The sequence below is a fragment of the Melospiza georgiana genome, chromosome Z, assembly GCF_028018845.1.
Source record: "Melospiza georgiana isolate bMelGeo1 chromosome Z, bMelGeo1.pri, whole genome shotgun sequence".
In the NCBI taxonomy this organism is placed as follows: Eukaryota; Metazoa; Chordata; class Aves; order Passeriformes; family Passerellidae; genus Melospiza; species Melospiza georgiana.
The window spans coordinates 69,960,953-70,021,900 of record NC_080465.1 but is presented as its reverse complement, the minus strand read 5'-3'; the positions used below and the strand labels follow the sequence as shown (position 1 = coordinate 70,021,900).

Here is a 60,948-nt window from a genome sequence, read left to right as displayed (position 1 = left end):
TCAAGTGAAGAGCTTTCCTTTTCTTTCTTTATGTCTTTTAAAAGATACTAGAATAAATTACAGGTGAGAATCCCTTAGAATATAGACTGCCTAAGTATAGATTTTCCTGTCTGGAATATTTTCTGCTTACATTTCACTTTCTGGGTAGCAATTACTACCAAATGCCACGTAAGCCTTTGCAACAATAATAAAGTTGATTTTCACTCTGTTAGCTGCTCAGTGATAATTTTCAGAAGTTACTGTTCAGCTACTGTTGCTCTATTTTGACAGAAGACAGTGTACCCATATTTCTAGTTAAGCAAATGTTTATTCAGAAGAAATACTTTTATTCAGAAGAAATACAAAAAAGCATTGCTAAATTTAAAAGATACAATGCCAGTAATTTTTCGATGAGTAATACTTTAAAAGTTCATTTTAACACCCTGCAGCAATCACATTATATTTGATTTGAACAAGCAATGAATAGAGTTTTAGCCATAAATATAATTATTTCTTTTAATTATTTAATGTGTCGTATGACCAATTTAGTCAGTCTTATTGATACAGAATTGCAGTGCCTATACAAATTAACACTAAGAACAAGGAAGAACTATGTAGTTGTGCAGGTATCTGCATGCCCACTCCGTTCTCTGGCATATCACTAATTTAATGCAGACAGCCTCTTGAATGCCACTGAAAAATAAATAATCCATTAGCATTGACAGTCAAATAGTCACACATATTCATTGCACTTAATATGCATGGTCATGTTTTATATTTGGGTGCTGCAGCTGATGTTTACATATAAAATTGTTATTTGATGCCTGGATGCTGGTTGAATAGCAAATAGGTAAGAGAAATAGCAAATAGAAATAGCAAGCCAAGTTGCATATAGCTTTTCAGTATACTATCAGTGATTTTACATACAGTACAAAATAGCTTATAGCCAGTATCTCTTAATTTTATGTTTGATATCCCCATTGCATTATGCCTCCTTTGAGATTTACTGTATTTTGAAGGAGCAATAAAAGACACTTTTAGAAGACAGAATCTCAGCTTCACTGAAGGTGAGACCAAAAGTCACTGACTTAACAGAGACATTTTTTATGTTTATAAACTAAACTGGCTCTGTTGCACACTGTACCTGACTTCCCTTTAGCATTGTACAAGACTCGTTCATCAAAAGAAGCTGCTTCCACTGATCCAGCCACATTGGTCATTACAGGTTTTTGATTAATTTGCACTACAGCAAAAGCAATGGATGTTCTATTTTTTGCACACACTCACCCTCTTTATTGGGAGCTTGCTGTAAAAGTCTTTTGATTTCCAGTGACTTCCGATACATAAGGGTAAAGTGATATTTATCGTTATGAGTTACCTGTTGACTTTGCTTTTATTTGCAACTTGGTCATTCAGACAACAGCATCAAAAATGAACTTTAGGAATAAAAGTTATTTCTACAATGGATAAGCATGGAAATACTTGAGTTCTGTACTCTTTCTTAGCCAAATCTAGTAGTAAACTACAATACTTTGAAAAAAAGGGCATTATCAAAATAGAGTGATAAATAAACCTACATATTTAATCTAGAAGTAATTTCCAAACTGTTTATCATCAGTTTATAGCTTATAATATCTATACTACTATAGTGACAACTTATCTTCAAACTAAACAGAAATTAAATCTTAACCTAAATGTTCTGAATATATTTTGAGCAACACTGCAGCATAAAGTAGAACACTACACTCTAAAGTAGACTTCAGATAAATCTTAGAGAATGATATTCTATCATTAGTACAACATGGAAAAATAGACTTTTGAAATAATGGAACGTGGCTGCATATGTCAGTGTGATACTGAAACCCTGGAAAAAGTTAAAGATAGAATCTAAAATGTTAGGCTTTGTGGTTTCCCAGATCAACTGCACCTGTGTAAGCAGTATGATAAATTATATAATTGTTAGATGTGATGATTGTTTAGTAATTAAATGTAATCATTATATAACCATAAGAAGAATAGTGAGAAACTATGTTGGAAATTCAGAGAGGGGCTAAATTTATGTATACAATAGAACAATATAAGTTTAATAACATGAAAGTTATGTAACGATAGAGTATAAAACATGATCATTTCGGATGTATGGTCGGAGTCAGGTTTGGGTTGAATATACCCCGATTCCCAGACCTCTTAATAAAAAGCACCACATATGATCCCCCATGATTATGTGTTTTTGAACACTAACAAGTGTAGCTAACACTACAGCAGCTGGAACAGCAGGTCAGTGATGCATTGTCTTCTCTGATGCCCACTTTTGATTTCTTCTTTTCACAACAGAATGTTGTCTGTCACCATTTTTTTTTTCCAGAATATTGTTCTACCCACAGTGGCTGTCTTTGGTGCTTAATAAGTGAAAGCCAGAGTAAAACCTGCTGCCAGGGACTGTTGTCCTCAAGACCCTTCACAGATGTGAACTGGCCTCTTTGGGAATGGATAATTAAAGATGTATTTCTACATGGACTGTAAGAAATGTGGAAAGGAAGTGAAAAATTATAACTCTAGCTTTTGCTTATATTCCCTCAATTTTAAATGCTCCGATAAATGGGAATAAAAAGCATTGAAGGACAAAAGACTGAAATCCCAAAAAATGTTAATTGTGCATTTAAAAGAGACACCAATTAACTTGCAATCAGCATTTGTGATTCTTCTTGCTTTCACAAGTGGGATTCCAAACTAGAGTTTGATCTTCAATGAAGTTTTTATTTCAAGAGAATGCAGCATCAGAGTCATTATCATAGATGCAATCTGAAATGGAAATAAAATGCAAAACTATTAATATTGTGTAGTACTTCAACACAAAGATGAAGTTATTTATTGTAATTGAATATAAATGAGGTATTGTTCCAAATGTTCAACATACCGTCACCAATGTCATCATAAATCTCTCCATCACTGTAAGTTAAAAAAGACAAATAGTGTATTTAAAAGTTGAGACATCAGAAATTAATGTATTAAAATTAATGTATTAAAAAATACAGTATGGTGCAGGCAATCTATAAAAAAATTAACTTGCTAATACAACCTTTGTGGTAACAGAACAATGGTGAGCAAGATGGTCAGGTCAAAATATTTTCAGGGAAGAGTAGACTTTGATACATTTCTTTCTAACATGAAAGGTTGCTTTATTAAAAGTTGGTTTTATTTATTGCATTTTTACATAGATATGCTCATAGAGTTATTTCCATAAAGAAATTAAATACTTAATTCTTCTTTAAAAAATGGTTACCAGAAAAATTGAACTAAAAAACCCAATCACTATGCCCTTAAAACTAGTTTTGTTTCTTTACTCAGAAATTACATAATAGTTTTGGAGGTATTTGGAAGTATTTGGTATTTGGAAGTATTACCTACTTTTTAGGTAATGAATTTAGATAATATCTATTAAAAATACATGCTGCATGAATAGGAATTTTCAAATTTGTGACTTAGATACATGGACAGACCCATGGAAGACAGCAAAACTGTTTATACATATAATTCAAATATGTGTGTGAGCGTTAAATGCCTCTAAATTCTAAATGTGGCAATTCTAAAAATGACATCTGATTATCTGATTTGATATTTAAGGGTCTAATATGAAAAGCCTCTTGAAGGAAATGGAGAGGCTTTGTCTGACAAGAGTTTTGGATTGGAACCAAAATGCTGAGCTCCAAGCAATGACTTGGAGCAATACTGAGCCAAATCTCTATCCCACTAAGACTGAAGTACAAACAAACCTGAAGAAAATTTGGTCTATTTTAATTAAATATTTGAAAAAGGTATCAATACACCTAACCACATTAACTTGCTGTTCAGTAATAGAGTCTACTACCAATAATACTTAATTTATGTGATTTTTTTATGGTTTAACTAGAATTTATGGTAAAGTGATGAGGAATGAAGCTCTGGCAAATTTCCTGCATGTATGGATGTGATTAATTTTTGACAAACCCTAACTCCTTAAAAATAACTCAACTTTCAAGTTTAGAATGACAGACTAAAATAATTACATTTCACTTTTTTTACTAGACCATATAGAACAAAATTAAGTGTTACAACAAATTTTTCAAAACTATCACTTTATACTTACTTCTGAACTAAATTGCTTCTCAGAACGTAGCCATCTGTAAAAATGAAATATAGATGTATTTAAGTTAAATTGAAATACTCATTATTACCTATGTTGCTAGCAATAATGAAATGCAGTTTTTCTCTCTTTTATATACTTCAGACAGAAAGACATAATAGATGGAAAACAATGTACAATGGGCACCTAGTTGATGAAGATTTTGCTAGGTGAAATATTTTGCTTATTCTTATTTGCCTACTTAAATAGTAATAGAGGGTAAGCAAGATTAGGTTTTCATCTTCTCTTTCAGTTTCTTGGTTGCATGAGAGAGATGTGAAACATCAGTTATTAACAAAAAATATAGCACAAAAATCAGTATAGTAATAACAACATAATAATACTTGCAGTAATATTAAGAGTTTCATACAAGAAAAAAAATGTAATTCAGGATGTGTACTCCAATTAAATATCATTATGTGTAACTGTTTAAAATTTAAACTGTAACTTTAATAAGACCAATAATGGATATAATAATGGAAATACCTTAGCAAAGCTACTGACTACTATTCTATTAGTCTGGTGCATTACTAATGAAATCAGATAAAATTACACATACTCTTTTAATGTATATAATTTCTCTAAAAAATTACTTCCTGTCTTTGGTGAAAGATATCTACTGAAATAATTTTGAATTGGTATAATGAATACAAAAAAAGAGAGAGCTATAACGTTAATTACATGTTTGTAGGTAAACTGGTATGAAATTAGGAGAGTTCTAAAGAATAAATGTGATCTTCTTGTATTTAAAATTACTAAGCAAATTTCCTTCTTTTAATCATTAGCAGTGTCTGTTCAGGATATCTTAGCTCAGTTGTCTTTCCCCAGTGTTTATTTTCTGGAATAAAGACATAGAAATTGATTTTTTTTTTTAAGTCATTGTCTTTTCAAAATTCTTTATAGGACAGTCCAATATTTTCGACGACTCTTGAAGTTTCCAGAAAATAATTCAAAATCATTTGGCTAATCTAAGGTTCTCTGTTTGTTCATATAATTTTCTCAAGTGAAATACATGAAAGTAAAGTTTCTTTGCTCATAATCATGGCATACAAACGCACTGTTCTTGGGAGTCATGTGCATGTGACAGTGCTTCTACCACTGCAAAGCATTATCTAGGTTCTTCTGATGATTACTAGCCCTCAAATATGTGGGAGAAACAAGCTCTGCTGGTCTCACACTCTTTCAGATTTACTAATCTAAATTACGTGTCCAAAGTTTCAGTTTCTAAATAATTAATTTTTTATGGTGCTTTCAAATAAGGAAGAAGCCAGCAGGTCAGCACACTCCATGTTGATTACTTGGTGAGCACTGAAGGCTATAACACATTGTGCCAGCTGCTCACTGACAATGTAAAGGGAGCTCAGAGAGGTCAAAAATCAAACTTTGGGCCGCTGAAGTCTATTTATGTCCTAATGATTGAGCAAAACCTACAAAGCTGAATTGAAAGCTTTTGTGTACTTCAAAATGTATGAGTTCAGACCAAGAAAGGAATTTGAGATGTAGATGAAAATCAGTTCCTTGTTTCACTTCTGACATTTCAAATAATTTCATAACATTTAAAATAAGCCATAGCAGAGTATGTTCCTAAGATCATCAGCCCTTGCTTAAAGAGGTGAGAACACACTGAAATATAAATTGTGGTTTTGTTTAATTGTTGGCTTGAAACTATGGAAGTGCTTCATAAATTAATGATTAAATCAAAGAATTCATGTGCAAGAAAATAACAAAACCATGTTTAGTTGTGGATTTTCAGTCTACCTGGCCTTCAGAAGGTAAAATCATAGCTTTAAGATACGAGGAACTGGAACAACTAGAGCAAATAAACAAAACTGTCATGCACTTAACTAAAGTAGGATTCAAACTTTGCTAACTAATGTGTAAATTGACTGGGATCTATTCAGAGGTTTTCAGGGAGGATATTTTTATTTGTTTTGCTCTTTTATGCATGGCAAAGCAGTAGCTCCTGTCATTATTTGAAAGGCTTTGAAGACTATGAGAGGAAAACAGCCAACATGAACTACTTTCTACTTTGTTATTAGCTTGATTCAAAAAATGCAGCTTTGAAAGCTGTTTTTTTTGGGAAGTGGTTCTACCAGTGCAATCCATATTTTGAAAAACATATGTGTTGTTATGCAAGAAATTCTTCCTCTCCCTGCAGGCCTGCCAGGAAGAAGGCTGTACTCCAGACTGTAACAGTTGAGTACAGGAGGGAAAAAATAAAAGGAAGGTGGCTGAATCCTCTTCAGAGGTTTATAGCACTGGACTGTCTTCTACATAGGTCAGAGGTAAAACGAAAGGTGAGCAGGAGGATGCTGCTACTTTGAAAGCAGGCTGTTCCAGAACAAAGTGAATTTTCACTAGCAGATTTGGAAAGTGTTGTAACAGAAGCTCATTAAGAAATTGAAACCATCAGGAGATGGTTTCGGACTTCTCCAAAAATTCAAAAATTTCTGCCAGTGCAAACCCTGGCCAAGGATTTCAAAGAAACACTGAAAGGCCTCGTGCAGCTCCCAGAACAAGCAGACATGCCAGCAAGGCCATATGCCTTGGATTAGCTGGGAGCTGGGGGGAAGACTCCAAAGAAACGTTCCCCCCAGCCTGTTGAAAAGATTGAACTGCATCTCTTCCAAAGTAAGAATATTGTTATTGATTTTCTCTTGGCTGCAATCAATGGGTGAGTGCTATCCAGAGGTGCAGCAAGGATTTAACTTTTACTGGACTCAGTGGGCTACCATAGCTCCCCTCCTTTTGGCATAAGGGGAGAGATAGAAGCAAGAAAAACATCTGCTGATCCTAGCTGCAAAGGAAAACTTTACCACAAAAAACGGTCCTTTTTTTCTAATACTCACTATATATTGTCCATGAAAGTGGTTTGGGTTTTTTTAAGTCAAGCCAGTGTTAAAATACAGTAATAAGATAACAACAATCTGCCTCTTGTCAACCACCAGGCAAGGTAAACCTCAGTAAACCAGGGAAGAGAGGTTTTACACATCCTACTCAATCACTCTGACAATTTGATATGTACAACAGTTTTTAAACAAAACTTACATTTTCCTTCTTCATTCCTGCAGAGGACCTTGGTATCATCTGTACTTTCAATAATGTCAAGAGATTCCCCTGGTTTAATTTGCAAATCTTTATATCCCCGTCTTTTCTGTGATAAATCCTGGATGGTGGTTGTAGAGTATAGAACTTTTATTTCACCATCAAACTGAAAAGGAGAAAAAACATCCCCAAAACATGGTTAAATTAGTGCTTTTCCATTAATATTCCCATTAATATTTATTTAGTAATAAATAAAATTCATTACGAAAGTTTTGGAAATTAACAAATATTTGTATATGCTACAATATGTGTATGTGCCCATACTTGCCATTTAGACTTAGAGATACTCAGATCACTATTTATACATGTAGTAATACTTTCCCTTTCAAAAGCAAGTTATGGGGAACAAAATAGAAGACACTATACAGATACTTTGTTTTTATATTTCATATAAAGAAAACACTTTGAACAAAACTTACTTTGAACTTTTTTCTGAACTCTTTCTCTTCTTTTTCCATCTTCTTGAGCTTTTGTGCATCTTTTTCATCTGACTTAGGTTTTCCAAAGCTTCCTGATTTTGATGAGCTAAAGCTAGAGGTTACAGATAAAACAAAATTAGAAACACATCAGAGGCATTGGCATGCTTTCTGATAATTTTGATGAAAATGCATTTGCCTTCATGTGTCTTTATCACGTTTTTGTTGCTCTGAAAAACTAATAGTGAGAATACAATACAGACTTGACTTCAAAATAAGTAAAAGAATTGGGGCTGTCTTTCCTACTTCTCTCTGATATTTGTACAGCTATCACATAAGTGAATATCAAAAAAGAATTTTAAGATCCATCTCCTAGGACCCTTTAGAGTCTCTCAGTAAGGAGCAGTTTTTGTGAAGACTGTGCACCTTAGGGCAATAAGCTGAATGACATATCACACTCCAGCTGCAGAGGCAGCTGGAACATCTTAGCTTTGTGTGTGCTAGCCCTGTGTGCCTGCAGACTTTGCCACACCAGGGAATCTGCATGACATGGTCTGTTTCAAGTTCTGTTGGTTTTTTGCACACCCCTGATAGCACTGACTTTTGCCAAAGACCGTGGAAGGGTTTCATGCCCTAACTGCCCTTTCTGATGATGCACCTGGGAATGTAAAGTCTGACTCTACTTTTTGATCCTTGCTGATCTCGGCAGGATGACAGTTTCATTGATGATGAGTGTATGTGTGTGACCTGCCCTAGATTTAGCTTAGAATGACCACATATTTTCCTTTGGATACACAGTCCAAAGAGATCTCTCTCTTTTTGTATCCCCAGACTACATTATTGTAGTGCACTGTCACTCCGCCTGAGTGGAGTAAGAGACAACAGGATGTGCCATGTCACAGTCATCCTCACAGATGCAACTGTGCCCATAGCACTGTGCTCCAGAGATGACCAAAATTTTCTGGTTCAGGATAAAAGTTTTTCAAGCTGAACTTACATCTCCAAATATGTTTCATACTTTAAACAGGAGTTTAAAGTATGGGTCCTTTTCTCTTAAAATACTGCAGCAGCTGAGATAAAGTATCTATCCTAACAGTCCTCAGATTCTGATAGAAAAAGAACTACAATCTAAAATTAAGTTCCTTTAGCCCATGCATCATTTTCTACCTCTTTTTCATGAGGGACTGACTATATTGACATGCAAAACATGCTTACTTATTCTATAGTCTAATTATTATTTCAAACTGTAATGAAAGAAAGAGCGTTTAACTGCCATCGTCAGCAGCAGGTTTATGAGAACTAGAAAACCTGACAACACCAAATAAAGCAGATATTAGCACTCTGCCTGTAGTATATACTTTAAAAATGTCTCTCTGTGTATTAGATTTCTAATCAGGGAAGTAATATTTTCACTTGCCTGGATTCGGGTGGCGGAGGAGGGAAGTCTGAAGAATCTACATCATCATAAACATTGTCTCCATAATCTGAAACAATAGTGTTCAAAAGAATGGAACATTATTATGTGAAAAATGAGAAGTGAATACATTGTGTTACAATGTAGTGAAATTGATAAGAAATTATGGCAAGTACTGTAGCCATTTACAGTCTATGGTAACTCTGGGTTCTGTTTTGTACAACCTGTGCAACACTACCCAACCTTTTCAGATTAAGATTCTTTATTCATGACAGATATTCACTGAAATTTGAATCTTCTGAAACGAAAGCAAGTTTTGGCACATGATATAGCCTTTAATTTTCATTTTAATTAATCAAATTCCCACTGTATTGCACTAAAATATATTTTCTGAGTTTGATTTTAATGCACATTCAATAACTTCTATAGCACTCCAGTCAATGCAACATTGCTTAGAAGTGGATATGAATCATGGGTATGTTAGTTTTTAGGCCGTCTTGCAATGCCAAAGCAGTGAAGAGAATTCTTAGCCCAGGAATACTTTTTCAATCATGTTCAGCATGTCTGTAGAGGGAAAGCAATTGTTTGACTCATCAAACCAATGGCTAGAGAAATCATCAGGATATAGAAGTTTAGAACTCAGTTCTGGAAGCAGACTCAAAAATTTGAAGAACTTCCTTTTTATTCCATGACTGAGCTTCTATGCTCTTTTACAGAGGCACTGCAATTGATAAAAATAGAACAAATAATTTCTCCTAAATTTTGAGGTCTTTCACTGAGTGTTAATTTCCAGGTGTATCTGTTCCTATTTAATGCCAAATAAAATGGACTAGTGCAAATCTCAGGTAGAAATGTCACATTAAATACATTAAATTTTTTACCAGGGAGCTTGCCATGTATATGTATCTCCTTGTCTGCAGCTGGATCAGACAAAATATTTGAAATTTGTTTACTGGAACTGGGTAAGCAATAGGAAGTCCTGTTTCCTTCCTTGCATGTATTTTTGTGACTAGCACGATACAGAGCAATGTATACAGAAAAAGAATCAGGAATCAATATGGAGACTGAACAATAGACTATTAATTACCTTTTCCAGACTGCTTTGTTGAAGAAGGGGTGCTGGGGGGGGAAAAAAAGCTCATTAAGTATCTATATCACATTAATAGCCTTTTTGTAACCTAAATAATTTTAAAAACTTGCAACAGAAGGGTTTAAAGTAATACCCAGACATTTTGAAGTGCCACTAACACCAGCAATACTTAGGGATTAAATAAATTTTTATCACTGATTTAAAGTAAACTGGTTCAGAACCAAATGAATGAAGAATGTGGCAGAAACACCACCTGCTGATTTATTCTCTAGGTAAGATGGATAGAAGACAATCTTTGCATTTTTCTGTTTGACATATTATTCCTACAATTTTGATAACTGGGTCTAGATTTACCAGTTCATCTCAGCTGCATTGTACTGTTGAGAAAAGTAAATTTTAACTCAGTATGCAGCAAATTTACATGAACAGTGGCACAAAGATGACAGATTATTCTGGTGCTTTTCACCAAAAAAAAAGAATTCAGCATATTTTGATTACCAGACTTTTGCAACAAATACAGCTTGTTAAGAGAATAATTATGCAGGTGAAAAGAAAGCTCAGTGTTTTTGCAGAAAAGTATCATCCTGAGCTGCAATTTGATGCATGATTCATTAGGCTGCTGTGAGGACATGTTAGTAGCATGTGATCAATGCTTTATTAGAATTAGTTAATGTGCACTTTGATTTCCTGGCAGACTCTTACAACAAATTTTCATTTTCTTCTGCCTCATTGACTTTGGCTGTTTTTTCTCGTACACTTTTCTTTTTGCCATCTTTGACCTTTAGTATCTTCAAGATTCCCCAGGGCCAGATATCATTCTTATCTTCATCCTGTGATACAGACCTTTGGAGTATGCATGTGATTATCACAATGTAAAATGTAATGTTCTTCTCAAAAGGCCCAGTAAAATTCTCCATTGATGCACATAATTATCTTTAATTCCTGAAGCGAAGCTACTTACCCAAATGCTAACATGCTAAACTGGAAATATTTATGTTAGGCCACTTATAGCTACTGAGATATATTTCTAGTATAGATATTAATCTAGTGGCTTACTGTTTTCATGTTGTTACTCAGCAACCTAGGATTTTAGTCTGTTATTCTGATTTCAGACCTATTCTGTCTAGCTGGAAATTGGGAGATTTTCATGATTGCAAACTGCTTTTGCTGACATATCAAAATTACTTCTTCAAAAGACTGAAGAACCATTTTCTCTAGCTTCACGTATCCATTTTGATGTATACCGACTTGCTGATCATCCTAATACATGCTAATTGTTATGCTTGATTCAAAACCACTAAAAACTGAAAACATTCTGTCAAAGAAGCAAATTATTTAAAATATATAAAAACATACCTAGCTATAGCATCTTCATCATCAATTCCATCATAAATGTCTTGATCAGAAGGAGGAGATGAGAACATGTCTTTAACAGATCAAATAGTGAGTTAATGCGATTATTTTTCATGTTGCTGAATAAGGTATTCATTATAGGCTTCTTAACTGAATCAGATTTGTGTGCAGTTTAAACAATATCATTGAAAATTGAATCTTTCTATAAACTGGCCCAGACCCTTTACTGATACAGAAATTTAGACTTATTCCAATTTAGAATGCCATCTGCAGCATTTAAATGTGGCACTGCCAATCACAAGAGCGTGCATACTGAAAACAAATGCTTCTACACTGTAGTCAATGAAATTCTAAATGGCTGATTTTGGCCCAGACCTTATGATGAGTTTTAAGTTTTCATGTGCGACACAAGTGATGATCGAACATGTTGGACTAACACTCTCAGCAGCTGACATCTTGTTTTCATCCAGAGAAGTCAGAGACAAGAGCAATGTAAACTCCCCATTTTGGTCTCAGTTTTGACCTTTGTGCCCCACCTCCTTTGGTGGAGGGTTACCTTGGTTTGCATGTCCAATTCTAGGCACTGGTCAGAGTAGGCACTGAAATCTGTACTTGGCTGGCAGATGCTTCCTTCAGCAGTACTTGCCAGGGGATGCTTCTGCCATGACCAGTATCTAAACTTGAAGCTGAGAAGATGAGCTGTGCTCTTGTGATTAACAGAGAATGCTACATAAATATATATGCTAACAAAGGGAAAAGTGGGTTTGAATGTGTCAGCTTGACAGCGTGAAGCTGCTGCAGTTGGGCCTCCAGTGTGCTGCTGCAATTGAAGCTCCCTTTAACTCTGTCAGCAAAACGAAGCTTTAATTTATAATAGTGCTGGCTATTTCAGAACTGGATTTCTTCTGTACAAAACCTCTTCCTCATGTTAATATTTCTACAGTTACATCTGTGGGATGATTTGCCTTCACACACAAGTAAAAAGTTAAAGTTTGATCATCTGGTATGCTGGTGATTCACAGTATCTGGAGACAAACATTCTGTCTCACTCAAGTTCCCATAGGTGGCAGGGAAGTTTAGTTGGTCACTATCCTTCCTAGTTTGTTGCCTGTTAGCTGACATTTAACTTGCTTATGGATAACTACTGCATTATGTGGAAGCTGCAGAAGTCAGAATATGAGGGTAAGAAATACACAGAAAAAAACTCCCCCCAAACACCTAAGTAGAACTTACTTCCACCTCCGCCTTGGTCACCACTTTGACTGGAAAAGCAAACAAAAGACATTTTAGAGAAAAGCAGTCATCCTTCAGAAAAAGCAAACACCATGATCACCCATCACTTCTTCAATTATTAATTCTAAAGATTTTGGCCTTGGCAAAAAATATTTAGAATGTATTTTATATTTCTGTTGATATCTTAAAATTAAAGTACGAAATATGCCTTTCAATCATAGGATAATGTGTGTTGGAGGGGATCTCAGGAGATCATGTAGTCAGACCTGATGGGAATAAAAATATAATCTGACTAAGCACTACAGAGCAGATCCAGACCCTTTAGATTCATTTCTTATGAGGTGATCTCCTTGAAATGAAATGGTAAACAAGTTAATTTATTGCTCAACTAGCTTTCACTGGGTATAAGTGTATGTTTCTAACAATGTGGAAGGAGTCCATATTAGCCCAACATTCTAACAGTAGTTGAAAAAAGCCTGAGAGGTTCATAGTAGCTGAGATTATTTCCCGGTCAAAACCTTACCTAAAATTATACATCAAAACAAGGTACTTGTTAAACGCTTGTGCCAAGAAATACTGAAATACAACACCCCTAGTCATTTATTAATTTTGGAATATTAGCAATACTACTGATAATGAGATAATATTATTTGGTTAAGAGCTTTTTTTTGGAACGGCATTCTTCCAGTGGTTTCAAAACATATTGATATATGTCATATATATCTTGCTCATGAACTGAACTGAGAGTGCTATTAATCACTGGAGAAGAAAAAAATGTCAAAATACAGCTTAAAGGATTTAATGAATCTAAGCCAATCATTAATCCTTCGAAGCTCCTTGGAATACACTGTTATTTTAGTAAGCAAACAGTGCATTAGTTTGCTTTTGAATGCAATGCATTTTCTAAATTCCTTGCATTGAGGTGACTAATTGTAATGCTTCCCCTATTGAAAAGGAGTGGCCAAGGATACCTCTGCAATGAAGTAACTAATGCTGAGATTACCTGAAACCTAGAACAGCTAACATGGCTCTCATGGCTAGGTCACGATGCTATGAGACCAATGTGCTGGGAGGAAAACTGATACCAAGCAACCTGGAAAAACATCACACACAAAGCTGCACTGGTTGCATGAAAAATGCCAGCCTGAAGGCAGGGCAGACTTTTCCACGTGCTGCTGCTGGAGCTCATGGGGATGTTCTATGCCAGCCAGCTGCAGTCCTTTTATTCCAGGCAGGCCCCTAAGCTAAGGAGCCTCATGGGAAGCAGTAAGAGCAGGTGTAATGGCTGAGTGCTTCAAGATGGTTGTCCTACATATTGAAATCTTTACAGCCATGTGCAGATCTCTTATCTGAATCCAAGGCTCTGTTTCTGCACATCAGGACATTTAATGGAGAATAGGTTGTTAAATCACATGTAAGCAGCAAAATTTCCTGTGAGGTCTGGCAACATAATTACCACTGTCATGCTAGGCTGTGTGATAGCAATGAGACTTGTGACAAGACCACTAGGGTATTTCCCTGCCAGCAAGTCTGCTCTGCTGCTGGATATGACACTTCTCTAGCTGCAGATCTATTTGACATGAAATAGATGACACATTGCAATAGAGAATCTGCAGTGTAGCATTGCACTGCAAATGCATGGAGACTGTTCCATAGAGAAGAAGCTTCCAATGAAGTAAAAAAAAAGAGTATATCTTATGCCCATCTCATGCAATTTGAGAGGCCTTGTTTTCAGGGTTAAATTCACAAGCTGCACTCTCTTCTGAAGGGTTACCCTAGACAGGATTTCAGAAGTCCCTTCTCATAAAAACAAAAGGGGTAGTAAGAGTTAAAGATGTGCTAAGGCTCATGAGGGCAACGAGGGTAATCAGGAGTTCCCTGGTGCAGTGAGTGCTCCCATTGCTTTTAGTCTTGCATCTTAGAAAAGGGAGCATGTGAGTCCAAAAAGACAGAGCAAGTAAAGAGAGGGAGGGAAGAGAATTGACTTCCTGCAGATGATTTGTAATCCTCTATGGCTTGCACTTTTTTCTCCTTTGGATTTCCATGAAGTAGCTCCTATTTCAACAATGGGGTCCTCCTAAGTATAAGTGCTTACAGATGCTGGACTCCAGAATTCATTTAAACTTCTCTGACCACATATGAGCTACTCTGTCTGAATAGCTACATATAATAGCTACACACTTCTTATATAAGTGGCTGTTTTATGTCAAGAGTCGGTTTGCTGGAAAACAACTCCTGTCTAGGCTGACCCAGGTGAATCACTTGTCTCATTTCATGCATTCCTTATACATACCTGCTAGTACTGTCCTGCTCTCCAACATCATCATATGTTTCTTGGTCACTCTCGGTATGTTTCACAGCAGCTCTGGTAGATGGTTTTTGCTTTCTTTTTAAAGAATCATAATCAATCTCCACCATGGTTGTTTTAATGTATCCATCTAAATAAATGAAAACATGCAGTTTAAGGGTCATGATAAAGGCATGATTTTAACAAGAGGTTCAGAATCAGTGCCTGAATTGTTTTGTACAATTTTTGAAAACTTTGAAAGAAATGTCTCATTCCAAGCAGCCTCATCTATCAACACAAATACAAATATCAAAATATCAGATCTATCTCAGATGCCTATGTTGAGCCCTCTTCAGCTGATGTTCAGTTCACTTACTTGTTTCTCAGCTACAGCAGGAGAATTTTCTGTGCAGGAATCATGGGGCAGACTCCTTTTCTCAGCTGGCTTTGGGACCACTTGTGGCAGGACATCTACCCGCCCTGACCACCACAGAGAGCTGGTGCATGAAGAGAGATGACCTGGCCTGAAGAGCTCAGCAAGGGGGCATCTGGCACCAAAAGGGCTCAGGCCTTAGCTAAGAATCAACATCTTAGTCTGAAGATTTGATGTGGGAAGAGATAATAGAAATATTCTTGACTAAGAAACCCTGTTCTACAAACTATAAAAGACACACATGAGTTATCGCAGAGGCAGAAGCCCTCTACACACACCCTGAAAGTGTGGGAGACCTTTTCCCGGAGTCTGGACACATGGTTACTTCCCTGGGGATCGAAGGAAAGGATCTCCATGTGTGCCCCACCAACAATGGCATGGTAAGATACATTTAATCCTAAATTATATTATTTCTTCACTAGCTGTAACATTAATAGGTACCTTTAACCTCATGCTGTATTTACCTACTAGAAGTCTTTTTTTTGTCCTTATTCCTGTGTAGTATTAGTTTGGTTTAATTATTATGTCTGTTAGCTTTGTGTCTATTAAATAAATAAGCCATTCTATAATAGAGCCATTTGAGGGTGGGTTTTGGGGTGCTGGCCACCTCAGTAAAGTTACTGCTGAGTGTCAGAGGCCTGGGCAAAAGGCAAGGATTTATCTAAACCCCCACATCCATTTGTAACACCACTGCAGCCCTGTGGCATATTTTAGGGCAGTCCATGGCATCAACGTCCTGACAGGTCATTAGGAGGACCATGTACATTGATTTTTCTTCAGGTTGGCAGATGCACTGAATTGACCAGAGCAGTTGACCTGACACGAGGATCTCTGTCTCTCCTGAGGCTATTTTTTGACAGGTATAGTGCCTGTGCAGAAGAGTGCACAAATTGATTTCCCCAAGGTAAAAAATGCTCCTGCATTTTTTTTGAAGATGGAAAATTCCCCACTCTCCTTCTTCTGAGTGAAGGAGAATACAGGTGAACACAGTTTTAAGTGAGTTTCCTCTCACAGAGGAAGGCATTGATCTTTCCTCTTACTTAAATGATAAGAACTGATTTTCTTCTTTTGTTTGGTCTTCACCAAACAAGACCTGGCCTGTGAACATGGAAGGCTGAAGCATTGGTGCAAAAAATTGGTCTGTATTATTGAAACTTTTCAATGAGAAGCCTTGGACAGCTTCAAGTTTTGCTAATGCAAGAATTAATTAATGAAAAGTAAATTAAGTAATGGACTGCACATGCACTAGAAAATATTCTTCTCCCAACCCTCACCCACAGTGTACAAAATGATTAATGTAATTGACTTATTTTCACAACTTCAAGGTTTGGTGGAAAAGCTGTTATTGGAACTTGCCTCTTGAGATCATCTTGACCAATCTCTCTAAACAAACATGATCCTCCATTGGAGCAAGTTGGCAAGTACTGTGTCCTGTCAGGTTTTGAAGATCTCCACAGATGGAGACTCCACCACCTCTCTGAGCAATATTTTCCTTGCTTGGTCACTCCCACAGTAAAAAAAGTGTTTCCTGCTGTTCACACAGAACCCTTGTGTTTCAGTATGTGCCTGTTGCCTCTTGCAAAGTCACTAGGTAACTGGAAAGAGCCTGGCTCCATTTTCTTTATATCCTCCCACCAGGTATTTATGAACAATTATAAGATACCCCTTTATTTTCCTTTCAGCAGGCCCAGGTCTCTCAGATTCTCTTTGTATGAAAGACTCTCAGTTCCTTACTGTCTGGGTACACTGTATATATCAGTATATACAGACAGTATATGTACTATATACTATACTGTATATATCTATCACTACAAGCTGCTCAGCTGTTATTATCTACAATTTTTAGAACTCTTCTCAATGTGTGAACTGTCTTACTAATTTGATTGGCATTTTAGTTCCCCTAAAGATCAAGCAAATGCTTTTAATAATTCTGTTTGATTCTATGGATCAACCTTTTATAACCCAGGAGCCAGATCATCAACCTCTTTATTCTCAAAGATCCACTGATGGTACTTACACCTTAATAAGAGAAGCATTTAGGATTTCAGAGAAAACAAAACCTGGAAGTCAGTTAGAAACTTTCCATAGGAATAGGAACAAGAAAAATACTTAAAACAGGTCCTTATATTCTCTAATTCTATTTTAAGAACACCCATGTTACGTTTAATACAAAGACATGAAAAACCACAATTAAAAATTTAATTCAAAGACATGAAAAACCACTTGTTACTTGCAGGGAGCAGAGTTCTGATGCTATTTGAAGGCTGCTGACAGGGAATTCACCCTCAGCATGTCAGTGAAGGTCCCAGCATACTGACCCTAACTTATTCCAGTGCCTCTAGGTGTTACATTATGTTGTGCAATAACTCCCTGCTATGAACTAGCTGAGGATGGAAGGGTGACTTGGGGTAATTATTTACTTTGGTGGCCAGTGACTCAGACATGGTAGGGCTAGTCCTTGGTGTAATGCTCACATGTTTGCTGTCATGTAGTGAAAATATTCAGGAGCACAGTGAAGAAAGAGAACTCACAGCATCCTTTAATCCTGCCCAGCCACTTTCCTTCTGGGTTGTCTGTGAGGCGAATGATTTCAATCTTGTCCCCCTGTTTGACAGTCAGTTCATTCCTCCCTCCCTTGTGGTCAACGCAAGCTCGTGCCTGATGAAGGACTTCAATGGGTCCTGTTAACTGAAGAAGAAACAGAAGGCATTACAGGTGGGGAAAAATTGAGTTCTTTCTCAGACATTCAGAAAAAGTAGTAAAAAATAATGATAATGATGGTTATTTGTTACATTGACATTTAAAATACTGCTGCCAAATAAACAGAAGGGCTTCCTCCTGCTTGAATTACATAGTTTAAATTAAAAATCAGAGATTAAAGGAGAGGGGAGAAGCATGGCAATAGAGCAATTGAAGAACTCACTGGCAAAATCACAGAAATACTAAGATTAAAATCAACAAATTAGCCTATGACACTTTTTATGAGTTCACAAAACAGATGCATTGAATTCCAATGAGTGTCTCCATTTATTTCCAACAGAACTACTAATAGAATCATACAATCTTTTAGGTTGGAAAAGACCTCTAAGGTCGCTGAGCTCTACCATTAACCTAACACTGCCAAGTTCAACTAAACCATGTCCATAAGCACCACATCTACAGATGTTCTAAATACCTCTACAGAGAGTGATTCTACCACTTCACTGGGCACCTCTTCCAATCTTTTGCAACCCTTTTCATGAATAAATTTTTCCTAATATTTAAACTAAACATTCCCTGTAACAACTGAGGCCATTTCCTCTTTTCCTATCCCTTGTTACTTGGGAGAAGACACCGATGCCCACCTGGCTGCAACCCCTGTCAGGCAGTTGTAGAGAGTGAGAAGCCCCCCCAAGCCTCCTTTTCTCCAGCCTAAACACGCCCAGCTCCCTCAGCTGCTCCTCACAGAGCTCGTGCTCCCGACCCTGGAAGCTCTGTTGCCCCTCTCTGGACCCATTCCAGCATCTCAGTGTCTTTCTTGGAGTAAGGGGCCAAAACTGGACATGGGATTCGAGGTGCAGCCTCACCAGTGCTAAGTACAGGGGACAATCAGACAATCCCTGATCCTGCTAGCCGCACTATTCCTAACACAAGTTGTATGAGTAAATATTCATTAACATTAATGCTAATGAATCTGCCACATAATGCTTTGTGTTTACTATTCTACTCTATAAATGATCTTGCAAGTACTCACAAGAGGTGTTTACTGATGTCCAGGATTCACTTTGTGAGGTCTTTACATTATGTTATGAAAAAGCCGTTTTATGATTTTGTATTTGTGACTATAAGATATGTATTTTAGAGGCATAGTGCTCTTGTCAATTATAGACTAACTCTGGAATATCTATCCTGTATAAGTGGCCAATAAATGGGAAAGAAAATGTGCGTTAAAATATATTTGTTTAAGAGTAATAAAATACCTTAATGGTTGCAGGAGTACCAGCTAAAAGCTTTCTGTGCACTAATGCCTACACTTCTTGTGACTGGTCTAAAAAATAGACTTGGTACCCAATAAACACCAGCTAACTCATTATTATTAACTATGTGTACCTTTAATATTTGCTCTCCACAGAGCTCCAGGCCCTCCACAGCAGGCCATGATGTGAACCACCATGGCTTTATGTGTACTGAGCATAACAGGAAGAAAAACAAAGCTGCCCACTGTGTACAGTGACACTGAAAGTAGCAGAAAGGAGAATTGTGAATGGGCATTAGTTAAGAAAAACTGACTGGCAGACTTGTAAACTGTGAGAGCGTGCTGACCACCAGCTATGCAAAAGTGATTTAAAACAGAAAGAATTGTCTCATCAGTTTAGCTCCAGAGAATGACTGTAGCTCTCCTATACAAGTCTGATTTTCCTCCTCCTCATTTAGACTGGAATTTACTGTAAGTCCCTTTCTACCAAGGCAAAGGTAATGTGTTGCAATACAATTTTGAAATCTTTAAAGGGCTAAATACTTCTGTATCTGACTACAGTGAAGCAAATAACACTATGTGTACGGGATTCAATTCTAACTTTTATTAAGTGCTTTTGATGCTATTCCAATGAAATTAGAAATAAGAAATTCTAATAATAAATTATTAGAAACAGAAAAGTGAAAACAGATTATTTTAAGGCTTTCTTACATAGAAAAAAGGCGAGAAAGTAATTTAACGAAAATTGTAAGCAGTCTTTGCCATCCATCAGTGCAGAGCTTGCATTCAAACATATGCCAAACAAAAAGTGTAGCTTAAACCCTTTTTCAGAATTTATGCAGGTGTTTGAACTACCCACCATAACAAATAGTTTCGTAGCCAGGTGAAAAGTCTATTATGAACTCTACAATGCTAAACAATGCTGCTTGCATACCTTCGTCCACATTACCAAATAAAAAGCTTACTTTGAACTTTTTCCTCAGTTCATGCTCTTTCTTTTCTTTTTCCTTTTGTTCTTTCTTCTCCTGGTCCATTCTTCTCTTATCTTCTTTGTCCCAGTTCTTCTCTTTTCCCCTTGATGATCTGAAAGAGCATTGCCAGGACAGAATGTGTGAAGAAAATCTTCCTTGGAGCTACCTTACCCAAGGCTGGCAAAGAACTGCTGGTGATACAAAAAGACTTCCCCAAGTGAAATCAAAGCTACAGATTCTAAACCATAATGCAGCTGCAACTGATAGAGTAAGTAGCCCTTTACTACATTTGTAAGTTACAGTGTTTGCCCTCATGAGGGCAACACACTAGGCAAGGTTATCTGCCTCCACATGTGTGTGTCCAGATGTCTCTGAGATAGTTTTGTTGAGCATGCTTGTGAACTGGCAGCAGTCTAGGTGTTGTACTGGATGCAGCTCTTAAATATTTACCCAGGCCACCAGTGGTTGATGCAGGCTGAACTGAAGCCTGAGATGCCACAGGACTGTGTTTTTAAAACTGATGGCAGCCTATTCCAGCAGTCTACACAATGAGTCAGTCTTCTGCACTCATTTTATCACACCAGGGTACACTACCTGCTGTGCCTTGGAAGGTACTGGGGTTTGGGAACTTGGGATGGAATTAGGTCTACATCTCCAGCTCTGCCATTTGGCTGGAAGACCTGTTTTAGAAACCTTATGGAGTTGTTCGAGTGAAACTCCCTCCTTTTTTCCCCCAATACTTTTGCTAGACAGGTAGGCTCAAATTGCTAAAAAAATGTCTGAAATGAGGATCACTTGGGCTATAAATCAAAGGGGATTCAACAATAAATTTTTGCTGAAAATTGTTGTACATCTGAAATATTCTACATAAATTACTTATTCAGAGGGAATTAGAGTTTTCTTTGGCTATTGTAACAACATAAATCCCATAGATTCAGACATTACCAGGGTAGAAAGAGTCATCAAAGGAAAGGTCTAAATGGAAGAAGAATCAGCAGAGCTTGTATTCTGTCTCTGTTGCTATACTAGTTGACTCAGGCAACAAAAATTGTCAATCCAGCCTCTCATAAGAGTTCTAAGAATATTTATCTGAAAAGCAATTAAAAAAACCCCACTGCAAAAGACCTGTCTGGGACCATAAACCTTGGGGCTGAGCTTATTTTTCCTCCTAGGCTGTAATTCCAACCAGTGGTTCAGACATACTCCTTAGATCAGAAATCAGAGTTCTATTACCTTGATCACAGTGACTGCATTATTTAATTGCAGGAGTTCTGCCACGCCAGAGCATGGCAGGCCTAACAGGGAAAGAGCCTGTGAAGAGACAGACTTTCTCCAGGGGAAATGAATGAAGACAGGGCCTGCAGCAGAATGGCTCTTTTATTTCAGATGAAATACACCTATTAGAAAAGATAGTAATAAAGGTACAATAGGTCATGAAGTTTAGAATTACGACCTGATGTCATTAATGTCTTCATACATCTCTCCATCACTTTCTTGACCCTATAAAAAAGAATCAATTTTCAATGGTCTAAGTACAGTCGAATAGACATGAAGAAACTTGCTCTGCTACATAAGCTTCAGACAAACTATGTAAGAATCATTTATAGCAAAATGCAAATACCTTTATGCTTCCCCAAACAAGTTACTCCATTATTTAAACACACTATGCTTTTCTTTCTGCTATTTTTTACAATATCATACCTATCAAGTCTTGGATTGTTAAAACCACCCAGGCAGATTGCTTAATCCGAAGTGGATGTTTTAATTGCAAAGTGTGTCCTGTAAAGTCTTTATCATTGCTGATGACTGGACTTCCATGATGAAGGTGTCAGGGTTAGCCCTTTATAAACTGGAATGCTAAGGATCTACATGGTATTCAGATTAAGTTCTAAGAGATTGTCTTAGTCCTTATATAGCCAGGTATATATATATATACATGATAAAATATGTGATTAGCTGAAATATTAACTGAAATATTCTATTATCAGAATGGACCAGGACCATTCTTTCTATTATTTCTGGAAAATTCCAGTGAAATGAAAGGTCAATGATAATAGAAGACGTAGTTTTCCATTTTCTTTTCTTTTAATCAATTTTTGGTGTCTAGCCAGCTTTGATAATTTGTTCCAGTTTACTCTGCTTCTCTCTGATTCTATTTCTATCCTTCACAACAAATAATTGCTTCTACAGCTTACTGTGGATATACTGGATTAAATCTGCAAGTAATTGTCTAATGTGTTGAAGAGGTTTCACTAAACTTTTAAGTTTTTGCTAAAAAGATAGGTTTATGTTGCTGGATAGTACTTACCCTCTGTGTATTTCCATGACCTAAAGGAACAAAATAAAACAAGGATATTTATTTTTTTCTTGTGCAGAAAACAATTCATTCTAGCATTAACTATTTAGAACTGCCTATAAAGTCAGTGATATTAACTAGAATCTTTTATTTTGCAAGATCTTGTTTTTAGATGAAGGTATGAATGCAAAATTCAGTTTTTCTAGATTGCTTTCCTAGAACATTGCAAACTAAAAATATTTACAAACAGCATATTTCACATGTATTTTAAAAGTGGAAAATTTGTTTTAAAAAATCTTTAACTATGTTAGTGAATTTACCTATGTTATTTTTTTACAAAATCACTACTTTTATGATTGTCAAAAACCTAATAAATCCAAAGAGACCTCAAAGAAATTGCTTGCACCAGCCCAACAGCTGAACAAGTATAGCAAAAGCTCTTTTCCTAATCCAGCCTCTGCTCTGGGCAGCAGGAAAAGATATTCTGTGAATCTCCTGATTCCTCCTTACTCTGCAGGCAGGTAGGTAAGGAAAGCTGTGCTCCAGCTGCACGGCCTGCAGTGCTGTGAGTCTGGATGGCCAACACACAAAATGATGCACAGCGTGCCTGGCACAGCCCAAGTGCCACCAAACAGGGGTCAGAAGGCAGATGGGCATTCTTTGTGTCACAATCTGCTTGTCTGCTGCCCCTGGTACAACTCACTGCCTCTCATACTCTCAGACCCACAAAGTGACAGTAAAAGCCCAGTCAACCCATCTTTTTTTATTTATTTATTTTTTTTAATCAAGTATAGAACAGTGCCTCCTTCACTAGACCACACAACTCTGAAAGAGCAGCATTCATTTTCGGTCAGGTTTGAAGATCTGGTGATTATAGTTCCAGTATATTTCTAACCAAATAAAAACAAAAAGAAAGATAAAAAGAAGAAAAAATAGAAAAAGAGGATAAGGGGGTGGGAAGAAAGAAATTTAGCGCAGTTTCTGAGAGTCTATCATATTAATCACAGAACAGTAGATCCATTAGTGTTATGAGACAACCATCTCCATAAAGTGGCAGAACCAGTATAATTAGTAAACAAATCACTCTTGAATACAACAAACTTTTCCTTATCTTATAAATACAACATGCTCACAGCTTCTCACAGTAGCCATTAATTAAAATGTATAAAATGTATGCATCTTACCCTGTGAAACAAATTCAACGTCATCATAATTTTCTTCATTTTCTAGGTTTCTGTAAATATGAAAAGGCAAACATGTGAAACCTATGAAGATGGTTTTATGATTACATTTTCATTAACCATTTTTCTGGTGCTTTTTATTATCTATTTTATACAAAAGCAGAACAGTCTATTGAGCCCTCTATCCTACTTAAATACACACAAGATTTTCTAATGTGTTCTCTCTGACTGTGACTAAGTGTTTCAGGTGGGGCTATCTTGATCTAGAGTAAAAAATATCAAAGTGAGCCAAAGGCACTCCGAGAGAGTGTGGTATGAAAAATATCATAAGCAGATGGACTGACTGAATGGAAAGAATCTGTTGGGCTTTTTAACCATTTTTGCAGGTGCAGTCTTCTTACAATGCAAAAGTACAATTTCAGACTTTTTCCTCAATACTAAATATAGCTCTGAGACTTTGACTTGTTGGGCTTAAAGTCTAAACAAGGGACAAGAGAAACGGTGTAAAGGTTAGGCCAGGTAAAATGCCACCAGAGCTCTTAGATTTAAAATGTTGTTCAAACAAGAAAAATGGGAAATTGACTTGAAAATATACCTAATAATATCAGAGACATTTAACTTCATAATGCTTTTTAACAGCAGAAAGAAAACAAGGGCTGACAGTTATCATCAAAGAAGTGTAATCAAAAAAAGGACTTGAAAGCAGAACGGGATGTTCTAAAACTGGCTTGATGGGGAAAGCATGGAGACAGGCAAAAGCAAAGGTGTCAGCATCCAGGCACAAATTTTCAGCAGAGAGTAGAATTTACAGGGCACACAGGAATGAGAGAGCAGACAGGACATCGGGAGGTACATTTAAAAAGTGTCTGATGTCAAACTCGGCTCCTACGCCTGGGTAAAGAGGAGGATACCCAGCCTGGCCGCTGCAGGTACTGCGGCTGTGAGGCAGGACTGATGCTGTCACACAGCGCTGAGCTGGACATGCCTCCCTCCCTGCTCCTGCCTGCTGGGTGATGCTCTTTGCAGTGCCTGCTGGCCAGGAAGCAGCTCATTATTCAAGCTCAGCTTGACTCTGGTCAGTTTTGATGCTGGACTCGAGCACTTACAACTCTGTCAGCAGAACTCCCACTTCTGTACACAGCTCTTCAAAGAAGGATAAAGAAAGGAGCCCCATAACAACAGAGGCTTCTCAGGGTTATCACACAAGGCCACGTCATGGCCTCAGTGCAGTTTCACAACCAGTGCTGAGCTCAGTTCCTCCAGCTTGCAAAGCTGCTTCCGGGGGTATTGCCTCATAGACCTGACCCTCCTCGCCCTCTTTGCCCAGAAAAATTCAGGGGAAACCTTAAACTATTGAGGCAACTGATTTTCTATCAGTGTTTAAAGTTTTTGGATTGTTCTGGAGTCAAAAACCAGTGTGTTCCCCTCCCCTTACCCTCTCCAACAGAGGACAAAAACAAATTGTTATACACAAGACAGGGAAACAACTGAATAGTTGGAGGGTACAAACTAATACAAAAAGCTAATTCTAAACAGGCCAGGTACAGGGTGGGATTAGGAAAGTAGTGTGAGACACTCCTCTTTCAGAAACCTGGAGCACATGCAGCCTTTGCCTGCTGCACCAGGAGGAAAGTGGTAGGCAGAGAAAGGCGAGAAAATAAAGATGTTGTGGCTTTTGTTCACTCACATTGTTTCAGAGCTGGGCTTGATGTTTCTGGGAGGCAGGCTGGGAGCTGCTGGCCCCTGCAGGGATGGGTGAAAGGCCGGTGGAGGAGGTGGCCCCGCCGCGTGTGATGGAGGTATCGGTGGGGCAAGTGCGGCTGAGGAAAGTGTCTTCTGTTTCAAACCTTCATTTTTAGGACCTGAAATGTAGCAGAACAGACTGAATTTATCAAGCAAACATCTGAGGAAGGAACTTTGCTGTGTTTGATGAAGTTTTCGGGTAAGATATCAGCAAACACCCTAGACAAAGTATATTTTGCTGAACCTGCTCTAGATATTTTTGTTGCATTATCTTATCACACTAGACAGGAGGAGACTGCATTCAAAAACGTTCTCCCTGTACAAGGACACAAAAATGTCTTTGCCAAGACATGAACTAGACACAAAAACAGCACAGTTCACCCAATACATTAATACCTGTGATTCAAAACTAAATTATAGTTCCATAATTCCCTTAAAAGACCAGCTGCAAGGTTTCATATGAGCACTGACATAGTATTGCTGAGTTTTTTTGCTCAAAGAGTTTTAAGGGAAGAGATAACAGACAAAAACATATTTTGGCCTTTAGAGAGAGAGGTACAGGTCTCTGAACATCTTCAAATACAATTTTAATATAAGTTGTAGAAAGTCTGGACTTTTCTAGCAAGCTCAGATTAGAAAAGTGGCAAAGCTGCACAGAAAGCTACACCCTCAGCAGACAGGGGTAGCCCCAGAAACTGATGGTGCTCCACGCTAGGCACAGAAGCCACAATTACATGAGTGAGCTGGTATGCATGTGTGCTGTACTGAATTCATGCTCCCTGCACAAACCACAACCAAACCATAGCAACCACTGCTCTGAGCGTTGATTTTGAGAGAAATCATTCTACAAATTAAGCAAATTAAGTTGGAGTTTTGATGCTATGATGTTTTTGAAGTATGATTTTATTTTTTTTGGAATTATTATTAGTGAATTAAAATCTAGCCAAAAAGAACTGCGCTCAGCTGCATGGAGACAAATCCAGAAAAATCCAAGGAAAAGGAGAACAGCGGGAAAAAACAAATTCAGAGCTCTGTTAAAATCAATTACAACTGAGAAGAAACTCCTTTGTCTTCTGGAGAATTTATTTAAGTTCACACCTGTGACAGATTAGAATCTTGTCAAGTAAAGGAAATGGTAACCTCACTGAAAAAAAAGTGGTTCAAAACACAGAGCAACTACAAATATTTACTAAAGTTTAATAATAAGACTGAAAATTGCAAGAATCTATTGGAAGAGCATTTTTACCTTATTGGGTGTCTGGAATTCTGTCCTTGTGATAGACAGGAAAAGGGGAGTTAGTAACTTCAGGATGGACTTTTCCTTATCTCACATGGAAATCAAAGTGAAATTATCAAACCTTGACAGTTTTTCTCTGTACTACCATACAACTCAAAAAATGATGGATAAATATTTCTTCATGGATGCTTAGACCAACTTGTCAACATATATATGAACAGTGGTGCATTTTAAACCTGTTAAGTTCCTCCATTACTTAAACGGAAAAATACTGATAGTCCCAAAACGGATGATTACACAAGTGAATTCTTTTGTGGTTTGTGCATTAAGGAACATGCATATTACAAAAGAAGATCCTTACAATTTAAGATATGTCAAGATTAAATTTGCTCCACTTATGTTTTTAGCATTTTATTCAAAAATATAGCCCAAAAGTTAAGTGAAATAATCCTTTCTCTTAGTATTGAGGAGGCTGCAGCAGGGCCAATGTGTGGCAGCTGGAGATTACCCAAAGGAGAATAGTGAGAATGAGGTCTAGAAAACATAAATTCCTGAATATATTGAACAAATGGTGGTGGTTTAGGGAAATGTGCTAAGATTGGGGTAGAACAAAATTAATACCTAAGTCACTGGTAGTGAAGAAAGGGATAATTTATATTTCCCCTCCTTTTATTCCATAGTGAAGAGGCAGTGAGTAACATGCTTAAAAGCAAGCAACATTTGTTAGAAGGCACTTTCTAACTGTGAAAGTAGAATTTTCATGCTTTGAGGTCCATGTTGAAGAAGTAGGATAAATTTATGGCATGAATAAGTTCTAGTTCTTACCCTGTACTTTGGGATGGATATCAAAATAGTGACAAACAACTTCTTTATATCTCTTCCAATTCAATGCTGACATCCTTTTATTGCTGTCCTGTCTGTTACATCACATTTGAAATATTGAGATCAACAGCTGGAGCTATACTAAAGTAACATTTTGGCTGTGTCTTTCAGTAGTTTGAGGGGTGTTGACAAGACAAAGAATACTATAGAGTTTTTGTAGTGGTACTTTAAGTTTGCTTTTTATAAAAACTTGCATCTTACTGTTTTCTAAGTTCCTCGGGCTTCAGGTTCGTTCATTTTTACCTTTGCACACAAGGTCAAAAGCATTTTATCACCACTGTTTTATACCCAAAAGGTAATGACAGACCTGGAATTATTACATAACTCAGATGTTTTTCAGTGACTTTAAAAGACTCGACCTTTTAAATCTCAATCGAGGGTGCTTTTTTTTTTCTTTTTCTTCCTCGTGTTTCCCAATTATTTCATAGCTATTTCTGTTATCTCTCCAACTTTTTCAACACTGTAGAAAATCTGGCACTGAAATTCTATAGAGCATGCACTTGTCTGCCACGTGTAGTGATGAAAATTGCAAGTCATTCTTCATGTGGCCATATCTCCACTGATATCAGGGGGTTTCAGTATTTTCTCCAATTGTCATCTCTCCTCCTGTTTTGGAAGAGCAGACTCCTGACTATTAAACTAATGTCCAGGAGCAAAAATCTTTTATTCAAAAACTTTGTAACTATATAAAAATTCTTTAAGGGTAAAACTCCAAGAATCTAGAGTACAAGCTGATAACCCTTAAGCATTATGATCTTGTGTCTCATTTTAGTCCTCACCCAATTGCAGAGCTGCTTATAACTTGATTTTTTTCCTCCAAATCATTACACCACCTTGTTTCACGGGTATGGTTTACATTTCTTCATTATATGTACAATTGTACATTATATGTACAATATATATGTACAATTGCATTTGAATAAAAGCAAACTTTGCTTAAATGAGCCAAGGTTACACCTCACTGTGCTCTTGTTGTATCTGAATACTTGCAGATTATATCTTAGCATTTAATTCTTCACAGTCTTTACTCACCCACAGACTACAATTCCTCATTGCCCTAAAACTTCTTATAAATACAAACCTATCTCCAGAATATGAATGTATCTCCAGATGAATTCTAGAGTTTAATCAAATGAAACAACCAGAAAGGAGTCTGTTTTTTTGGTTTGGTTGTTCTGCTTTTTTTTTTTTTTTTTTTTTTTTTTTTTTTTTTTTTTGTTGTTGTTTTGTTTTGTTTTCCTGAAAGCCATGTTAATTGGTATTAATAATACTCTCAAAAATTTATTTTTGTGTTTTAATAGGGAATCCTACATCAGTTTTTCAGTGGTTGTATCCACGTTGTCCTAACAGAGTGTTGTGTATGTGCTCAACATGCATATGAACCTTTTGTCTTCACATTGTATTACTTCTTGTTATACGTCCTTTGTAGGACTAAGGTAAAAATTCTTCCCAAGTCTCTGTGCATAATACTTCTTTCATCTGATGTCTCTTGAGAGCCAAATTCAGGCAATAGGAAAGTGAGCCAGGAAAGGATACCACATGCATTTTAGATTAAGAGCTTATTTTTAAGTATAAAGGCTGAACAACCTGTCCTTTTTAATTTTTGTAGTTTTTTATCATCTAACAGTAACATCATATTAATAGAAATACTGCTTTTTTAGTTTCTAACTATTGTAACTGACTCTTCTCTGCCTTTAGAGTTTTAATTAGCTTAATTAATTACACTTATGACCAAGACTGATGCAGGTGTAAAATACTTTAATTCTAATACTAGAAATAATGGAATGATTTAGGTAGGAAAGTGACATGCTGAAAAGTGAAAAGCTGTTTGGAAAAAAAGGTGTAACAATCAGGCCTGATGAGCCAAAGCTATGATAACATTCAATAGTAGATTTTCTTTGCTGTTTTAATGGAGCAGTGTTTTTTTTGTTGGTTTTTTTTTTGTTTTTTGTTTTTTGCTTTGTTTTGTTTTGTTTTTGTTTTTTTTTTTTTTGGTTTTTTTTTTTTTGTTTTGGTTTTTTTTTCTGGTTTTTTTTTTTTTGTTTTTTTTTTTTTTTTTTTTTTTTAATCTGGGACACTTGGTACTATAAAAACATGGAAAAGCTCCATTTAGGTAGTGGAACAGCAGTCAGCAGCAGACATTCAGATCAAGAAATTAAACTGAAACTACATCCTGGCTTCACATGCACCTGAAGTGCTCTCATCACAGTAAACAGTGTTAAGGGTGGTCACTGTGGGGCAGCTTTGACAGCTAACACCTCGGTTTCCAAACAGCCTCTCCTCTCAGGACTCTCAGCTTTCTCAAAAGTAGTGCTGCACTGAATAAACAGAGGCAGAAATGGAAGCCCTTCAAATAGAAACAAAAGAACAGAAGAAAAGGCACTGCAGCTGTATAGAGAAAACTGCTCTAAAAAAATGTCCACAGAATGTCCCATTATACTGCTGCTTGTGGCATTAAACTTCTTTAATCATGCTCAGATCCTCAGCACTTACAGGACAGCTATGCACAGAACACGGCAAAAATCTATCTTGTGTTCTTGGAGAACCTTCTCAAGCAGCTTTCATATGGGCACTGGCCAAAAGTTCACTTACATTCTTGGGAATGTTTGTTTATCAGGAAGTGAAGGACACTGAAGTTGTCTTGATGCAATACTTGTGACTTTGACCCTTGCCATTCTTGGCTTGTGAAAGGGAAACACTGATACATCTTTGGTATGACATCTAGCGAAAGATCCCATCTCCCTTCATGTCCAGATATTCTGTGTTCAACAGCAGAAGAAATCAACCTGCATAAAAAAGCATAATTTCTATGCCTTTCCCATGGGAACTCAAAAGAGAAATTAGAAGTCCAGCTCTTTTGGAACTTGTGAATTCTGTCCTGAAGCATTCAGGACAGAATGAGAATGAGAAAAAGCAATTCTCACCCTATTAAAACCTTCAGTGCTTCAGTACTTCATCACTCTGTCCTGAGATGCTCATTCCATAAACATGTGGCAAAATGAAGGGAAGTCCAAGTACTGCATAAAGTCTGTAATGTACTACACCCAGAACATGTATTGGTGGGATGGGAATCTTGAGGGAACTGGTCCTTTGGTCACAGATGGTCCTTTGTTTTTCAAAATGGTAAAATGAATTGGACTCATGTGCAAGGGTGATTTTGGCTCCAGTATTAATAAAACTTAACATGTATCTATTTATTTCCTCCCTAAATACCAGGGTATCTCAGTGTTTGGGTGAGAGATTGGTAAACATCCAATTACCAACCTGAGCAGAATAGAAGCTGTCAAAGAGGAAAAAATCTCATATTTTTTAGCACTCATACCCACAGTTCTACATCCATCAGCTGAAGATACAAACCTGTCTGTTCAATCAAATCAGTATTGCAATAGAACATGTTTATTTGGCACAAAGCTTTTAATTGGCAACAATGAAAAATAGTCATTTTGATAATCTCCCTTGAAGCAGGCAAATATCCTGTTCTAGCAGAGGGTGGTCTGGCTTCAACTATTCATATTTTTCTCACACTTGGTGGGACTGCAGCAGCAATGTATACCTGCTCCCAAAGCCAGCAGCACTTTAGAAATCCCAGTTAGCTCAAAACAGCTGTGTTGATCTTATCTGCAATACACTCTGTAGCAAATGCATTAGTCTGGCCTCCAGTCTCCAAATAATCCAGACTTAACCACAAAGATTGAACTGTTAATGATATTTAAGGTATCAGGCTGTAGCATCCTGCCTATCCACTGCCTCAATCCAGAAATTTCTGGTCCATGCCTGCATCCTAAATAAAACTAGAACTGAACAGCAATGCATGGCACTGTGTACATTCCATTTTGAGTGGTCTCATCATACCTGCTTCACCATAAATAGACAGTATAAATACATATACATATGTAAGTAAGAAAATACCTTCTATAACAATGCAGTCTCTTGCAACATACAGGGCAAAAATGGATTATTGACTTCGCATTCTAAAAAAACCCCACCTTCTTTCTTTGGCCTAGAGTATGGCATTTGGTGAGATCTTATTGCCTTTCACCCCTGATGCAGTAAGCTCCTGGTCTGTTACTGACTCCAGCTTTTAGTAATGTTAAAAAAACCCTGACAGTGAGCAGGTGCTACAAGGAAACTTCAAATAAAATTATTAGTGAATTTTTATAGTTTTCATCATAAAATGACTTCAGGATTTTTTAAGCAGTTACACATCAGAAAGTCTTTAAAATAATATTTTTATAAAGCAAAATGTTTTTGAGCTACTCTGCAAACCCAACATGCTTTTCAGTTTTACTGCAAAGCACCTCACCACTTCTACCATGCAAGATCTGGGTAGCTTTCTGGGTTTTACAGAGGGTTTACTAAGAACCTGCAATAACATCTGCAGCAGCTGATCAGCCACTTCCTACTTCATCTGTAATGTGCAGAGAGCTGTGCTCTGCTCTGCTTCCCTAACCACATTTTCGTTTAGATACAAGCCATGGTTTCAGATTTCACTATTATGCTGCTTTGGAGCTGCTCAGAGTGAGCAGGTAAACTTACAAAAGAGCCAAAGCTCAGGGCTTTTGATTATGCTGTGGTGACACACACTGTACCAAGAAATTTCAGTTGTGATACGGCTCACACCTTGAAAACAAAGAGCATGGAAAGTTTCTGATTGTTGCTCTCCTCAAGTCCCAACCTTACTTTTACAAATGCCTAGGTACAATATTTTATGAGTTTTCTTTTCTTTTACTCTTCTCACCTCTCCTGATTTTCCTCCCAGTTAGGTGATTAAGCTTTTTTTTTCTCCTCTGTGCAAACAAAATTACGTCCCAAAATGGTGGAATTTCAGACAAAGAGAAAAAGGGGGAAAATTAAGACCAAGGTCTTCATCCTTTTTCAGATCATTTTGCTCATGGTTGCTCATAACATCACGAAAAAGATGATCAAAGCGGGTAGAGAGTCTGTCCGTTTTAAAGCAAAACTTCTCATTGGTCTCAATTAAAAAATCTTTCCACAGCAGATGCACAGACTACCTTAAGGATGTTTCATATAAGGTTTAACACTTATTCTAACACTTACACTCTCAAAAATATCATATAGTTGACATATTAAGAGTTGACATAATTCTAGGTCCATACAAGGTTGGGGATTTTTCACCTTCCATATATAGAGAGACAAACAGATGAAGAATTTAGAGCACATGAAAGTCTGCATCTAAATTTACATTTAAGGTTGAGGGCTGAAAAATATTAAGCCTGTCCATAGTCTTACTCCAAAAAGAAGGCTCACAGTTACACCCAAGGTACTTCAGTATGTAAAAGTTTGCAGGACTGAGCCTTGTGGTGACTAAATATGAGGTTAGGTATTTCTAACCTCATATTTAGGGGTCCAGCACACTTCTGCTGGGCAGCGCTGACTGGCATGAGAAAAGTGATTTCCAACTGCAGATGTGTTGGAAGTTATCATAGAGAGAAGACTGTACTTATCTAAAGAGGAACACAAAATTAAATCCAACTCCAGTTGAAACTTTCCATTTGTCTGATAAAAAGCCTTAATGACTACTTCTGGTTCTACTAAAAATATAAACCTGAGTCCATTGATTTTATGTTGTATGGTATAATTTCTTTTGCAAGAAAAAAGAATAAAAATTGAAAAATTCAGAGATGGAGGACATATAAGACAGTAATAGTTTAAAAATAGTTTTTTGTAATTAGTTTGTATTTGAAAGAGAAGGCAAAAGAAGATGTGTGCAATGATGCAAAGGCAACTTTGTAAAGAAAATGTACTGAAAAATTTTCTTAAAATGTGACTATTTCCCAGACTAAAAAAATGATGAGGGGTTTTAAAATTTTTCAATGTGAAAAATAATTACATCATACCTACCACGGTATATAAAAAATCATTTTCATAAAAAATTTCCCATGCAGCAAAGTCTTGCATTTGGATAGTGGAAGTGTGCAGATTTTCTCTTCAGAATTTGCAAACAAGGAACATCATTGTTCAAAATGCACATATCTGAGAAGGGTTCAATTTCAAGAGGAAACCAATGACCTCAAGAATGTTCTTTACTAAAAGGAACTTTTTAGGATTAAAAATAAAATGTTAAGATACAATTTCAAAATCTTCCTAACAGCTTTACTATAAAAGGCACGGGGGTTTTTTTGTGTCTATTAATAATTATTTATTGCAGCATTTAATATCAAAACTTTCAAGAATGACTGGAAGTTTTCCATATATGAACTATAATGAACTATGATTTTAATATATTTTCTATAATGAAATATATTAGTTTGTGCTGTATTATTACCCATGTAAGGCCACCAAATGATGGAGATTGATTCAGAACATTTCTCCCTGTGAACCAAAATAGGTCTAGAAAATATAAAGGTGAAAATACTTGCACCAGTAGGGCACAGATTGTTTCAAATTCAAACATTACGCATGCTGCATAGGTTTTATCTCTGTAAGCTGGTAAGGAAATATTTAAAGAGTACAGAGAAATTAGAACTTTCAGCTCAGAGAGAAATTTCAGTACATATCAAACTTCAAATACGAGAAGTATGTGCTAATCATTCCTGTAATTACAAGTAAACAGACTGCAAAGCTTTATATTTTTTTGGAGCTAGATAACTTTTGGGTTCAAGATGTATTCTACAGTAATGGTACCAGCAACATGTCCAGAACTCCATCACCACAGTGCTTCTGTGTATCAGGGAAAACAAGATATTTTCCAACTTGACCATAAAGCTGTCTGTAAAATAGTGTGATAAGCTAGATGCACTCTCTTGCTAAAAAAAGTTGTAAAGTAGGCTTTAAGCAAAATATGTGTCAACTTAAAGAATGGGAAATTTCAGCAAGTTCTTACAACTTTTTAAATCTATAAATTAAATTTAGTTATAAGCTCTGTGTTCACATTCTTTTCTGCAGTCTGAACAGATTTCAGAGCACTTGAGGTGTTGGTACAGCAGAGATGCTTTTGTATTGTGACCCATATAATGCAACCACATGATGAAGGTGCATAAATAGGTGTTTCTTCTTGTGAATCAAAACAGGTGAACAAAAGAACAAGATTTCAGAAATGAAGTTAAGGGAATTTTACTAAGCAGAAGTAATTACTCAGTTCCATCAGTTCTACTTTTTTCTTTCCAGCAGCTTCCTTTCTGTCACCTTCCATGAGAAACTCACGGCTGTCGTTTTTCTTCATCCTTATGAACTTTCCTTTCTAACTACTCCTCTTAGCACTTTTTCTCAAAAGCTGCTCTCATACATAGTGCAATCCTCAAGGCACTATGTTAAATCCATCCAGCACTGACCCTGCTGGAAGGTGGGCAATGGTTTCAAGTAGAGCATGATACCTCATGTGCTTCATTCAGTCCTTTGCAGAAATCCAGACCTATTGAGTGAATGTGTTATGCATATCCTTTGATTCAAAACAGAAGGGGCCTCAAAGCTGTTCAAACTACATGTCAAATCTCTGACCAAAATTAACAGGTGCACTTGCATGGCTTCTCTTCTGAGTCCTAAATTCTGCATCTTAGTTTCTCCATTCAGGAGCGGTTTTAGCTGACTCAATGGGATTTAGGGCAGTCAGCTGCAGAAACAACTGCAGAATTCATGTGCAGAGTATAACAAGTGCAAACATGAGAAAAATAGTTTTCTGTGCCTCCATCCTGTGATAAAAACAACCCACATCTTACTGTTAATTTTCGAGAATCAGATAATCTTGAAGAGAACAATTGTTGCACATAAGCCATAACAAACAAAAATGTAGATACTTAGGAGAAGATCTGCCAGTTGCAGAAGCTTGGACAATTCACAATGGAGACATGTCTCCTGATGTTAAATGGATACAATTTATTCTTTTAAAAATAAAAATATACTCTAAGACATTTGGAAAATGTTGCAGAATGTTGTAGCTAAGGCAATAATCAAGCATAATGAGTTTAAATATTAATTTGCAGTGGGTTTTGTGTACTTTTCCTTACTTATACACAACTGCATCCAGTCGCACTCTGAGCAATTACCCACAAACAAACACTCAATGTTGGTTTATCTGTTTTCTTAGGCAGATTGACTAACTAACTAACTCACTAACTAACTAACTAACTGACTTAGATGTAGTGGTCTCACTCATATTTCTCTAAGGATAGTCGAATTAATTTTTAAATTGCAGTGATTAATTTTTTTTCAATGCTCTTAACCATACTGGCAGTTTAATTTACAGTTTTGTCCACATGTTTTAGCAGAATTATGTGACAAACTCATGATCTTTTAAGGTAATGTCTCAAAAAATCCAGAGTGGTAGGGTTTCCTCCAAAGCCTTAATATTCTTTGTTGTGGAGGCTCTTAAAAATTCTGAGGAATTTTCTCCCTGACTGAAGCAGACTGACAGCATGTGCCCACTTTTTATTCACTGAATAAAACTGAAACCCTGGTGTTTGTTGCTCAGGAGTTGTGCAGAGGTGTGAAGAGCACTGGGGGCTCAGCCTCTGGCTGGCTTTGTGTGTTGGCCACCTGTACCTGTATGATCCCACTGTGCTGAGTGGGGCTCTCGCAAGCAACATTACAGTTGTGGCCTCACATGGAAAGCTGTCAGCAAAATGACTTGGTTTCTCTTCTTTTTTCTAAGACCTTGGGTGTTTATTGTAAAACAATGTAGTTGTTATTGTTTTCTGAGCACAGAAGGCACATGCACCTCATTAATTCTTAGCTGAGGTAAATATGATCCGTCATGGAAAATTGCTGCAATGGGACATAACACAGGAATTTACGATTCTGCCATGTATTTGCAGGCCCAGACAGGAATTTCGTAAAGCTTGCCTTCCCTGGAAAATAGTAGCATGTCAATAGTGAGACTTTCTTGAAAGAGACATTTGTATCTACAGAAGTTTTATCATGAAAAGGTTTTCAGGACTAGATGAAAATTTCTAATCCACAGCAAGGCCAACATCAAACTAACATCCCTTAGTATTCATGCACGCACGGTGGATGATTAAAATCCTTCCCCCACCTTAACTAAGACTGTTCTGTCAAAGCTAAGTCCTTCAGCCTCTAACATCTAATGTAGTTTCATGCCCAGTGAATACTTATTTTCAAAAACCAGTAAAACAGGTTTCATGGGGAAGGATAACAACCAAAGAAAAAGGGGTGAATTGATACTTCTAAGAAAGCAGGATTCAAACTCATGTTTTAAGTCAGGCGACACAAGGTTTTCTATAGTGCAGGCACATTCCCCTAACACAAGTGTAAAAACCACTAGGTGTGGAGGTTTTCTCCCCTCAAAGAACAATGCAAAGCCTAACTTTTGCCCTATTACAGACCAAAAGCTCCAAAGGTCAGATCTCAGAAAGTTTTGTTGAATGGAAAAATTATTTTCATTTGCTTAGGCTTCTTTGTTTTCAGCACCTGAATCACAGCAGCAAATTAAGCAACTAGGGAAAGCATCTGTTCACCAGGACACAGTAATGAACAGGAAGAATTTGTGTTGTGAGGGGTGGCGTCTTCCTGACATGACTTTGATTCTTGAAATGACAGTTAAGAGAAAAAACACAGTTCAGTTTTCTTATGTTTCAAGAAACACATTAACAATGAATACCTGTTGAGCTGAAAAGGAGTTTGTTCAGGATTCACTCTAGAACAACTTGCCTGTCCACCAGAACTGTTCTGTGTAGACTTCTGGCCACAATGAAATGGGCTGCATTAATTACAGCCAAACAGAATATCAAGGTCTACATGCTTGCTCTCTGAGTGAAGACTGAAGTTCAGGGACACTATGGACAGCTTCTCACGGATGTGGTTTCTAAATTTTTCACTCTTGACCTGCCCCTATGACTGTGAGATAGAAAAGATCATGTCTGATCCTTAATTTCTACTTAGTTGTGTATGAGTTTTGCAACATAATTGGAAACCACCTGGGCCACCATGCTGGGCAGCTCCATCCTTAGCTCATGTTCCCATGACTGTCAGGGTGATGGCTGCTCTTGCCCCTGCTTAGTGACAACTGGACACCCTCCTTCTAACAAAAATTCTGATATTCTTACAGCTCTGCCCACAGTGCTAATTTAAAATGCACAGGCTAAATATTTCTCATGCTCAGTTTTAAAAAGATAATGAAAATGAGAAAATACTCCCTGACACAAGTTATAGCTGCATCTGAGTAGTTTTACCACTGAAATACAGAGAATATAATTTTAATTTCTGTACAGAAGAGACAGAAGACCAAGTTACAGCTTTAAAGGGTTTTCTGATGCACAAGTTATTTCTGAAGAGAAGAGGAGATTCCATCTGAAATTAACCTGGTTCTAAATGCATCAAAAAGCTAATACCCAAGGAAGCAAGAAAAGAGTGGACTTACTGAATTTTTGGTGGCTCTTCAGGAACTTTTCCAGATTCACAGAGGGGGGTCTGCTGGGCTTTTTGGGGGGCTGGCCCAGATTGGCCACTGAAGGCAGGATTTTCCGCTTGGGCATTCTAGAACTCCTGTTCTCATCCTCTTGTGATTCACCTGATGGTCTTCCTGCAGCAAGCGCCGTATTCATCTTATGGAATTTACGAGAAGAACCTGATTCTTCCTCAGAGATTTTCTTGAGGAAGATGTTCTTGGCAGCACTCATTCCCTTTTCTTCAGTGTTTTCTGCCATAGTTTTGGGGGTTCCTTTTGATAAGCTGGACCTGAGGCCAGTACGCTTCAGAGCTGTTTTAGGAAAAGTACTGCCTGGAGCTTCTGCAGCAGAGTTATTATTTTCACCCATTTGCTTTGCTTCTTGGCCTGCATGTATATTTGTTCTAGGTCCAGACTGTCTTTGCAGAGAATTACTTTTATTAGAAGTGTCTTCCTTCTGAGATACCTCATTGTTTAGAGAAGGTTTCTGTGCAAGAGGTGGTTTAGAAACAGGAGGCTTGGGCTCATTTTCTTGTGTTGCAGACCTTAATTTTTCCTTAACTGCAGCTACTTTTGAGAATTCCGGTTTTCCCTCATTCTCCTGTGATGCAAAATTTAAATTAGGCTTTGATCCTAGAGGATTTTTTTCTTTATCAGGAGGAGCAAGGTGCTTGTTCCATGCAGGTTTTGGGTTCAAAGGCTTTGGGTCCTCTTTTGACGGGTCACTGGTTTTGATAGAGAGTTTACTGCATCCAGCTTTTTCATCATTTCCTCTGTTAGTGGGCTGAAGCTGAACACCAAACCTTTGTGCCACTGGGTTTAAATGTGGTGGGTTTGGATCTTTCTCTGGTTTATCATCACTTGAAGGCTTGACTGCCAGAGGAGGCTTAGGCTGAGCAGGTTTGTGAAGAGTACTGGGTCCTGGACAAAATGCAGTACATCCTTTATTTGTAAATTTCTCAAGTGCTGCTTTCCTTGTCTGTAATCCTTTAGGGGCATCTTGTCTTGGGGTTTTGAGGGGTCGACTGTTTGAAGGATCCTCTGTGCCTCTGTTAGATCTCTCAAATCTCTCCATGAGTAACTTCACCCGTGGCTTCTGATTCTAAAAACATAAAGAAGAGAAAAACAAAGGGCAGAAATGGGAAAGTACTCTTGCAATGTTCACAAATACTGTACTTTAAAGAGTTTCCTGGTCTGAGGCTTTACTACTGCTGATTGGCTGAGGAGATGCTGTAGCTCATCTTCCTGTAGAGTTAACAGAAGCTGAGCGTTTTGTTGTATCCTTGCAGCATTTATAAGATATTTTGAAATTTTCATTCAGGTGTTGCCTTTCAGGTACTGCAGGTCCTTATGGGCATATTATAACTTCTGTTTACTTTTGGAATTGTGAACTGAACACATAATAAATGTAAGAAATTACATATTATTTTAAAATCAACCTGCCTAAAAATATTATTTTCCTGTGATAAGAAGCTCCTGTACTGGAACCTAGAAGAATCTACCAGATTCATGTTATTCCTGCTAACTCTTTGGAGAACTGCAAGCTCCTTTGTGAAAACAAATTCTTCTGGTTGATGTATGCGTGTGTCAATTTTTCTTTCCTTTCTCAGCAATTTTTTTACTTTCTGCTCCCCACACTCTGACTTTGTCCTTATTTCTCTTTTCCATTTTGAATATCTGAATAAAATTTTGCATGTGTGGGCAGTAAATGAAAATATGTGAAGTAAAATTAAAATAAATGAGAATTTATTGTCAAAGTCAGATATTGTCAAAGGTACTACATTCCTTATTAAAAAAAGGAATTTAAGTAGTTACAAGAGAATAAAATCCAGCTTCACTCAAAAATAGATGTTTTAATTCATCACCCCAATTCATAAGTTTCAGGACCCGTCTTAACTATGAACAGAACCCAAGAGTTCAATACATTTGAATTCAGGAAAAATAAAACACATCACAGTGCAGGATGGGAGTAAAATGCAGTGAGGTGGTCCCACTGCACTGGGCAGGGGCCACCTTTGGGCTCCAGGAGCTTTCTTCCCATTTTACAGTGGCAGCAAGGGTGCAGCTATGGCAGATACATTGATACATACAATTCACAAGTAGGACCTGGATTTCCTGTGTGAGTTAAAATGTAAAGCTTATGGTACAAACTAGGTAGGGTTCTGAATCATCTGTCTGTAAACAAAGAACTATTGCTACAAAAAACATAATAAATAAGTGTTGGAAAAAAAATTAGAGGTTTAAGAATGAACTGTGTCTTAACTTAATATGGTTCAGCAAGTGTTCAGTGTTTTTTTTTTTTTTTTTTACATCAATAATAAAAGCCTCTTAATTGGGCTTTTGCTCCTTTTACCTTCTGTTCAATTGTATCTCATTACATAAATAGCCTGTTAAGTTGGAATAGTTATATATATATATACAGAAAGAGAAAGACTTTGCAACCTAAAGGTAACTATTCCAGTCTTTTGGCATTGCCAAGAAGTTTAATCTTTCCAAACTGATTTTGTTTAGCCACAAATTACTTACACTAAATGCAGCCAAAACAAGATAGACATAATGAAACCTATACCCAGAAACCACATTGTTGGGTATTTTTGTACATATAAAGAAGGGAGGAAGTACACATTTACTATGGAGATTATCAGGGTTAAGCCATATACTGCTGTTTGATGCATACACACTCACACACACACATACACACACAGACAATTACATTGCAGAGGTATGTATATGTGTCACCAATCATTCAAGATTTGTCCCACAATACCTCACAAGGCCCTGATTTTACCCAGGTTAGACAATTCAGTGCCAGAGAGAATAATAAAGCCTTTTGTCTCTGATTTCTTTTGACTTTGTACTAATTAATGATTTTTTTTCCTAAGGTCTGTAAGAAAATCTAGACCACCAGAGATACTGTAATTATAGCTTATGTCTGAAGTCTTCACACATTCTAAGTTAGGATTTGATCACCTGCTTGGCCAGCTCAGCTACTCATTTCTTTTGAAAGTCATAGCAATAAACTAATTTCTACTTCTTCTATTTGAAATATAAGAAAATTGCAATAGCAAGATTACATTAATTACATGAATTACATTCATACATGCTTTTAAATGCACTGCACCATTCATTCCTGCCATGCTAGGAGTGTCAGTGAATTTTTAGAAATAAATTTCTTCCCAACACTGTGAACAAACCTTGCCCTAGTCATGCATATTTACAGGCTCAGCAAGAGGAAAAGGTTCCTGGACATGGGGAAGAGTTTACAATTAACAATAAAGCCTCTTTCATTTACTTGGTAAAGGATATAGTAAGAATCAAAACAGTGAGAAACTTGGTGAAAAATTTTCTGCTTCTCTTTAATGTACATCACCAGCTTCTGCCATCAAAAGCTGTGTTACAAGCCATGCAGATTTTAATGCAGAGCCGGACTGGTCAGGTAGAGGGGAACTGGGGAAAAAAGAAAATTTTTTGTTTGTGGCCCTGATCATAGAGTAATCACCACAATTTCTGTGCTTCCCCTCCCAGCAGTGATAACAGTTACCTACATCATTATCACATACAGTAGGTTGTAAATCATGAAATGGGAACTTGAAAAGATTCTGAAGAGAGATGAAGTTCCCTCTACCCTTCCCCTCTAGAGTGCAAAGAGTCCGTGCAAAAGAGGACTCTCATGCAAAAGCTACTTGGATTATTTTCTGAACTTTGATCTCTATTGGAAACTCTGTGCAAAATATTTTGGCTTTTCAACTTTTGATCTGAACTGCAAGCAACACATAAGGAGCACAGTAAGATTTCCTTTACTACAAGATGGTTGCATTATTCAGATGTGTTTGCTCAAATCTGGATCAATACCTATGTGTTAGCTCTCATGCCATAGATACATTTTTATACACAGAGCTTTCAGAGTCTCCCACTGCCTTCAGCAGAGATTCACAGAGGTATCAAGTTAAACTTGTACAGAATTGTTACACTACACCTTAGTTACACCTCAGTGTTAACGAATGCAATTCTCCATAATTTACAGTATGGCTGCACATTTCTGTGCAGAAGTACACTGTAATGAGAACATAAAAGTACATAAAAAATTCGTTGTATTCTTCCTGAGTTTAGTATGGATATTCCAGTCTCAACTGGAAGCCTAAAAAAAAAAGTTGGTTTTCTCTTTTGCCTTGGCATATATATAATTTTATTATTTACTTTCCTGTCTTGGTGAAGCCAAAATATTATTTCAGTTCAACTTCCCCTTGAGGCCAAGTTTCTTTAAAAAGCAACACTGGATCAGTGAACAGAATAGCAGATGTGTGTGCATACAATCATTAATTAGGAAAATAAAAAATATGTAATTTCTGACTGTACAAAGAATTCATTCAAAATACGTGCAGATTTGATTTATAAAGGATAAAATTCCCATATTTTCTCAACTGTAACTTTTACACTTTGATTCCAAATTGATGGGGTCTAAATATACCCTTTAAAACTTAAAATTAGATCTTGGTGAGTTTGTTAGAGAGTAATAAAGATTATAAAACTATCCCTTTAAGAAGAAAACGATGCTTAATTATGAATTCTTTGATAATGAAATAACCAGCGAAGTTAATAACCACTAAGGGAATTGAGCTCCAACCTATGTGCAGGATATAAGGAATAAGAAAATGGACAAAAATGGCAAGAAATTACACAGAGAACTATAGAAACTATAGAAAAATACAGATGTGAAAATTATTTTGCAACTTCATATAAGTCTGATACAACTTCTACTGAAGTTGGTCGATTTGAGGCAGTCTAGCTTTTTGTTTATGTGGCAGTGCCATTCTGAAATTGTGATAAATGATTGCTTGACTACTTTCTTTTCCAGTCAACTCAGAATTATCATTATGCAAATTTGTTGTTTCCAGAAGAGATTTCCAAACTGCTTTTCTTCCCCTCGAGTCTATCTGTAATTACTAGTTCAAGAGTCCCTCTAAGAGTAAGTGCAGCATTTGGAAAATGAAGTTGAGAAGTTGCAATGCTCCGCACCTACAAATGGGTGTAGCAGAAGCATGAAAAGAAGACAAAGAGACACAGTTTGCTTATAAAAGACTTGCTAATAGAATGGTTGGTATGAAAGAGAAATGAGCCCTCATCAGACAATACTTAAGATGAGGAGACAGGCTATTCTTCTGTCTGGGGTGTTCTCTAGGATGGAGAAGATGGAGAGAAATCTAAGGGATTCCCCAGTGAGAGGCTGACAGCCCCTGAGTTATGGTAAGAGCATCATTTCAAATATCCCTCTAACACCAGCAAGAAAAAACCAGCACACACATGAGGACATATGGTTGTCAAAATTTGACAAGGCAATATTCCAGCCTGGTCACTGTGGAGCCTGTATCTTTTTAATTGTGCATTCCTCTACACCCTTCTTATCTCTCTTTTGCCACTTTTTCTCCCTTCTATTGAATCATAAGACTATCTATTCATACTGCAGAAAAATAAAAGGCCAGTTCCAGATGAGTTTGAGGCCAGGATGAGGGAGGGCTTGACCAGAACAGCCAGGTTACATCCCATCTTGTTCCCAAACTGCTTCTGTCAAAGACAATGCATGAAATCAAAGTATCAATGGAGGCACGATCATCTCTTCATTCTAGGTCCTAACAGGCTCACAACAAAGTTTCTCTCTGCATGGCTTTTTTTTGGTACATGTTTAAGTGAAAATAAGAACTATCAACCACTGGCAACTTGGTTTTCAACAACAGAAGCCTGGCTTCAATTTTTCCATCAAGAATTTGTATCTGATATAAACAGAATACTTCATATCCCTTTCTGTAAAATGATTGCATTTTTGTAACATGGTTTTTACATAAACACAAAATTTCATTATACTGAATAATTTACTTTGAAAAATTATTTTTCTCGTGTGCCTTCTAATACCCTGTATCAATTATTTATTTTGGATTATTGTAAATTTTCTCGTGATTTGCCCAGAAATGAAACAGATTCCTTTTCTCTCAGAACCCTATATATGTATAGTGTATACAGTAACTGTCTTATGAATGTCTTACTTGTCTGGTTATCCCACTCAAGTGAATGCTCCAAGTCTCAAGGAAGCAAAATTTGAATTCCTGTCACTGCAAAGTTTCTACCATTATTTTGAGAATTTGAGGATCCCATATGATTTTAAAGGAAATTTTGTTTATTTAAAGACATTGAGTAGCATTTTGACTTATACCTGGAAAGGAAAATACTTTCCATGATGAACTACTAACCAAATGCATACACTGACATCTCAATCCAGAGTACAGTATTTTATACCCTACCCATAATTCAACAAACAACAAACAAAGCAAAGGGAATAACTAAAAAACTATTGCCTTTGAGTGATACCACTTCTGCTATAATTCAAAATGCAAAGGCCACTTAAATTAGGACTACTTTTAGTAAAATTCTGGAGAACTAACTACAAAACTCTGAGAGAGAAAACTCCATTTTGTCAACTTAGCATCTTTTCAACTCCTAAATGCAGTAAAACCTACAACTAGTTAATTGAGCTATATTCAACACCTTGTACTGATTCTATTTCTTCTGGAACTTTCCATGCTTATTTTTAAGATGAACATGTGCAACAGTTTACCTGGATATCCCAAAGCTCTCCAGTATTTTGAAACAAGCAGTAAAACAGGCTCCCTCAATGCGACAATCCTCGGGTGTAACAAATTAACAGCCTGGTCTATTTGCTAAAGAGGAGTTCTGCTTCTCACAGAGGAGTTCTTGCTTCTCGCAAGATACACTTGTGGGTTTCATTATCATGAACAGTAACTGCTCTCCACAGGATATTAGGCAAGAAGTGCTGGAGGAAAAGGGAACTAAAGTGTGTTCAGACTGGTTGGCTGCTTCCATCAGCAGTAAGCACCATGTGATATCCAAAAGTATTGCATTTACCCCCTGTTGCATAGCCCTGTGAGGCGTACTCGGTGCACACAAGCCTGTGCCTTTACAGAATAGCTGCTAAACAAATGTGTGAGGCAATTACAGGCATACAGGGTGGGCTGGCCACAGGTCCAGCGCCCTGCCAACACTGACAACCCTGCACACACGTCAGCTAGCATGTTCCTTCGCTGCCTCACATTCACCAGTGGGATCTCGAGATTCTGCTGGCCAGTTTTTAAAAACTTGTTATGTGGCGATATTAAAAATAAAATAAAACTGTGATCATACATTTCTTCTGTCCTCCCTCCTGTGTGTTTGAGTTTGAAGGATGATATAGGATAGAAAAGTCAATACTGAGTAAATAAGCTTCACAAGAAATTCTAAATGTGTGCTTGTGCTGAAGGTAAATCAAAACCACAAAGACTGAACCTCTTACAAAATACAGCTCAGTGAATTTGCTGGAGCAGTGCCTGGGGAGGAAACTGCAGAAGAAAAGCTGTATGTCTTTGAGTTTAATTAGAAGTTAACTGAATCTTCCTCATCATCTACTACTCTCCTTCTGCACAAGCTTCTTAGTACTTTTTAAAATATTTTGAAGTGTTAAACTAAAGCATTGAAAGTGCTTGATATTTCTAGCTTAATTTTACAAAAACTTGTAGCTTAGCTACTTCAGAAGTTTATTAGGGTGCTGGATGGAGCTTATTTGAGTTAGAAACACTGCTGCATGCCAATGACTACTGATTTTCTAATATAACATAATATTGTTTTGTAGTGGGAGAAACATTGTTCTTTATGCTATTCATTCAGCCAAACACTGCATTTTATTTACAAAACAGTATTTATTTGTGAATATAAACAATTATCACAGATGATAATGCATTTATTATTAAAACTACGGCTAAGTATTAGAATTTGTGACTTGCTGGTGTATCTGGCAGCCTTCACAATTGTTTTAAGATGGTAACTGTAGCAATAAAGTCATTTTATGCGGGTAAACACCACTGCAAGGGTTTGCTCACAGTATCAGCTCTAGACAAATCATGCAATGATCAAAGAACTAGCTTATCTTCACAGCTCTGAATGCTAGACAGTTCCTGTTGTCTTCTCTTTCATCCAATACACAAAAATAAATATATCCCTAACTGACAGAATGCTCATGAGAATGTAAATTGCAACAAACACAATGAAAATCAGTTTAAGCTGTGAATTTCTGTGAAACTTGCCTATCTGCAATATCCACCATGTGCCTCATTTTACATTTGCAGGTGCAACAGCTTCCTGAAATCTCTGTTTTTTTCCCACTTATTTCAGTGAAGGTTATTTGTGAATGATATAGGGAAATTAGCTATTTTTAGGTGAAGAAAGAATCTGAATAAATTAGTATTTTAAGTAACAGGACCTGAAAGCAGTGCAAAGTTATTTTGCCTTTTTCACTTTTCACAAAAACAGCAGCAGCAACAACAAAATCACTAGTTCATATTCAAGGAAAACAAGAATGCTAATAATGCTAATGCTTTCTCATGTATACACAAGCCATCACATTCTCTGTATAGATCAAACCTAGCATCTAAATTCCAGTACACCAGCGGTGTCTTACTGCTCTTATGTGGAAATGTTATGACTGCAACTTTATTTTTTTTTAATCAGAACATTTATTTGGATGTTTCCATGTAACTTTGGGAAAAGTGGCTATGTAGGAAATAAGTTTGTCAAAAATTAAGAAAAAAGAAAGGGAAGAAAAAGTATCAGAACCTTGGCCATTCAGTAAGAGTGTAGCCAGCAATCCTCCCCCTCTACTTGGCTCTGCTGAGGCCACATCTGGAATGCTGCATCCATTTCTGGGCTATTCAGTATGTGAAAGAAAACAAAATACTGGAGAGGCTTCAGCAAAGATCAGAAAGATGATTTAGGATGTGAAGCATCACACTTGTGAGAAGAGACTGTGGGAGCTGGGTATGTTCAGTCTGGAGAAGAGAAGACTAAGAGGGGATCTTATTAATGAATAAAAATATCTCAGAGGTGGGTGCCCAGAGGATGGAGTTAGGTTTTTTTCAGCAGTACCCAGAGACAGGACAAGGAGCAGTGTCCATAAACTAAAACACAAGAAGTTCCACCTCAATGTGAGTAGGAGCTTGTTTCAGTTGAGGATGGCAGCTCACTGGAACACCTACCCAGGGCAGTCATGGAGTCTCCCTCTCTGGAGATACTCAAAACCCACCTGGACATGTTCCTGTGTAGCCTCATCAGGAGGGCTGGATTGGAATCTACAGAGTTCCCTTCCAGCCCTAATGATTCTGTGAGACACTGCTGTTGCTGTAAACGTTAGTTCATCTTTTTAAGACATATTTCTTTAACCTACTGATGTTCTTAGCTCCAAAATGGTTTGAAAACTCAAGCACTTCCATCTGAATGCCTCCTGCTTTCCAATTCAATGGTCACAAAGAATATCATAGTCAGGATTTTGTTACCTCCACAGCTGTGTCAATATGATTGTTCAAGTTGCTGTAAACTAAAGGGAGACAATACAAAAAATTTTCTTTATCTTTTGACATTGTTTTTAGCCTGCTTCATTTCACTAACTGTAAGTGTATTATAGGATTCCAAATAAGGAGAGACTGTGTAACAGAGTTAACTGTGGGGGCGGGTGGGAGAAGAAAAAGGCAAAGATGACTGGTCGGGGCAGCTAATCTTTAAACGTGTATATAGTGGGAGCAGGACTGGGGGACAGTATGTGGACAGCTGCATTAATATCATTAAAGCAGTTTGAAAAACTCTTTCCTAAGTCAGAATAGTGTTGCTCTGTAATATACAACACATGTAAATATGTGGAGTACAGAGCAAGAGAAAGTCAACATTAGCAGGGGTTTTCACTGAAACTTTGCTTCCTGCCTTCTCCTCCTCTTGCTCACAGGGCTTTTGCCTCCTAGTTGTTACTGAACAGGTTATATTTCTGTAAAAAGCAGTCTATGCAGCAGTCAGGGAAGAAGTTGGAAAATTATTTTAACTTTAGCACATTAGTGTATGGTCCCCATATTCATGGTGAATGCTTAGTTTTGTGCTTAGTGCAAATACCAGAGATTAATTCAGCTTTGTGTTAACTCCCTACATCTGTGACTAGTAAGTCTTGTGCCAGCTAATGCTTCCTTGTTTACTTCTATCAGTGATTAATATGTACTAGCTGATATCTTAGTTTTGAGAACAAGGATTGTGTGTCAGAGCTAAGAATGATAAGAGAAGTACGTTATGACCTGACAGTCTCAAGGAGTAAAGTTTCTCACAAGATCCACAACCATATCAAAACATTGAATTGTAATAATTACTATATATATATGTATTCAGGAAATGTGATGAATGTGAATTAGTTTCACAAATATAATCTGGTCTGTTATGTAATCCAACACAGACGTTTTAAGGATAATTCCCCATGCATCAAGTGTTACTAATAAAGTAATGCTGTTTTTCTTAACTAACAAGTTTGCTGGAGATTTTATTTCCCAGTTTTTGATGACAGGGGGACAGACTTGGCACAGAAGAAATAACATATTTATCAATAATCTTTGTACATACTTGTACTGAAAGCTTCAAACTACCTGGTTTTGTTCTGCTTCTGGGGTAACATTTTGAGTACACGAACCTCATCAGGGGCCAAAGCAAAGAGTCAGCAGTCCTGCTTCACAATGCTGTGCCACTCCCCAGTGTCAGAGTTCTGGGGTGAAGTGCCATCTTGCCATGGCAGTGATCCTGTTACAGCATCATTTTGGAAATTACCTGATTTTCAGAATAAACCTGAATTCCTGATTACTGGCAGGAGATTCTGCTTGCATTTGCTGCAGTGTGCTATGAGAACCAACATTTTTGGTAGGGTAAGTTTGTGTTATCTTTGTGTCTGCAGACAGAGCTAGACTTCCTCAAAATTGCTGCTGCATTTCCATCGCTTTCTCAATTGAAGGCAGTTTTAGTATTTCTGACAGAAGTTCGGTCATAAGCAAATTAACAGCATTTTCTTGTGTCTACATGCAGTGTCATGCTTATGAGAACAATCTGGCTTTCTAGATGCTGTTTGGAGAATACTGACATGCAGAATTCCCTGGAAGTTTCTCATCTCAAGAGCTGAAGCTCTTTTAAATTCTTACTATTCAATATTTATAATCTTATAACCATTCCCTATTATTAATATATTTATACTTGCCTGAACAGAGAGTGCAGAAATCTGTTTCCACTATTTATCTTTTTCTATACTAGAGACAGGCAGGATTGACAAATTCAAGAAAGGACACTGCCAGTGTCCTTGCCCTGACTGTGCCTTGTGAGGGGCACGTTTCTCTCATGAAGGGAACCCCAGTGCACTCCAGGGCATCACAATCAAGTGTGTGTTAAGTTATTGGTTTTCTTCTGGAGTTTATGTACTAATAAATCACAGTCCTTCCTCAGGACAGCTGAAGCTGAGGCAAAGCACTTGCTGTACAAAAAAAAAATCTTTGATGCAAAAAAGCCCGAAGTTGCTTCTTTTTGTGACTTGAGGAGAGCTCAAATCCCAAGGAATTTTTATTTCGATACAAAGCTCATATTCAGGCATTAGCTATCATGTTCGACCAAGGGATTCACCTGCACTGCCTTCCATGCCTGTCCCTGACCCCCAGTGCCCACTGCCGTGTCACAGGCTCCTCTCTGCCCCTTTGGGTGCCGAGCTCACCCACACGGGGGGCTCAGGCGAGGTGGCTTTTGAATGAGGCTTTCTGCCCTGCAAGCAGTGTGGGTTCTGCTCACAGCAGCACTCCTGTGTTCTTTCTGTCTGGGTTCAGCAGCAGGAGCTCAGGGGGAATTGAAAGCAGTGCCACAGCAGAAAACAGACCAAATGGGAACACCAGGCTTTTGCTAAACCTCCCACAGGGAAACCCCCTGGAAGGCACAGAGTTCACTATGGCATGAAGAGCCCCTAAGAATGCAGGTACAGAACTCACTATAGCATGAAGAGCCCCATAAATGCAGGCACAGAACTCACTATAGCATGAAGAGCCCCATAAATGCAGGCACAACCCCGTGAAACAGGGGCTGAGGGAGCTCAGAGAGTGCGACACAGCACCACTGTCACACACACCCCACAACTCTGTCTCACTGAGGGCCACCACTGCTCACCAGGGGTAGCTTGGTTACACGATTTAATGAGCTGAATTGCCGGTGATGTGAGTGTAGCTGCGATGGCTGAGTTTGCAGTAACCAAAGCCTCCTAGTCTGAGGCAAGGGGGATGTGGTGGCCATCTCGGTAAGGCAAGCTAGCCACTCAAACACTGGCCGGCTGGGAAGTTGCTAAAAGCTGTGTATGAGAGGAAATCAGAAGAAATTGGGGTGAGAGGGAGGATGGAGGAGCAGGGCAGGGCTGGGAGCTGCGCACGAGCAGTTTGTGTGGGGAGAGGGCCTCTGGCAGCTGGGGAGGGTTTGTCCCGGTGAAGTTTTGCTCTCTCAGTCCCCCTCCTCCGTGCCCCTCAGAGATGGCTGTGCCTGTGCCCCGCCTTCCGGCACCATCCGCTCAGCGAGCCCCGGCTCTGTGCCTCCCTCCCGGGCTCAGGCTGTCCCGCGGGGACGCGGGGCTGGATGGGCCCGGTGCAGGCCTGAGAGCGCGGGGGCGGCGATGGCAGCAGCTGCCCCGGGGAGGGGAGAAGGGAGCGAGCCCGAGCTGCGCGGGAAGTGCACGCTGGGACGTCAGACGGGAAGGGAAACTTTCTCAAGGAAGAAGTTGCTTCAGTTTCCACCCTGTATACCCTCATGTGAATGGCTAAGCAGGGGTTTATCAGCTGGTCTGGCTTCCCCTTCAGCATCCTACCCCCCCGCAGCTCCTGATACCAGGAGGAAGTGGGAAAGCAACAGGGAGAGCTTTAGCAAAACACTCCTGACTTCCCTTCCTCTTCAACATGTCCCTCCCTGCCTCCGCCTGGAGGCAAAAAAGGTGTGCAAAGAACCCATGCAAATACCTCACCAGGAGTTGTGTAAACCTTGTGAGAGGGAGACAGGGGCACCCCACACTTTCATACACAAATTTAACAACCTCCTTTCCTGCCCTCTCATATATTAAACATGCATCAGCTCTTCAAGTCTCACCTGCTATTAGTGCAGAGGAGCAAAACAGAAACTCGTATTTCCTAAAAAGCATCCAAGCTGCAGGCAAGGTGCTGTTCTGAGCTGTTTGGCCTTCTGCACCACCTCAATGGGGCAGAAAAACCTTGGAGCTGACTTCTGTGCCTCCTCAAGTCTCACCTAGTTCAGGTATCTCAGGCTTTCTTTGCGAAGTGGGTAATAAAGGGCCTTCACCCTTTAAGGTATCCTCCTTAAACCTCTGAGTGAAAGGTTTCAGATGAGAGCAGTTTAGTCTCTATTAATATCTGATGATTTAACAACAGCTCTTCAATCTTTTAATTTAAAAAGTAGAAGATCAGACCTGCATTTGTTAGCTGTTTCCCAATTCATATTAGAGGGGTCATGCTGCTTTTGCTTTTATAAGATATTTGCTTAAAAACTCCCAAACAAACAAAATCTTCTAGATTTTTGTGGTCAATCTCAATTAGTCAAACAAACTCTGGTAAAGTTTAGAAAAAAGTGAGTCTTGATGAATGCAGATTTACATCTTTCTGTACTTTATGTGTTCTCAAGAAGTTACCTGGCACAAATGAGGCTAAATTTGAACCCATCTGAAACAGAAAGCTCAAGTTAAATTCTCAGCTGCCAGGAACCTTTCACCACTCTGCTTCTGCATCTTTTCCCAGTGCTTCTGTGATAATTAGTCTTATTTATTAGAACTACATCTAAAACTTGTAGAGTCTTCTCTCCTGGGCTGAAATTTAGATTTTTTAGTTACCATGTATGCTATATTGCAATTATTTTGATATTCTAAAGCAAGAAGGTGGAAAGGGAAAGCTTAAAAAAAGAAGACAATGATGTGGCCTAAATAAAAACAACAAAGAGAATGCTCCCACATCATAAACATTTCAAAACACAAAGTAACTTCAGAAAGAGTTTTAATCAAAGACAATCACGTTTAAAAATGAAAATATAGTTTAATCCAAACATCTTTAAGAAGAATGCTTCTGGAAAAATTTCCTAAATCCTTCTGCTTAATATTTGCTTAATGCCTGACATCCTTTCCATGTCCCTATCCTTCAGGCTTTTAAAAACCTTTGGCTATCCCAGATCCCTTATCTCAGCAGGTGGTGGCAGGTTGGGCACAAAGCCCTCTGGCTTTAAAGTAACTGGTTAGCCTGTGATATAAATCCATAAACAAAAGAAAGGAAAAGTTAGTTTAAGTGTGAATGCATTCACCTGTACCACTGGCAATCCCAGCAGAAAACCAGGATCAATTTTCCATCTGCTAAGAGTCCTTTTGGTCAAGTCATCTTAGACAGAGGGTGTACACAAACCCCATATTCTGAAGCCTTGCTGGTATAGTAAGAGTTTCTTTCAAAAGGAACATTTCTTCTTTCCTGTCCCACTCTCCTGTCATTTTCCAAGACTTTTCTCTCTGTGAAATGAGAGTAGGCGGGCTGTGTGTCTCCTTCTGCACCATGAACCTGCCCTGCGGTCAGGCGGGTCTCACGTTTCAGGCACGCACAGAAGGAGGGAGCCCTTCCATGCTGCGCTCCCTCGGCGCAAGTATCAGGTGCCTGTTTTTAACGCGGGGCTGTTTTTCCCGGGTGCTGGGACAACACTGACCTCTAATGGAGGAGCCTCTCCTGTGACAAATCCTAACCTAACAGCATCATTTAGGTAGCGAGGGAGCGAGCGTGGAAAATCTGCTGACCCTCTAAATTGTACCAGCATTTGATTTCCACCACTGTTAAAAGAAAAATAAAAGACAAACAAACAAAAAAACCCATACAAGCCCCCAACAACAACTAAACCAAACCAATGAGAAAAGGAAACTAATTGGGATTTTTTTTTCTGTGTTGTTTCCAATGCCTTTTTTGCCTCTCACTCTGTCCGTGTGTGTCTCTGAAATGAGTATGTCACACTTCCATTAGGCATTTGAAAACAGCAATAACGCCTCTGCTTTGCCTACTTCTCTTAGCTTCTTGTTTGTCATGTGTCCTAGCTCCCTGATCACCTACTGTGAGCACAGGGAATTGAGGTGCTGCTGTTTTGTTTGCTCAGTGCCTGCTTGCAGCCTTGCCTAAGAGGCAGAGTGATGCCTTGTGAAGGCTGACCTAGAAAAGAGACAAGATGGAACCAAAGAATAAAGTAGGTATTTATTAGAAGGCCTTGATGCATCCAGCTTGGGCAGTACAAGAGAATTGTTTTGTCTCCCTACTCTGTGAAGAGTATCTGTCCCCTAATATGAAGCTCAGAAGTAACCTCAAAAGCAGTACAGAATCTGAAAAATACAAAAGCTAAAACCTGAGGCATCAAGAGAAGCTATGGCTGCTTTCTTAACTTCAGTCATGCAAAGTTAGTTACTTACCAAGTCTGTTATTTGCACTGTTACAGGCACTTGAATCTGCTGTTTATACAAATTGTGTGAATGAGAAGGGGAAATTCAGCAGTGTCTCTTTCAGTTTTGCTGCTGCCTCAGAGAAGTTACAGGCCATGACCAATGAGGCAGCATACAGCAGCTTTTTTGCTGTAGATGCTAAATTGTATGGAGAAAAAAAGAATCCATTTTTCTGTTATGTAAGATCACACTGCCAACCTTTTACTGAGCACGGGCTAGACTGAAATGTAAGGTGAGTCTGCTGAGTATTCATCAAAGATTGGGCCATTGGGTAGATCATTAATTCAACAGAACATTTTTATTGTGGAGTATAGGACAGCTGCTGACTGTCATGAGGAGAAGAGCAGCAGAAAGCAAAAATGCAGCAGTGGTGAGCTTGGGGAAGACCATACTGTTCGTTCTGTTTGAGCTATTGCATAAATTTGAGCTGGAACAGCTTCTCTTATGGAATGATGAAAAGTGATTTGATAAAAAACACATGTCATGTAAGGAAAATACTCAAATCCCTGGAAGTTTAGGTGCGGAATAATACATTAAAGACTGAGACCCATAAGAGAATAAGACAAGACCACAGAAATCATAGAAACAGGACCACTGGGGAATAAGTACCTGAAGATATACAAGGGATTAACAAAAGGATTTGGAAAACAAAGTTTAAAAAATTACTAAGAGATGGAGAAGATCAATGGTTGTACATAAACTGATGTTTTGAGAGCCTTTTTAGAAGACAAGTGAGAGCCTGGAGACATGATTTCTGGAAGTTTTCTTCTCCTAAGACATAAGAAAGCAGGTCTCCCTATGACTCACTTTCAGAATCAAAATGCAGATGCCCTCAGGGGTTTAGAGAAGAATCATGGTGTTATAGAGGTTGTGACACTTCTCTAAAACTTAGCTAAACAAGTGTCTAATGGGAAAAAAAGCTATTGGAGATGCGTCAGCAGAAGTGAAAGGAACACCCGGCTGTAGCTGCAAATATAAGATGCACAAGATCCTCTGATCCCCATTTTATTCTACGAAAATATAAACTCCCTAAGATTATTAAATAATTTTGTTTATAATTATGTTTTGAATTTGGCAAATTTCTTACATGTCCTATTTGTAAAGATGTAATAAATAATTTTCATTACTTTTCAGTATCTTCCAGTGAGGAGATTGCAAGTTAGAGAGACCTTTGTTCACAATTTCAGTGCTGGAACATAGGTGTGACTTTGTTTTTATACATTTCTGTGTAATTTTTCCATTCTTAATTTTCTGTGTGCTTCACCTTTTACATAGAGGGTTGTGCCTGAAGGCAGGTGCTCTTTCTATTAATTTCATATTTTTCCTGTAAAGACTCCTGAACTTTACTGAAGAACTATTTTTATTTTTCAATTTTTTTTTCTTAACTATGAAAAAAACCAGTATGAATGGTTTGTAAGAAAAAATATCTAAAAAGATGAGTTTCTGTTGAAATGAACCCACAAATCCTGGCAGGTTCTTAATCCTAGAATGTTGATTCAGGTGTAGATGATTTGCTGATAAACACTAAAACTGCTCCTGTCACAAAAAGAGTAAAAGTGCGCCTTTAAATAATCTTGTGTTATCTGCATTATGCTATCTGGAGATCTTAACAAAGTCACTTGATATGTTCTGTGTCAGCTTCATATTTACATTTGGTTATGCATATGATTTATCTTTGCCTAATTTACATACCTAACACATTTTCCTATATTAGCTTTCCTTCCTCCTCCCTCCCCCCCCATTCCCCACAAATATGAAAAACTTTAACAAATAAAGGTCATATGAAGGGTATTGTTCTGCATCCTAAGCATGTCTGCAAATGTGTTTTTTGTCCAAGTTGCAAAGTACAGGGATGGGGAAGGTTTCAATTCATTCAGCGTCTCTTAAACAGGCTGAAATATTGCCTGATTTTAGTGTGAATGGTCTGGTGGATGTAGTAGTAGTCCTGGCTTGCCAATTGTTTTCCTTAGGAATATGATGAGGCTGTGAAGCTGGCAGGACCCCGGAGAATACCGAGGATGCTGGTGTGGCTGAGGCTCTGCGTGCAGCGTGTCCCTCTGTGCCATCAGAGGGCATTCTGCGCACACACCGGAGCTGTCCTCCTGCTCCTTGTCTGGCTTTACCCTCACTGTGCTTTTCCCACTGCCTCAAACAGCGAGTAAAAAAAGTGGTTTTGGATTTAATTGGGGCAGATGTTAGTTTACAGAATTTTTGAAAGTAGCATAAATATCAGGGAAAAAATTTATCTCTCAGTGTTTCTCTACTTCTCATGGGTCCAGTTCAGCTTGACAGACAGAACACCTATTGCATGTTTAACAAAAACAGTGATATGCTGAGCAATTTATTGTTTTTAGCCCTGAGAGCTGTATTTTGCACAAATCTGTTTCAAAAGTCTGCTGAGTTCCCAGTTATGCAAGATCTGCTGGTCTTCTGTGGATATCAGAAGTCCAGTAATCTGAGTGATTTTTGCAAACAGCTAGAAGTTCCTTCACACAGTGTTCCTTAAGACATGGTTCCTTCTGAATGTGGTTAGACATTCAGCATTTTATAAACAACATATAATTATATATAATATAATGTATTTCTGTACAGAATCTGTAGGACTTATTTTTTATTTAAACAAAGAGTAAATCCAAATAGATCAATCAAGTTCCTTGGCTGGCCTTATTTCCATCAGAAGATTTATTACTGAATTCACAAATCTTGAAAGTTATTTCCTTCTTAGAGAATATCTGAGAATTAGATGTATCACTGCAAAAAGACAGACATGTTTAGGGGTATTTCTCAAGGTCAGGAATCAATGCAGCCTGTCTTGGCTTGAAATCTAAGGAAAATGCAGCTTTTTTTCTTTGAGAAATAATGAAGCTTACTAAGCTTCCATCTCACCTGTCTGAAGCTATTATTGTAGTTCTGCTATTTTTTCATCTCACTTTATATCCAAACTTTCCTCTGTGGTGATGATCAGAAATGAAATAATGAATTCTATGTTTTGGCTGTCATTTGGATTTCAGGTTTCTGCAGGCCTAACTTTCTTCTCTATATCTCTTCCTGTATGTACTAAAACCAGATTATACCAAATTTCATGTTCAAAATGTTCATTGACTATTTTCTCTTCTTTTTTTGTAAGAATATATATTTTTTCACAAGTTTGTTTTCTGGTATAATACTGCCACAAATCAAACTTCCCTTAAGTGCTCCTCATTCCATTTTATTTTGTTACTTGTTTTGCTCGCCTCCTAATTTTTTTCTTCTGTCTTCTTGTTTTGCTGTAATATAAATTTCTACCTGTGCAGTGTCAAAGCTAAGACCAAAAAATGTTGTCATTTCCTTCCTTGGTGAAGCAAAGGGTTGCCTGTGATGCAAAGATAAAAGCATTTCCTTCCCCATAGTTCTATATAGCATTGTCAAGAAAATAGACTAAAGGAATAAATTCATGGTTTGCATTACTTTGAATTGCCATTCATATTTGGAATCAGGGAAAACAACCTGGAAATTTGAAAAGCTTTAATCAAGATAGTGAAACTGTACAGAAGTTCGGTGAACAACATATCCACATGCATATTGTTTCTAAACAAACCTGTTTGTAAAATTAGCTAGACACTTGATTCATGCCAGAAGAGTAACTGTGCACTTCCTGTGCAGTTTGTGATGTAGGATTTTGCAAATATAAATATTCCATATATATTTGGTGTCCTCTAGTACAAGTTAAAATATCCCTGTGGCAGCTAGAAATCAGCAGGCAACAGCACAGCAAGATGCTATTTAGGTAGTCCTTGTTCAGATCCTGTTTATCTATATGGAAATCTAGAGTAAGTCAAGTGACTTGAATTATTGGTGTAAACAAATGTGGTATTTTTATCTTTAGTACTTGCTTCTACACAGTGGGATTACAAGAGAAATAAAAAAGTAAAAATACCTGGTTTATATTTTAAAACAAAATTTAAATTTTTTTACAATTGTCCCTTATGTAAACTTTCCTTAGGATTCAGGAAGAATTCAATCATAGTGTAAAGCAGAAAAAAAATTAACCAGAAAACTCAGAATTTTGTGAAGTGTTATTGAGAAGCACTTTCTTTATTCAATCTATTTCACTGTTCTTCAAGTAGCACTTGCAATAGGCTACCTTTTTCACCTCTAAGTATCACAAGGCACTTTTTCTTTTGAAACAGGATTAACAGCTTCAAGTCAACCTCTTTAGTAATACTGCATCCAGGGATGGTGATTGTTTGGACATAGGTACCATGATAAATTGTAAACACAAGCTACTTCAGAAGTTCTAAATTATTTCCAGAGCAAAGATGGCCTGAAAAGTTATGCAGATTTCTTGCTTTGCAACATTTATCTGTAAAACCACTAATCTTGAAATTATCAGTTTGATTTAATAATAAAGTACTTACAGAAAGATACATATGAAGAGTTTAAAGAAACTGAATTTCTAAGGAAATAAATTCAATTGGTTTGCTAAACACAAAACACCACACCACACCACACTTGCCATCCACCTATACTGAAGATATACAGATAAATTCCCTTATCTTTTTAGTTACAAATCCTGCTAAAGCAGAATAAGATAGTAGATTTTTTAAAAAAACTAGTTAGAAGGTGTGATCCCTTCCCATTTCTTGGTTAGTGTCACATTGACACTTGACTGCAGAATTCCTCTGGATACACAAATTAATTTGTCAGTTTAGCTTTGAAAGAAGTTGTTTTCCTTAATTTTGAATGCCAAAGTCAGTAAATCGAATAGAAACCAATTCAGGTGATGAAGGACCTAAAAAAATCAAAAAAGTTTCCTCATGCCCTTAAAAGAAGAAAGCCAGATTCAAGGATTTGAAGAGTGTTAGAAATAAATTTAAAGTTTTATAGTCTCATCCACAGCAGTTTTAGTGCTAATGCATTCATGTAGTAAAAAGTAAATTAATTTACTTACCATGATTTCAGGTTTTTGTCTCTGCTGGGCAGTATGGACTGTACTAGAGGGAGTAAAAGTTCTTTGTCGCTCACCGTGAATGTTTCTTTAGAGAGTTTATATGGTCTATCCAGCCTTCACATGAAAAGATATCAGCAATATTCTTGTTTTGCACCATATCAGAGACCTAGCAGAATTGTAAACAGTATTTGTTTGGGTTACATTGCACGTCTGTGAAGGATGAATTGGTGTTATTCATTCATTCCAAGATTTTCATGAGAACCAGGTCCATGCTGATAATAAAATTATATAGTAATTCTTTTCAGTAAACTTTGACTGAATTAAAAAGGCAAATGTATTTTGGTTTTGTTTTTCATACTCAAGGTTCCTGAATTTACATATATTTAGGCTTCACTGTAAATGCCATACATGTTTCCTTCTGACCCAGACTTTTCATGATGTTCAATGCCTGAAGGAATTTTCTATCTCTAATAAGCTGAACTATATCAATTAGCCTTTAATTATTGAGCTTATCATAGATGATACTATCAGAAAAATAGGATTGTCCTGGTCTGACAGGGTATTACAGTTCTATAGTGCTGCAGACTTCGTGTGCACAAAAATTAAAGGAAGAAGGGCATATGACCATAAAGTTCAGTGAACTAGATCTAGGAAAAAAAACAAAAACTAAAACAAAATGCTTAATGAAAAGGGGTGAAAGAAGGAAGAAAGGGAGTGAAGTCCTGGCTAATACAGGAAAGAGGTAGTGGTATATGTTGGTGATGCCTAACTTCTAAATAAAAATCAGTTGAGTTTTCAGTAAGCAATGTTCTCAGTATGAATTAATGGGGATAAATAAATATTATAGTAAAATAACAGAGAGTACTGTATCTGTGTCAGAAGCAAGGTTTAAACTGCATTCTGTGGGGAAATCAGGATTTCCCTAAAATCTCAGTGCTATGTCACTGAAAAGATTACTGTATTGCTGTAAGTCTCAAACAATTTGCTTTCTATTAAACTTTCAATGGAATATATAAATACAACCTATTATATAGATAATAGCAAATACAACTACAGATACTTATAAGGACAATTAGCAAACACACTACCTATTTTCCTAAAATCAGGAAATCACCAGGGCAGCTACATGCTTATTTTCTTGAGCACAAGAACAATTTTGAAAAAACTATTTGAATGAGAAACATCAGCTATATGTAGCTACATCTAATGTAGGTTTCACTAATGAAGGATTATGTCTGAATAAATTAATACCTGTTTTGCAAAGTTTAGCTGGCATTTAAGGCAAATATAATACAATTTACTTGATTTGTCTAGATTTCAGCAGAGTATTTCAGATGATATCCATTGTTGAATTTTAAGTGACAGGAACTGGGAGAAGATGTGACCTGTCAGAAAGAGTGTAAGGAAAACTAGGAGACGGTTAAAGCTGCATCACTTTAGCTGAAAAGGAATTACTGAGTTTAATTGGGATTACTCACAGTGTCCTGCAGGCATCAGTCATGGGACTCATCCTGTCTGATCCATTACTTGGGTCTGGTTCAAGAGAAGGTTCTTGAATTAGGAATCTTGTTCAAGGGCCTATACTGATGTTATCTGAAGGTGTTCTAAACTAAGCAGTTCTCATCCTGGGGGGAATCAAGTGGTTATACAGGAAGGAGAAGAAGAGTTTTTGTATTGGAGTGATAGAGCTCAACCAAATTTTCATTACAAAGTCATGAACTTAAGGCTAGAAAGAATTTTTTTTTGCGTTGTGCCAGGGACAAAATGAGTCACTAACATGACATGCACATGTGGAAAGTACATGTAATTTGAGTGCAGATTATCATTGAGGCAAATGATTTTTGGGAGAGGCAGGAAAAGAATTTGTGCAGAGACCTGATAAGGGCTTGTTTAGAGTCTTGTGTGCAGCTCTGGTTGGCAATGTTGAGTGACCAAGTGGAGGCTTACAGTGTGAGTAGGACTTCCTGGCTTCTGAAAAGACACTGGAAGAAGGAGTATTTATACAAAAAAATATGGGATTGAAATAAGGTGTGTCTAAATAAGTTGCAACTACATTTAGAATGGGAATTATATTATAATTTATATCCATTCATGTTCAGAAATGCTCTTCCAAAGAGCATAGAGGAGGAAGGAGATCAGTAAGGCTTGTACATCAGCAATTTAGGAAAGGCATTTAATAACAGGACAGGGAGAATTCTGCTGGAAAAAAAAATTCTCATCAGAGACAGATTGCTAACTATACTGGAAAGATGCATGGTCACCATGTCTGCTCACACTGTGTGTTAAATCTTAGATTATGGTAGGTTACTGTAAGCCTATTCTCTTAGTACTTTTTTTAAAGTAGGAATGTTTTCATGACCAGGTCTTTAGGATTTGCTCTGTCTATTAAAAGTTTCCTGATATCTGATAACTCTGCTCTTGATGGAGAGTTCTTCTGCTCCCACTGTGAGTCAGTAACACCAGATCTTCACCAAGAGGTGCTTTATTACAGGTGCACAGCACAGTAAAAAGCCTGTCCGGTTTGAGGCTTTCTGAAATGTCC

The 60,948-nt window shown here is 37.6% G+C and overlaps 1 protein-coding gene across 1 annotated transcript; it reads right to left on the bottom strand.

Annotated features, from left to right (window-relative positions):
* Nucleotides 1-2,358: 2,358 nt before the first annotated feature.
* Nucleotides 2,359-50,259, bottom strand: FYB1 (FYN binding protein 1). Its single transcript, XM_058044565.1, has 19 exons — nucleotides 50,137-50,259; nucleotides 38,071-39,199; nucleotides 25,563-25,737; nucleotides 23,879-23,928; nucleotides 22,707-22,726; nucleotides 21,852-21,898; nucleotides 20,393-20,510; nucleotides 18,004-18,160; nucleotides 15,046-15,190; nucleotides 12,753-12,781; nucleotides 11,523-11,592; nucleotides 10,869-11,009; nucleotides 10,164-10,195; nucleotides 9,080-9,146; nucleotides 7,666-7,777; nucleotides 7,190-7,352; nucleotides 4,106-4,139; nucleotides 2,897-2,928; nucleotides 2,359-2,781 (listed from the first exon to the last, which is right to left on the bottom strand). The coding sequence occupies exons 1-19, from the start codon at nucleotides 50,257-50,259 to the stop codon at nucleotides 2,741-2,743; spliced, it is 2,685 nt and encodes an 894-aa protein (XP_057900548.1). The 3' UTR covers nucleotides 2,359-2,740.
* Nucleotides 50,260-60,948: the final 10,689 nt, after the last annotated feature.

Excerpts from the sequence above, each read along its gene's own strand:
- FYB1 (XM_058044565.1), bottom strand. The coding sequence starts at position 50,259 with ATGGCCACCACATCCCCCTTGCCTCAGACTAGGAGGCTTTGGTTACTG. Across the intron at positions 18,161-20,392 it reads AACTGAGGAAAAAGTTCAAA|TTAACAGGACCCATTGAAGT; the intron begins GTAAGCTTTTTA and ends TTTCTTCTTCAG. Across the intron at positions 9,147-10,163 it reads AACAAAGCAGTCTGGAAAAG|ATTATGGAGACAATGTTTAT; the intron begins GTAATTAATAGT and ends CTATTGTTTCAG.